The sequence below is a fragment of the Lygodium microphyllum genome, chromosome 5 (genome assembly GCF_053477565.2).
Source record: "Lygodium microphyllum isolate KBCC chromosome 5, Lygodium_microphyllum_v1.1.10, whole genome shotgun sequence".
Lineage (NCBI taxonomy): Eukaryota > Viridiplantae > Streptophyta > Polypodiopsida > Schizaeales > Lygodiaceae > Lygodium > Lygodium microphyllum.
Genome location: NC_141139.1, coordinates 37,024,227 through 37,096,315, shown reverse-complemented (window position 1 = coordinate 37,096,315; position 72,089 = coordinate 37,024,227). Strand labels below are relative to the sequence as shown.

Genomic DNA, 72,089 nt, shown 5'->3' with positions numbered 1-72,089 from the left:
TTGTTTTCACAGTGTTTGAAAAAGTACAAATTTTCATTATTTTCACATATGTGAGCTAAAGGCAATCAATGAATCCTATGTGATAGGATTAATTAAGGAAGTTGTTTTTCTATGTCTCACAAGGTGATAGGGTGTAATTAAATAATGAGGAATATTGGGTGAGCACATGAAAAGTGAGTGGATGGTCATTGTCATGATGACATTGTCTGATAAATTAGGTGGACTGAATTAGTTAGGTGCTTTTTGAAAGAAGGAAATAGGAATAAGGCCAAATGATGACTTCTTAGGTCAGTGACGTTGCAGAGCTTGACTAGTACCATTTTAGAGGATTGAAGCTAAGATTTATTCCTTATGGGTAGATGGGTCTAGCTCAAATCCCTCTCGTCTCTCACTTTCTTTCCTCTCATCTCTCACTTTCTTCGAATCAAGTGTGGCAATAGCTTGCTCTTAGCCTTGATTGATTGCAGAGCGATCCTTCTTGGTTGGGCACTAGATTGCTATTAGATACTATTAGATCATAGGTCTCTTAGGTCAATCCTAGTGGATTGTGGTTGAATCTTTAGCTATGAGGTAGACTCGAAAGCTGCATGACCAATTAAGTTCATAAATCCTAAGGGATACTGACAATTAAGTTTGCAAATCCTAAGGGGATACGAACCCTAGTTATTCTTGAGTTTGAGGACATCTCAATTTCTCTAAGGGGAAGAGAATATGATACACTCATACTCTATTAGACAATCGGTGCAAAATGATTGATGTAATTTAAAGTTTGTAATAAGCAATGTACACATGGTTAGTCCTAAATAGTTAATGAATTAATAACATCATGATTAAATAAGAAGCCAATAGCTAGTTGGACTAAATATGGTAAGAGTTAGCAATAAAAACTTAGTTAAGTCAATTAGATAAGCAAGATAAATTAGTAAGTTAGTTAAATATCTAAGCTAGTTAATAAGATTTAAGTTATAAATGTTAGTATTTAATACCATTAGTTTGTTAGTTGGAATATTTAGTAGTAATGTTAAAATCATATCAAATAAAGGAGAAGTTGTAAAGAAATAAGAGATGAGAAAGAGAAGATTGTGGGACATTGCTAGTTGCCTCCCCTCTCCCTACATTTTATGGCCCCCTCTCAGAGCTGCATGTCACTTCCTTATCCTCATCAAGATAGAACAAGTTGCGGGTTGAATCTAGAGAAAGGGATGTTAGTTTGGAGAGAGAGAGAGAGAGAGAGAGAGAGAGAGAGAGAGAGAGAGAGAGAGAGAGAGAGAGAGAGAGAGAGAGAGAGAGGAGGCATACTATGATTGGTAAGTTTGATGTTAGTATGGATTAGGTGGATAATTATGGAATGTAATGTAGTTAGTGAGGTGGAGATTGGTATAGTGTGATTAGTGAAAAAGAAAGGATGTTGTGTCAGTAGTAGGGATGGAAGAGAGAATGTATAAGGTTAGGTGTCCTCTCTCTACTAACAATAATATTTTGGATATGTCAAACTTATGGCCCTTTCCAAAGTATAAGTTTCAAATATTTGAGCAAGATGGAAGGTTTACACAAATAATCCCCTCACTCTCTTTACTAATAAGAAGAGCACCTGACTAACAATATTCTAATATTCAAATATGTCAAACTTATGGCTCTTTGATATATTTTGGAAAGGCTCCCCTCTTTACGACCCCTCAAAGGTCAAAAAATTTTCAACTAATTCTAAAATATGGCTTTGATCTGAAGCAAGAGGTGGGATACATCAAATGTTTTTGTTCTTCCTCTGGGGTTATGGGGGGTGGCGTGCCAAACATTAATAAATGTGGTGAAGGGAAGGGCTTAGAGAAAAAGAAAAAAGAAAACAAGAACGAGGGACGATCCGTAAACGTGACGAAGGCGACGAATAAGAGGAGATGTGAGGGATGGGTGGCGAGCGGGAAAGGCCCCGAATTTCAAAATTGAAAGAAGGTCTCTCGAGCTGCCTCTTGCTCGCTGGCTATATTAAAACGAGGGAGGTCATCTACCTCTACATTCGCACTCTCTCTGCTACTCTCTGATATCTCATACGAACATACTCTCTCTCTCTCTCTCTGTCTCTGCTAATGGCTCGCACCAAGCAGACTGCCCGCAAGTCCACAGGAGGCAAAGCTCCCCGCAAGCAGCTCGCCACCAAGGCTGCCCGCAAGTCTGCCCCCGCCACTGGCGGTGTGAAGAAGCCCCACCGCTTCAGGCCTGGCACTGTCGCCCTCAGGGAGATCCGTAAATATCAGAAGAGCACCGAGCTCCTGATCCGGAAGCTGCCCTTCCAGAGGCTGGTGCGGGAGATCGCGCAGGACTTCAAGACTGACCTCCGCTTCCAGAGCTCTGCCGTGCTCGCCCTGCAGGAGGCCTCCGAGGCCTACTTGGTGGGGCTCTTCGAGGACACCAACCTGTGCGCCATCCACGCCAAGCGCGTTACCATCATGCCCAAGGACATCCAGCTTGCCCGGCGCATCCGTGGTGAGCGTGCTTAAGCCGCGCTATCTATCTGCTTTTCGCCGCTTCTCACTGGCCTCCCTCTCTTCTCGTTTAACGGTGTATGTTTACACCACCATCTCACTGGGGGAAGTCCCTTCTCTGTCACCTTCCGCGCGTTTCTTTAACGCGAAGAAAGTGATCACATTAGTCCTACATATCATACTACTATATTTGTTGCATTTAGGTCCATGGGATGCTTGTCGTAAGCAAGCGATATGGTAGTAATTGTTACCTAAATGTAATGCCATCAAGACAAGTAACTAAGGAATTTTCGAGAATCTATTGGACCATAGCAATGAGCCATAAAAAGAACCTATTAGACCTTAAAAAATTCCCTAGGTGGATGGGTTATGCTCATTTTGAGGGTTTGTTGAATTGGGGACCCATTGCTTTTCAATCATCTACTTAGTTGACAACTTGTCCATTACCAATCATCAATAAGTTAGCTTGACAATTGATAGCTTTTCTACTCATAGCCTAAAATTTATCATGGCTTAAATTTGAACTTGCCTACCATTAAGAATTTAATCTCTTAATCATTAGCTTGCAAATTGCCAATTTGTGAGATTGCCTTGGCAATTGTCCTAGCTCCTCAATTGTTTATTCATTGATCATCAAATATCAAATCATCAAATTTCTTGTTACTAATCAATTTTGGGTGTTTGCAAGTTGACCCATTCATTTTTAGAACAAAAAGATGAATCATATTTCCTTTATAAAAGTTAAAGATGGTGTACAAAGGTGTACAAGAAAATTGACCCATTCAAGAGTGACTTAGTATTCACCACACAAATTTTGGTGCAAATTGTGGGCTAATTTATTGCTTTTTTTAAAAAAAAATCATCACAAATGCTATTGTTTAAGCTACAAACTTCATTGTGATAAGATTTTTGATTAATATGTAAGCCTATTTTTATATCTTTTAAGCATTCTCTTCTTGAAAATAGAAATGGGTAGAAAGTGTATTCATTAAACTTACTACTTCAATAACTCATCAATATTGAGTATCTTAAAGAAGGTATCAAAATTGAGAAGATTGAAGGCCTTTTTAACTATCATTTTATTTGGAGAAAAGATTTGGGATAAGCTTGATTTCAACCATTTCCTTCATAATGAAGTATTCAAGCATATTAAGTAGCATTGGAAGGCTACATGGGAGTTTTCATTGGAGTCCCATGGTTAAAGGATCCAAGGATTGAAGGTGTTTTTACATTTTTAAGCTTCTACCTATTCCATTGAAGATGAATTTTTTTCAAATCTATTAAAATCCTTTTGTTGATTCTTAAATCCACTTGTTCAAAATAGATTATTTAGCCTCTATCTTGAATGTTTACATAGATGAGCTTATTATAGAGTAAGAGTTCAAAAAGTGGTTACAAATCTTTGTTCTACTTCTTAATAAGGAAAATAAAAATCAATCAACAAGTTCAAAGGAATTAGCACTTAGATCTCTTTTGGAAGAGTATATGGATTTAAGTTAAACACTTATAACTCTTTCACTTAAAAAAGTTATTCATCATGAAAAAAAAAAAAACCCAAATAAGTTTTAACATAGTGTCCCAATCAAAATAAAATTTTCTTATATTAAACAAGCTAATCTTTTTACTACCAATATAAAAGTTGAAGCTCTTTGTATAAACACTTTTCATCAAGACAAATTGCTCTTGTAGATTTAGGAGCCTTTAATAATTACTTGTCCAAATTTCTTTAGTTAAACTCAAAGGGAATCCATTGGCTATTTTCTTCATCTAATGTTGGTAATAAAAGCACATGTATGATGATGAACATGCAATTAAGTAATGAAAAGTAACATTAGAGATCACCACTTTGTATATAAAGATATTATCTTTTTACACCCCACTTACCTCATTCCATCCTTCAAAATTGGAATTAAGAAAGTCCTTGGTTATGTCCTTACAAATGAACATAGATGGACATTGATGCACTTTATTACTTTTGAAGATATATGCAAAAACATGAATTGGTACAAACCATGAAGGAACCATTGATCTTGAAGCTCTCTTGAATCTCAAAAGCGAGCTATGAATGCCATGTATGATCTTCATTTTTAATGTTTGAAGTGTCAACTCATTTAGAATGGGCCATTTTAAAGAATTAAGAGATGGACAAGAAATTCAAGAGAACCATATGAATCAATTGATGTAGACACTATCTACATGAACTTATAGAAGAAAATCTTGTGATGTAAAAGATAGTGTGATGACTTTTCAATCATCATTGTCTCACCCACATCCACATGTAGAGCTTTGTATGTCTTAGACCAAAGGTTGATCCTCAACAAGATTTGAAGGGAAAATGTTTGACAAGAGAGAAGTAAAAACCTCAAGAATATATGAGAAGTTAAGGACATACAAGTAGTGACTTACAATTTGAGGGGAAAAATTATTGAGAAGTCTTAGGAGGTAGCTTCGAGTCCTTCACACCATACACATGTTGAGTTGATGAAAGAGGACCATCTCGAGCTTGTCAAGACCTAGGCACTCTACCCTTCCAATGATTTTATAATATATCATGATGATGAACTCAATGAGGCCCTATTGTTGAAGGTTGCATGTGGATCCATAAATCTTTCTTGAGTAATTATCCTTTCCATTTGCTATGTTTGTCCTTTTTATTGTGTACATAGACTTTGGAAATTGAATCATGGGGTTGCCTTTGCTAATATGTAGATGCCATTGAAATGGTAATGGAAGTAAGGAGAACTACGTGTCTATGGTTGTATGAGCACAAAAAGATGATAAATTTTGTGGAATGGAGAAAGGGAATTACCATGGAAGGAAGAGAGAAGTTGGGTGGTGATGGGTGGCTATCACTGGGGGGGAGAATATGAGGGTTGTGTGGCTATGGCTATGCTGAAAAAAGAGAGAGACATTGGGTGTTGTGTGGCTATGGTTGGTGGGAGAAGCTAAGGGTTGTGTGGCTATTGCTATGTGAGGATAGAAAGATGAGAAGATTTGTGGAATGGAGGTAAAAGAATGACCATGGAAAAAAGAGAGAAGTTGGGTGCTATGTGGCTATCGTTGAGTGAAGTTGGGGGTTGTGTGGCTATGGTTGAGAGAAGCTAAGAGCATAAAAAATTGAGAAAATTTGTTAAATGGAGGTAAGAGAATGATCGAATTGGAAGCATGTCTTGCATAAAGACACCAAAAGCATTTTTTTACTATACATGTCATAAGAAGAGGTTTAGGGGGAGGGGGAAGCCATTTATAAAAGGGGGGATTTTCAAATATTGGGTCACCTTTTTGGACACCCAATGGAACCCACTTGACATGGGGTGGTAAAAGGAGGGGGAGGTGTTAAAAGGAGACATAAGGAGACAAGTCTATAAGTGGTAGGGACAAGGGGGAAAAGGGAGTGGATAAAATGTGCACATCACCCCCTATCTCATTGGTCCACCTTGTCCTTTTTGAGTCCATATTTCCCCTAATGCTTAGATCCCAATCAATCTCAAAATATTTGATTACATTGTTCAAAGGGAGTCATATGATAATATAAAAAGAAGCTCTAATCTTGTTTAATCTAGGAATATTTGATCAAATGGAGAGATCTACAATTTGAAGAAGCTTCTTGGATACTAACAAATATTTTGGAGGATTTTTCTTACCTTCAAGATGCTATTTTGGATTGAAGAATAGTTAAATTTGGTCCATGTTCTACTATAGACTATATGTAGACAACTCGTTTGTTTAGAACTATTTGCATTCTAGATTAGTAGTAGAAAAGTAACACTTATATAGGCTAAACATACATGCTACAACCTTTCTTTTGATATAGCACTCTTGATTTGGATCAACCCATAAAAGTTATTACAACTTTATTGTAGTATGGTCTATAATAGACAACATGTTGTCTACTTTTTGCACAATAGTTCATTCATGAAGATATTGTGGCAAAGTTTCAAGTTTTATGCTTCCAAATGGATGTGTGCGTGCACACACACACACACACACACACACACTCTCTCTCTCTCTCTCTCTCTCTCTCTCTCTCTCTATCCATACATACATACATACATACATACATACATACATACATACATACATATATATATATATATATATATATATCGGCCCTTGGCTTTAAATTCTTCAAGGTCCTTAGATTCTTATAACGGTAGAATAGAGTACTATGTCATCTCCACTATTTGAAGCCATACGTAGAAGCCTCTTCTTTTGTTTTTGAGGGCAAAGACATTGGGTGAGGATGGACGATAAAGAAGTGAAAAGACAACCTTATTTTGGAAAATAAGTGAGATATACCACCACAATGGTATATGTATAAAAAATGTAAAGAGGCTTACTTTTTGCATAATTTAGTAACAAGTCTCTTTCATATTCAACTTTCATTGACCATAGGTTTCATGGCTTCCTTCTAGAATTCTCTCTTTTTTTTCTCTCCTCTTCTAGTATTCTCTATCCTCTCTCTCTCTATTTAGTATCCACCTACATGTTGATTGATGTGTATTCAATATTTCACACATATAGATAGAAGATTTAAAGAGAAGATAATAGAGAGACCCACATAATTTTCCATTTTTTAAATGGCTTATGTTAAGTTAGTTATGTTTTGAGTGGTTCAGAATGGTTGGTGTGATTGCATATCCATAGTGTCTATTTTAGGTTATAAGAATGTGGCTTAGTTTCGAGTACTTACTTTGGGAAGGAAGTAGAGGAGTGTCTACAAAAAATGCGACTTTCTATAAAAGTGTGGGCTTAGTTTGGGGTTGTCACTTTGGGAAGTATGGGAGTGTCTATAAATATGTGATTTTTTAATAACAATAAGAACATTTGAGAATTTCAAATGATGTATTGTGTTTATAATGAAAAACTTTCTATGAAAAGGGTGGAGGAGAGGAATGGCATTGTTAGAAATGATGACATATCAAAAGTGATTTTTCTATCATTAGTTTCTTAAACATGAACTTTCTATAGCCATTTATGACATTGTTGGCAATGATGACTTGTCAAGTTAGTGTGACGAGCTTAGAGGACATGGAATGTGAAAGATTGCATCATTAGGTTCTTAAACCTACATATTCTACTATACTTATACATATGTAATGTTAAAAGTGACTCATTTAGAAGGGCCTTAGCACTCAATAGTGTGAGGCAAAAATACATAGTTTATAACGGATTGGTGTTATTTTTGAGGAAGATGAGAAAGAAAAGATAGGATGAATGAGGTAGAGTGATTAAAAGAGTGTGGTTCAGGGTAAGTAGTACAAACTTGTGACATTCTATGAATCCATTGTCTTTCATGAGAGAGTCAAATAAGGTATTCTCCATGCACCCTTCTTATGTATCCATCAATCATGTTACTCCAATTTTCACATCAAACAAACAGAGCTCACAATATAGAGCCTATTAACTTGTTAGAGATTAGGGAAACTCTAGTGCCAGTGATTTTTTGAGTCCTTGAGTTTAATTTTCACAAAATTGTCACTAAGTTGGTGTAGGTTGTCTTGTTATAAGGGGGAAATCAATTGTTCCATTACCCTGGTTGGACAATAAAAGTGAAGTGAAAGTAAAAAAATATTCTTTCTATATCTATCATTGTAGGAAAAGGAAAGAAAAAATTGAGCAAAACAAAGGAAGAGTGCTTGTGCATATGTATACTTGCATGCATGCATGCATGTATGTATAAACACCAATCTTTATGTACATACGTAAGTATATGTATGTATCTGTGTGTGTGTGTACAAATGAAATAAATAGGTACATAAGTAAATAAATAAATGTAGAGAGTTAATGAGTGATTTCAATATTAAAGATTCATATATGTGAGGCAAAGTAGAGAGAGAGAGAGAGAGAGAGAGAGAGAGAGAGAGAGAGAGAGAGAGAGAGAGAGAGAGAGAGAGAGAGAGAGAGAGAGAGAGAGAGAGAGAGAGAGAGAGAGAGAGAGAGAGAGAGAGAGAGAGAGAGAGAGAGAGAGAGAGAGAGAGAGAGAGAGAGAGAGAGTGTGTGTGTGTGTGTGTGTGTGTGTGTGATCTAAGGTGTAAAGACTCCGCATTATGTTTGTTGTCTTATTTTATTCAAAAGGTGAAACTAAATGAATGTAAGTTCTACTTAATTTAAGCTTATGCTAGATTAATTTTCTCAAATAAGAGCACAAAATATCAATGTGCTTTATCTCTTATTAGAGTTAATTATTCCATATTATCTTTTGATTTGGCTCAAGGGCCCTCTTGGATTTATGGAAGCCATAGGGATATTGTGGGAAATTGTAAAGTATACATGATTGCACCATTTCAACTTCATTCTAGCTCCAAAACAACCAAACGATTCTTGTAGGGGCCAAGAGTCCTTTAGATCCTCATGTTTTGAAGGGTTACCATTAATTGTTAAAATTTTCTAGATTATTTCTTTAGTCTAATGTCTGCCACCTCTTGTCTCATAATTTCATGTTTATTGTAGAGATATTCACAAGTATATATCTTTTTGCAAATGATGAGGTACTTTTTGTAATCTTATAAATCAACATTGGATATGTTGTGGTATCTAATACAACACATTGCCATGTCAAACATAAGGGTACACACATTCATCTACTATGGATCCACTCCTAATTTACTTTTGAGTACCTTGCTTTGATTGACTAACACATGATGGTATAATTATTTCTGGTGGGGTGGCATGGTTCCACTTTGATTGATTAACACATGATGGTATATTTATTTTTGGTGGGAGACAGGGTTCCACTTGCTGGGCCCTACTTTAAGGAATTATGTGAGATCTCTCATGTTTAGTGTTGGTCCTAGCAATTTGGAGCAGTAATCTAGTTCCCTTGTGAAAAGCTTGACAATCTAATTTTGGGGAAGATCTTAGTGCATGTATCAAAAAGTTAATCTATTTTGGATAATTTATTTCTTATAATCCACAAAAAATGCAATTAATTCTTTCAATCAACAAAAGCACAATAAGATACACTTGTGCATGGATATTCATCTTAGCCTTGAGTATTACAGGAGATTTGAGGCTTCAAAAAAGAGAGAAAATGTTTTAATAATAAAATTAGTTTGTATTCAAGAAAATTATATTAGAGAGGGTCTCCATTACCTTGATGAATAGAGAACTTTCATTAGGTCATTATAGTAATTCAATGCTATTTAGTGCTCAATCTGAATAGAATATCTGGTGGTTAAGAGCTTTTGAAATAGAGACTTAGGATTTTGACATACTATATTCTGTTTTTCATTAGACTTCAATATCTAATGTGAATAAGAGCCAACAAGCAAGAAAAGAGCTATTTGTTGAGGGATTTGAGAACTACAAGGTCAAATGGCACATTAGTTGGTGACTTGAAAACACTCAAGTGCATGCATAATGTGTCCAAAGATGCTAACTTTGCCTATATTACATGTCTTCAATTGCATTGTTGAGCTCAAGCAAGTGGAATAGAGCCCCTTCTAGGCATATCAAAGATCACACTTCAAGACAATTTTAGATATTTCTTGATTCAATGCTCATATATGTACACTTCATGCACTTTTTGCAGAATAATTGAAAAGCTTGTTCATCTTTACATAGGGTTTTCTTGGAAGCTAAAACCCTTATCAATGAGATAAGATGCCGCAACAAAGATTGAGAAAGTTTTATTTATGATTGGTTTGTATTGAGGTAAGCTCGTTGAACCAGATCATCCTCAAAAGTTCAAGGATGGAAATTATGTCCCCAAAAAGCCATCTAGTGGTGTGGTGAAGGCTAGAAGGTCCCTAGGCTTGCATGGAAAACTTGGCAAGGATAAACTCTAGAAATGGGGACTCAACCATTGAATATAATCGATGGAAATCCCTAGATAATATAATTAAGGATCATATTAATAATGAATAGGTTGGGAATAGAAAAGCCAAAGTTTGGGAAACAATAAAAAATATTTTTTAAATTGTGATAATATTAATTGTAAAGTTGATGATCTCAAAGACTTTAAAGACCAGTTGAACCTTCTCAAAAAGGCAATGGAAAGAAGCTTGGCCCTTCACTTACTATACAATAAGACATTTTGTTGAGGTATATGAGGCATCGTCAATTGATGTTGAATCCCTTTGCTCTCGCAAAAGTCTTCAAACTCCTTTGAGTTGAACTCACCACCACTATGTATTCTAAGCTTCTTCACTCTTTACCTTAATTCATTCTCAACAAGTTTTAGCCATTCTTTGAACTTACCAAAAGCTTGAGCCTCATCACTAAGGAAGTATACCCACATCTTCTTACTATAGTAATCAACGATCAACACAAAATAGGAAGATCCTCCCAAGGCTTGTGTAGACATTTTACTGCACAAGTCAACATGCACCAACTCTAGAGGAGAACCTTTGCTCTATTCTTGTGTTCTTGCGAAAATGCCTTTCTTTGTTGCTTGTCCATCATACAAGCTTCACATGGTTCCTTCATTTCAATTACTACATGGTTCTTTCACATGGGTAGAGAGAATATTGCAATGGGTAGTAGGCTATATAAGGAAAGAAGTGAAAGTGATCAAGGTTGTGAGCGTTGTCGTGATGTTATGAGGACACATTGTGAAAAAGTATGGAATGCATTATCATCCGACTTCTTTATTGATCTAGAGAGTTAATGTGATTTGAGCCATTAGTACTAGTGTGAGTTGCATGGATTATCCGAAAATACTAGATTTTTGGATAATTTTAGTCTATTTTTGATATTATTTATTGTAAAAATCTAAAAAAGTTAGAAAAAGCTTCTAGATTAGGATGACATGCAAAAAGCTAGTTGCTTTTTCAGCCAATTAGGAGATTTTTCATAAAAAAGACAGATTGATGAAATCGCGAACATCGCGATCGCTATAAACAGGCTGAAAATTGCAAATTGAATGGAAAGAAGAAGAAGGAGTGATCTGAGAGATCCATGACCAGGTGTCCTAGGTTTTACCCCCCTTTCAGAGCCAACGAAGCCATTAGATTTGGGTTCCGGGACAACAAAGAAAGAGCTGATTTTTCTGATCCATGTTTTTGGTCTACGAAGGAGCTCCAGGAGAACTAATGCTTGGAGATTGCTTCTGAGTAGAGCAAAGATTCTAGGTTCTTTCATTACATATTGTTTCAATTCATTGTGATTTGTTTTTGTTGTGTTTACCACTTGGGTATTCTCTATCTTCTCTTCCATCTCCTATCTCTACTTTCTTCTACTTCTGATCCCCGGTGGATTCGACCTTTCGACAAAAACCCCTTCGACATTGGTGAACCCGATGTGAAAGGTCATCACAGAAGAAGGAAAGATAATATGGGAGAACCTTCGAATATAATCTCTAGTGATGTTTTGCAACAGTTGGTGCAAAATATGAATATGCTTATGCAGGTACAACAACAACAATAGGTGATCCAAGCTTCAGCTCAAACAGAAAGTGTTGTGATGAATGCTTTGCAAGTAGTTGAGCGTGAGGTAAAGTTATTCAATGGCAAGAATGTATCTGCATATGTACATACCTATGCTCAAAAGATGGAATTCTTTGGAGTGGCTCAGCTCAATCTGCATGGAGTCGATATTTTGTACGTGTTACTGTTCATGAACTGAAAGTACAGATTACTGAATTATACTTGCAGGATGCTGATTGGGTAGCCTTCAAGAAGACACTCAGGGAATGATTTTACATTGAGGACACTAGTTTGATTACGCGCAAGAATTTTTAGGAGTGGGTTATACAACCCAAGAAGGGTCTTGTGGCTATAGAATTGTTAAGAGAATTTGAAAGTAGATTTGAGCAGTTGGATCTTGCAGAACAACAAGCTCTTGCAAGTCAGAAAATTGAATTGTTTCTACAAGTAGCTGATCCTGAGCTTGAAGAGAAGCTTGATGATTTGCTGGAAGATTAGACTACAGAGACAGGTTTGAATACAGAGTGGAGACATGTCAAGGAAGCTGTTACTGCGCTTGTGAAGAAGCATAGAAGAAGAGAAAGATTACATGTCTCTAGCTTGCCCACTGGTACGGGTAAGACAGTTGATGTATCCAGTAAGCCACCTACTTCTGTGGCTAACTCTATGGCTGTACCTGCTATTGTTCCCTCCGTTAGGGAAGATGTCTTAGATGAATTGGTCAAAAGGATGCGGAATCTTCAATTGAAGGTTGCAAAATTGGATGAAAAAATACAAGAGGAAAGGGGACGGGAAGCAGCCCCTAAGCTTGGAAAAAGATGTATGTGGTGTGACAGTTTGCAGCACGAGAGAAAGGATTGTGCTGCCTATCAGGAGGCCTTAGCACGACAGCTTATCTTTTGGAAAGATGGCAAGATCCATGCACAAGAAACATGATTTCCTCTTGCTTTGAATTTTGGAAAGGGAGTATGCAGAAGTTGTTGGAAGACTTGGCTGTCCGAAATGCTTATGCGATGGTACATGCTTCTACTTTTGGTCTACAGTTGGATAGAATGCATGGCCAAGTGATGGTTGGTCCAAAGGCTGAAATATGGACACATGCTTTACATGCAGCTAAAAAGAGAAAGGTCACTGATAGTGAAATGTCTCATGCAGGGCAAGACATTCGTGGCATAATTGGTTGGGAATCACCGGTAGATGCATATTGAGTATATGCATATTTAGCAAAGGTACAAAACACAGATATACTTGTGGAAGAAAAACGAAAAAGAGATGAAGATATTGCAAGGACATCTAAAAGAATGACAAAAAGAAGTATGGATCAGCCTAAAGCTACAAATTAGCCACCTCCCGAGCATGTTATGGAAGAGGTCAGTCAGAAGCAAAAACAGGATAACAAACAAGAGGGCAAAAAGAAGGGCAAGCGGCCAGGATATAAGTTGCAATCTGACATTGAGACAGCCACAGATCTTAAGAAGGTCCTTGAAGAACGGATCTTAAACAGTTGGGTGGAATTTGCCTTGGGAGAAGTGCTTGGCATTGCCAAGCATGAATTTCATGATGAGATCATTGACATAATTAAAAGGAAGCGTCAGTTTATTGGTGATACCACTAGTGTATTGCTACAATTTGAAGAGGAAACTCATTTGTTGGGTATTTGGGCTGAATATGAGCATGAAGTAAGTACTAGATTATCTATGCAGGATTCTACTAATCACTAGACAACATGTGGAAAAGAGAAGAAAGTGGCTGAAAATGCATTCTTGTAGCAATATGCATGGTGGAGTAAGGCAAATGCAACAATATGGAGAAGAGACTCTAGGATTTATTCCTCGAAGTCACTACACAAGAAATCATTGGGCCAGAGCTACCACTGAAACGGTAGTGAAAATAGGGGAGCGTGAAACTCCTTGTGTTGCTTTACTTGACCATGGGTCTAAGATAAATGCCATTGAGTGGGGGTTGTATGAAAATGGTGCATGGCCTGTGGACACTGATCATGGTTGGCATATGAGGACTGCAAATAATTCTTCAGGGGAGCTCTATGCTGCATGTCTTAATGTAAAAGTGACGATTGGTGATGTACAGGAAGAGCAGCACTTCTTTGTGCAAGATAATTCCTCATATGCAGTGATTTTGGGACAACCTTACATTACAGGTGTGCATATGGAAACAAAGGTGCTTGATGATGGTTTTGCTTATGCAAGAGTCAAAAGCAAGGATGGGAGAAAAGCAGTCCAATTTCTTACTGCTTGTGTTAATCATCCTAGGAATCGTGATATGCTTCGAGAGTCTCCTTTGGTTCCAAATGCAAGGGAATTCAAAGACTTGGATTTTCATAAAGCACTGCTGTAATTGCGGGGCTACAGTAGTGCTGTTTAGAGGGTATACTCGCCTCTTGATGAAATGAAGCATGTATTTACTATTGTTAATTCTCAGTTTACAGTAAATAGTTCCTGTTGGTTTAAGCCTATGGAAGCTATGTGTAGGGCTGAACGCATATCTATGAAACGAGCTATTAAGAAAGTGGGATCATTGGGGCTGTTAGCTGAAAATGATGGTATTTCACGCATCTTTTATGGACTGAATATTATTGACACTATGGCTGAAATTTTAGCAACTATACATGCATAAAATGAGGCTAGAAACAGAGTGTTGTCATTATGTTCTTTGGATATGTATGATGTTACAGCATTGTTTGCTCAACAAGAAGGATTACAATGGGCTGAAGCACTTGTGGAGACAAAGTATAAGACAGTTGACAAAAAGGTGAAACCAATTGCTTTGCCACTTCCACCAGAGAGTGAGGGTATGTATGAAAAAGTGTCAAGGCAACCAAGCTTACGGGATCCTAAAGATATAGGTCATCAATTTACATATGAAACATTATAAGAATTGAAAGTTGGTGGAGAAAGGTTTCTTTTGCCTACTGAGAGAACTATTTTATGCAGATGTTGGCTAGATATGGAAAGGCATTTGCATTTCAACCAAGTGAAATAGGTTGTGTGGATCCAAATGTTGTCGGTCATATTTACTGTGCCACATGTACCATGGAACTTGAGGCCTATTCCAGTGCCTAAAGCTTACTTGCCAAAGCTGATGGATTTGCTAAATGAAAAGATTCGCATGAAGATCTTGGAGCCTTCTTCAGCCCCATACTCAAATCGTTGGTTTACTATGCCCAAAAAGAATGGGGCTTTGAGATTTATTCAAGACATGCAACCGGTCAATAAAGTGACCATAAGAAATGTGGGTGCAGGTCCTGTGGTTGATGAATTTGTAGAGGCTTTTGCAGGCAGAGCGATCTATTCTTTGGGTGATCTTTACTCGGGGTATGATCAGTTTCAGCTTGCAATTGAAAGCAGGTATATCACAACCATGAAGACTCCTTTGGGGTTAGTACGGATGTGTACTCTCCTACAGGGTGCAACAAACTCAGTGGCACACATGACAAATGCTATGAATAGGGTACTCAGGGATTTTATACCACAATTGACTATGCCCTTCTTGGATGATGTTCCAATCAAAGGGTGTGCAGTGGATGAAAACAATGAAGAGATGGATGCTCATGGATGCAGACAGTTTGTTGCAAACCATATTTTGGATTGTGAGACAGTTTGTTGCAAACCATATTTTGGATTGTGAGAGAATTTTGACACGTCTAAAAGAGGTGCATTTAACTCTTTCTGGACAAAAGTCTGTCTTTGGAGTTGAAAAGGTTTTGATTGTTGGGCATATGTGTGGGCCTTATGGGCGAAGGCCATCGCCAGCAAAAATAAATGGGATTGATAGAATGCGAGATGTATGCACGAATGCATCAGAGGTGCATAGATTCTTGGGTGCATGTGTGTTCTATTTGATATGGATTCCTCACTTTGCACATGTAGCTGATGTTCTTTATCAGCTTCTATGGAAAGGTCAAAAATTTAATTGGGAAAGGAAGCATTAGAAAGCAATGAAGAAATTGAAGAAACTCTTAAAATCTGCTCCTACGTTGAGAAAGGCTGACTATTCACATGGAAAGCCTATCATTATTACTGTTGATACAAACCCAATCGGGATTGGATGGGCAATTGGGCAAGATGATGAGGAAGGGGAAATGTATGCAATACACTTTGGTGCAAAAGTATTGACTGAACGACAGAGAAGATATCCACAGGTAGAAATAGAATTATGGGAAATTGTGACAGCCCTTAAATGTGATAAGGAGTATTTTATGGGTGTTCATGTAGTCATTGAGACTAATTGTTTGCCAGTATTTGGTATGATTACTAGTTGTGCTACCCCAGACATTGCTATGCTCTAGTGGATTGCATACATTAAATCTTTGAACCCTGAATTTCAGCATATTGTAGGAAGAGATAACCCAATGGCAGACATGTTATCTCGAGTATGTTATGAAAATGAAGATGGGATGATGGATGAGGAGGAAGAAGATGACTTTCTTATGGCTGAAAATGATGTTGCAAGAGTGAATTTAGCAATGCAAGGTGTTGCTATAGCATTAACAGAAGCTTGGACAACAAAGAGAAGACACTTTAGATGTTTTGCATCTTGTGTAGAAGTGTTTCTGGAAGACAAATATGCAGGAGAGTGGCTCAGAATTAGTCAATATCTCAGTATATTAACAAAGAGAGATGAATGGTCAGATGAGGAGTTTAAGAAGATCAAGAGGAAAGCCTATGGATTTTTCTTAAAACATGGATACTTATGGAAACATGCTAAAAAGAAACAGGGTATGCCATTGCGAGTTTTGGGTGACAGAGCTTCACAAGCAAAAGTAATGCAAGAATTTCATGAAAGCTTGTGGGCTGGTCATAGAGGTGTTTGGGGTACTTTTACAAAGATCAAAGAAAGATACTGGTGGCAAGGTATGTATAAGGATGTTGCTCACTTTGTGAAAACATGTACGACATGTCAAATGTATTCAGCTGTGAGACATCGGGATGGATTGCAACCCACATATCCATTGTCTCTTCATTTTAAGTGGGTGGATGATTTGGTCACAATGCCTATAGGTCTTTGGCAAATGAGGTATCTTGTGCTTGCTAGTGAAGACTTGACTAATCAAGTGGAAGGGAGAGCTCTACGTACTAAGACGACAAATGCCGTATGTACTTTTCTCTTAGAAGAGATCTTTTGTCGATATGGCTGTGTGGGAAAAATTACAACAGATAGGGGTGAGTTGGATGCAGATGAAGCTCACGATTTCTTTGCACGGTTGGGGATAAAGCTTGCTTTAACTTCAGCCTATAACCCTGAAGGAAATGGCAAAAGTGAAAGAGGTCATCCACCTATTGTGAAGGCATTGGCAAAAGAATGTGGAGAGAAGGTAAAAGAGTGGCCACAATTGCTCCCTTATGCTTTGTGGGCTGACAGAACAACTCATAGTGTTGTTACAGGATATATGCCTGCAAAATTGATGTATGGTCAAAAACCTATAATGCCGATAGAAGAGATAACAATTACATGGAGTGTGTTACCTTGGGAGGAGGAGTTGAATCGAGAGGAGTTGTTGGCCAGTTGGAAAGAAAATCAGAAGACATAGAGGTAGCAATTGCAAAGTTAAGGGCAGTAAGGATACAGAACAAGAAACGGTTTGACAAAAGACATAGACTGAGACCAAGAACCATACAAGATGGGGATTGGGTATTGGTTTATGATAGCAGTTTAGATAACCAGCATAGTGCCATGCGTAAAGTTTCCAAAAGATGGTTTGACCCTATGTGGTAAGACAGGTGTTTGATAATGCTACTTATGCATTAAATGAGCTAGATGGGACAACCATCAAACTTTCGATAGGGAAAAGAATCAAATTATTCAAAAGGCGGGAATCTATTGCTTATGAATTGCCAGAATTGAAAGAAAATAGTGGCCATGATATAGGGGCTAGCCAGGAAGATATGAAAGATGAAGAAGCAAAGGATATGGTTGCAGAGGATGAGGACTCAGAATTCGATGACAACTAGGATTTTGGCACATATCGGGGGATGTGTAGGTTCAAAGGGGGTGGATGTCGTGATGTTATGAGGACACAGTGTGAAAAAGTATGGAATGCATCATCATCTGACTTCTTTATTGATCTAGAGAGTCAATGTGATCTGAGCCATTAGTACTAGTGTGAGTTGCATGGATTATTCGAAAATACTAGATTTTTGGATAATTTTAGTCTATTTTTTATATTATTTATTGTAAAAATTGAAAAAAGTTAGAAAAAGCTTCTAGATTAGGATGGCATGCAAAAAGCTAGTTGCTTTTTCAGCCAATTAGGAGATTTTTCATAAAAAGGACAGATTGACGAAATCGCGCATGTCGCGATCGTTGTAAACAGGTTGAAAATGGCAGATTGAACAAAAAGAAGAAGAAGGAGTGACCCGAGAGATCCGTGAGTAGGTGTCCTAGGTTTTACCCCCCTTTCGGAGCCAACGGAGCCATTAGATTTGGGTTTCGAGACATCAGAGAAAGAGCTGATTTTTCTGATCCATGTTTTTGGTCTACGAAGGAGCTCCAGAGAACTAATGCGTGGAGATTGCTTCTGAGTAGAGCAAAGATTCCAGGTTTTTTCATTACATATTGTTTCAATTCATTGTGATTTGTTTTTGTCGTGTTTACCATTTGGGTATTCTCTATCTTCTCTTCCATCTCCTATCTCTACTTCCTTCTACTTCTGATCACGTTTCGACAAAAACCCCTCTGACAACGCATTGCACATGCACATGCATGTGCGTGCGCATGCGTGCGCGTGCGTGCACACACACACACACACACACACACACACACACACACACACACACACACACACACACACACACACACACACACACACACACACACACACACACACACACACACACACACACACACACACACACACACACACACACACACACACACACACACACACACACACACACACACACACCCCTAGCACATGAGTGCCGGTAGCTAGGCTCCAAAAGGGGAAAAGTGATTTTGATCCCTACCTAGCATGCGACTGTTTTAGAGCTTGTGCCTTTCAAAGTTATGGTGAATATCTACTTTTGTTCCACCTTCCCCCACCAACCATTTCCAAAATTATTTCGAGACCTTAAAGCATTGAATGGTGGATAGATGGCCACTCTAGAGCTTCCACTAGGTACATTATTGGTGCCATAAGTAATGTCAAACTAGGCCCTGCTTCAAAATAATCCTTGGTTGTCCATAAGTGGGATAAAATGTAGGCTCTCTTCAGATGGGCAAACCCTTTCAAATGCAATGTGGAAAATTAAATTTTTTGATTGTCTTTCCTAGGGAATATATTAAAGTGTGATTCCAAATTTGCAATCCACTCCTTTAGCTTGGAAGGTAAAGATGTACCCATTATAATTTGCCAACACAATCTTGCCTCAACTCCCATTCATGGAAAGGTTGCTATCCTAGGCTCATCATGATTAGTACCTATTTGGCCTTCCAAAATAGATGATACCCTTCCATAGGGTGACATACAACTTTATTGGTATCTACCCGTAAGGAAAGGACCTCTTGGAAATTGGGAATGTAACCCATGCACTTGAGAATTACCCCCATTGAGATTACCCATATAGTCCTTATTTCTTCACTTCAAATTGGCTATCGGGCATACCTCTCTATCCAATAAGACCTTAGCCTTGGGAATTTAAATTAATGGGTTGAAGTGGGACTCTTACATTATTGCTTGGCCAAGCTTTGTCTTTATTCTCGTTATCTCCTATTTACATTTGCATCCATTAAGTGAATTGTGACATAATTTCGGTGCTAAATTCCACAATCTTATTAATTGAAGCCTTTATTTGAGCATTGGACTTACATATCACCACCTATTCCACTTTTGAAAGCAAGTTTTCATGCTTGTGATCATGTCTCATTCTATTTTCATCCATGTTAATAATACTAGTCTTGTCAGGGAGCCACAAAAGTGGCTTAAAGCCACATAAGTGGCTAAAATAGGATTTGGCAAGATTTCACTAAGCAAATAACTTTCACATGCATTATTAAAAATTTATAAGCTTGATAAATCTGAGCAATAACTATGATAGAAAATTTGGATGATCTTATTTCATGCTTTTGATTGATTTTAAAATGGCATTACAATGAAGGCAAAAAAGCAACATTATTTTTTCTTTGCACCCCTAACTTCAAGTACTTTAAAAAGTTGATAATTTTTATTTAATTGATATAATACATATATGGATAAGTTTCATATATTTCAATTTTAATAAAATTTTAGATTGTTTAAAAATTTATTGAGAAAGTTATTAGGAAAATTGTCAAATTGAACTATCTTTTCATAGGACACCTTCAATGATGCCCCTCAAAAAATTTACTTTCTTAACCAAAAAACACATTTTTATTTCTTTTCAACTCCTATCTTGCGTTCACTTAGAATCCATGAAATTAATTTAATTGAGAATATATATTCGATGAGAAATGACAATTCTAAGAAGGTATACAAATAGCCACAATTGTAGCTTTTTTGCTACAAGGCTAGTGTTAAGAGTACTAATCTCTCCTTATATTCTCCACCATGCTTTTTTGCTACAAGGCTTCCTTTGTGTGTATTATCCACCATGGAACCCCTAATTTATCGTGCATAATCCTCTTGGACGTTAGTTTTAAAGTCTTCGTGGCATGTCATATTGGTGTAGTCCTACAGTACACCCATTGTCAGTAAAATGGCTAGAACTTGAGCTAGACAACTCTGATTGCCAATATTTTTGGTTCAAAACAAAGCCCTCGATCCCCTTTTCAAGCTGAGAACTTCAATGTTATAACAAATTTAGAATAGAAAATTCCATGTGCCAATATCCAAATTTAAAGTCTCTAGTCTTGTACCTTGTTCAACTAATTTCATGTTTTCAAATTGTATGAATGTTGTTGCAAGTGCCCTTCTAAGCCACCAAACCCTATGGGGATTTTAATAGGACCTATGGGCAATTTGATGCACATGTATTTCACCTTGAATAGTGAATGGGCAGCTTGGAATGACCAATGGAAATCCTACAATGCCCTATAAATGCCCTCTTATCTTGAATATTCAATTCTCTATGTACGGTACGTATATGAAGGATAAAATAGTAGAAAAAGACTCCTTACACAAACTTTGAATCATTGGGAGGTGAGGCAAAGTTTCCCCCCAAGTTCGGTTATCATGCCCTTTCGGGTTCTTTGATAGTGAAGGAGAATCACCTCTCTTTTATCCCATTATCACCCTTGGCATCCACTTTTTTTCCCAGTGGTGGGTATTCTCAACATTGAAAAGTATGCTATCCTAATCATTTAAGATTTGAAAATTTGATTGAAACAGAAAAGACCAATCAAATGTGGCAAGGATTGGGGATAGAGAGTACCTCTTGGATCAATGACTCATTTTCCATTATAATACTTACTTTCTTTCATCAAATTTTCATCAAGAATAAACCAATCACATTTAAGGAATAGCAAAGAAAAAACTGCAAACATGGATTCACTCTTAATGAAGCTTGTTTAGGTGAAATTTAAGCCAAATGGCAATGCAACAATTAGATTAATAAGAGGTTTTGAATTCTTTGATTTGAAAAAAAGGCCCATTCTAACAATGATTTGGATTTAAATTGATGAATCTTTTCAATTCTTAAATCTCTTAAAGCAAATGGTTTAAGCTCACCAAGAGGATGAATGAGATAGATTAATAATTGATGAAGAGGATCTCTTTCAATGTGTTGGAGAAGGCTTGAATACTCCCAAAGCTCTGGAGATACTCCCCTATGACCAATGTGGCATGAACGACCTTTAGTCCTAACTCCTTGAAGGCTTTGGGCTAATGTTCAAGCATCGAAGACAAGAGATTGATGCCTGAAACTCATTTATCTCAAAGCTTGGATCCATGCTCTCTTGGTTTATCTTAACCAATCTTTCTCAGTGTCTCCAAAATTTTCCAAGAAACTTGACGAAGATGAATCCCTAGGCTAAAGTAATGAAGGATCTTCAAGAAATTATTGAGAACTTAAAGCTTTCGTCCAAGCTTTCATAGGTGCCCTTTTAATGTCCTTTCTAGGGTTTTAGGAAGAGAAATATGCAAAAAGGAATGAAGATAATGCTCAGTGATGAAGATTATTGTTGCCACTTAAAGCCTTGATACCAAAGATTGATGGAAAAGTTGAAGAGCAGTAGGAGAAGATCAACAAGAATCCCTAAGAATGCATTGCATTTTTCGGGCTGATCTTGGGGTGCAAGAAATGACTAAAGCTTCTATTATTGGTCATGTCTTAGCTGGTAATTATAAGAAGAGGTTGATTCAAGTGTTGGATGACGTCCACAAGATATGGAATGAGTTATTGACTAATTCCTCCATGGAAACCATGAGAAAGTTTGAAGAAAGAGAAAAACAACCCCTAACTTTCAAAAATAGTCACAACTTATTGCTTTTCTAAACCCATTAGCCATATTTATCCAAAATGCCTATCAAAATGACTAGGCATGGGTCCATGATCTAGTATTTTAGAGATGGTGATACTAAACTTATCAAAGATTCACATCAAAGCTTCCAAGATAGTCACAACTTCATGTAGATGACTTGTAAGTATCTGCCATGTGTCTCTTGTATTTTCTACCTTAGATTTTTATGGAATAAAATAGGAAAAATGCATATGGAAAATGAAGATTTCAAATGGACTAATAGCCTAAGCTCTAATACCACTTGTAAAGAAGAAGATTGAGAGGAGAGAAAGTCAAAATAGGAGAGAGAGTTTATTTGAGGAGAGAAATAATAGAAATGGAGAGAGAAAGATAGAAAGATGCTAGAAAAAGGAGAGGAAGCTATGAAAACTAAAGCAAGAAGGCTAAAGATGAAGAGGACTTATACTAATCAATGAACATTTTTAAAAAATAAACCTCTTACATTTTATGCTCATGCCAATGTGGCTAGAGTATTACTCTCATTAGAAATTAAATGTCTATTTCCCACTTCACTACAAAAAGAAATGTCATAGTAGTATACCATTCAGACAATAAGTGTTTAATTTTTTAGTAAATTATGAATTTTTTGTGTGATGTATTTGCTATCAATTGCTTTTGAATGTAATACCAGTCTAGGGTACTCAATATATTTTCAGTTATTTAAATGCATTATCAACTAGGTATCAACTACATATGTGTAGTTTTAAGTATGTGATGCGCTATTTTTCTCGGACAATATTGGTATAGGTGTGATCAGAATGATAATTAGATCTCATGATGACACCTATAGCACACATTAGGTGGTAAGGTTCTCACCTTCATCTTTTATATAGATGTAGGCCCTTCTCCTATTCAGACTTGGAAAGACTACTCCTAGCATTAGGTCCAAAAACGTTTCCAAAAAGGCAATGGCAAGATTGTCACTATATAAGTTGAATTTTTTTACCAGGCCCCTCATATTGTAACCTTTTGGCTTGCGAGTGCTTCTTTGCAATTACTATGCCATGGCACGAGCAAACCCTTTGTAATACCCATTCCAAGTCTTTCTTATGCCATATTAGACTATGAGTTTGTCTTCCTTCTTTGCAATTACTATGCCATGGCACGAGCAAACCCTTTGTAATACCCATTCCAAGTCTTTCTTATGCCATATTAGACTATGAGTTTGTCTTTTCCTTCCTCAAATACGATGCAATGGATGCTCTTCCCCTCCCTTGTAGCTTGGATCCTTGTGCTATGTCAAATAAACATCTTCTTTGTGACTCGGCTCCTTACTGCAACCATTAGTTTCACCCATGGTCCCACCGATACAATGTGATACAAGTTCTTCCCCTTCCTTGTAACTTGTCTCCTCACATTATATCAAAGGTTTTTATTAATCATTGCAACTTAGATCCTCACTACCTGCAATGGCACGATTATACTTTTGCATATGAGTCACTCAAGTCCTCTTGGTGCCATATCAAAGGTTTGTTTTCATTGCAACTTGGCTTCTTGCTACAATGGTGCAATTGTACTTCTAAGAGTGAGTCATTCGAGCCCTCCTCATGTTATATCGGATTTTCTCAGTCGATACAACATGATCTAGCCTTTCCATTGAACTATTTATTTCTCCCCTCACATTGTATCGGTTTCTTGGTTTTTGTTGTGAAATTCTCCCTCCCATCAAAGCAAATATATTAAATGACTAAGACCAAGTAGATTGCAAGGAAGGTGTATGTGCAATAGCCATCCCCAATGACTAGTGATGTAGATGTTGATGAAAATGTTGCCCTTATTATCCCAAAGGGCTCCCTAGTGTTTCATGAGAATCATAAAGACCAAGGTACTTCTCAGCCTTCAACGAAGGCCAAATCATCAAATCATAGTGAAATTCCAACTTTTCCAGATCCTCAGTTTTCAACTCTACCTAATATTCTTAACCACGAGGAACCTTCAACTCTTCGAGATGCTCTTGATCATGGTGAGCCTTCGGTTGTGCTATTTGAGGAGCATTCTAAAGCAACTCCAATGAAGAGAAAGAGAAATTCAAGGTGGTTCTACATGTAGAGGTGCTTTAGAGAGATCACGATAGGTAGCCAACCATCTCATCCCAAAGATAACATTTATTAGAATGGTCAAAGATATTTCAAATAGATTGTCCATGGTTGCTACTATTGATGGATTTCATAAAAAATGGCAACTTTTAGGTATATTTTGTTTGCATGAGGCTATAGAGGAATTTATCATTGACTTCATGAATGATGCTTACATTGTCGTTGCCTATACCCCTATTGTTCATAAAGCCTTTGAGATCTTGAATGTTCCCTCAAAATTTTCCAGTAAGGAGAATGAGCCTATTAAGTATTTGGCTAGATGGTTCTAAATGTTTCTTGTGATTCAAAGAAAAAGGATTACATTAGCATATCTCCAAAAGACAAGAGCATATTAAAGAAGAAAGATATTTAGCTGTCAAATTTCATGGTTTATTGTTATTTGAGGTGAGGTCTCTTTTTGTTTTTATTGAGTTTTTCAAAGTTCATTGCACCTTCATTTTCTTATTTTGGGCTTTGTTTTTATATAGGGTATACATTGCTTCTCTTAGAAATGACATTGCTAAGAATATATTTAATATTGACCCAGTTCTCTCTATGGAATTGTTTTCAAAGTTTGATTCAAATATTCATGTCTTTTAAAATTTATTTATAGTGCTACACACTTTCATGTCTTTTTTTTGTATGTTAAAAGGTATATCCCTTATATGTACTTTTTGGTAATTTATTTTTCTATTTATTTTTTACTAATGTTCACATTATAGAGGATATCAGAGTCTAATCTATGTTGACATTCTTACTCATCAAGAGGCGATCCTTATGAATTCTCTTCTAGGATTTCATGACATCGCAAAGATTATTGTCAATGGTTTTCTTCTTTTTTTTTTCCCTGTTTTTTTAATTTTTTTGTAGGTAAGTTCTTTAGAATGGCTACCAAGATTTCATTTACAGTATTGGTAGACTTGTTATTATCCAATTGGACACTATAACTGATGTTCGAGCATTATCACCACAAAATGGAGGATGAACATACTCAAAACCAACACAGGTGGACAATGACATCATTCTCAACAGTCAACATCTGAGATGCATGGTGTGTCATAATCACAACAAAGAGATCAAATACCAAGTGTACTCAAAGACCCAATCAAAATATATTATTGAAGTAAGAACATTGCATCTATCAAAGATAAAAAATGGTAATGACATAGGACTTTGGGAACAACTAGTGCAGAATCATGAATACAAAACAACTACAAGATACAAGACCATGGTAGTACTACTGCCAAAGATGGAAGCTGTGAACAATACAAGAGTGCCTCTGCTGATAGAGAGCACTCAGGATGCCAATCAAGAGAGATTAGGTGGAGGGACTAGAAAGAAAGAGAGCCCCTAAACCTTGAACTCTAGGACTATGCATACGTGGTCGGAGGGGTTTTTGTCGAAAGGTCGAATCCACCGAGGATGTAGAAGGACGTAGAGATAGGAGATGGAAGAGAAGATAGAGAATACCCAAGTGGTAAACATGACAAAAACAAATCACAATGAATTGAAACAATATGTAATGAAAGAACATGGAATCTTTGCTCTACTCAGAAGCAATCTCCAGGCATTAGTTCTCCTGGAGCTCCTTCGTAGACCAAAAACATGGATTAGAAAAATCAGCTCTTTCTCTACTGTCCTGGAACCCAAATCTGATGGCTCCGTTGGCTTTGAAAGGGGGGTAAAACACTAGGACACCTGGTCACAGATCTCTCAGATCACTCCTTCTTCTTCTTTCTGTTCAATCTGCAGTTTTCAGCCTGTTTACAACGATCGCGACGTGCGCGATTTCGTCAATCTGTCTTTTTTATGAAAAAACTCCTAATTGGCTAAAAAAGCAACTAGCTTTTTGCATGCCATCCTAATCTAGAAGCTTTTTCTAACGTTTTTGTATTTTTACAATAAATAATATAAAAAATAGACTAAAATTATCCAAAAATCTAGTATTTTTGGATAATCCATGCAACTCACACTAATACTAATGGCTCAGATCACATTGACTCTCTAGATCAATAAAGAAGTCGGATGATGATGCATTCCATACTTTTTCACACTGTGTCCTCATAACATCACGACTGTGTGTGTGTGTGCGTGTGCACGCGCGTGTGTGTTGAGTGATGTCAACTAGTGTGGTTAGATAGGTGTGATGGTGTAATGGGAAGATATACGTCATTGCATAGGGAGTTATGGAAATACCACTGACTTGGTTGGACTCTATGTTCATGTCAAACACTTGCTCTCTCTCTCTCTCTCTCTCTCTCTCTCTCTCTCTCTCTCTCTCTCTCTCCATGTTGTTCATGTCAAACCCTCGGCACATGGGGCCTCCCAAGGTGGTTTGGATTAGGGATTCCCTGACGTGGTCGTGGGCCTTAAGTTAGCCACTACTTGACTCTACGTATTGGCCCTCTCATTGCGCCTCATGGGCAACAATTGCACATATAGGTAGGCAAGCTCAATTACATCTACAACATCTAATCAAAATAGGACATGTTGGCAAGAACCCATTTGGAGACGTTAGCTATCCATTTGTGAGTTTGTTAGCATGCTATTGTTGTCCCTTTCACTTGTGAAACTTGTTTGTTGCTATTGCAAGTTATAAAGCATAGGGGATCAAAATTGAGTTTACCGTTCTGTGTATTGTGCAAAGTCATCCTCCTACATTGGAACTGTTGTATCTTGCCACAATGAGTGCATCAAAATGACAACTTGTACTCTAGGTCCCAATAAAATAATTTCTTTTTAGTTGGTAATATACAACATAATTTTGTCTTGTTTTGTTGCATTCAATGGGACATATTGGGATCTACTGCCTGTAATTTTTTTCTTTTTAATTGCCAATTCTACAATAGAATTTATTTATTTGTTTATTGCATTCAATGATAGATGGACTACTAAAATGGTAGTGATAATCCCACAACATTAATCCCATTCCATGCCTACATAAATGAACAATTCCATGCCTACATCATATACAATCATTGTTTGCATCATGTAGTCAATGTTTTCATATTTTTGCTACATTCTGTGGTAGCATCGTTCCATGCCTGCATCATATACAATCATTGTTTGCATCATGTAGTCAATGTTTTCATATTTTTGTTGCATTCTGTGGTAGCATCGTTCCATGCCTGCATCATGCGCAATTCCATGCCTACATCATATACAATCATTATTTGCATCATGTAGTCAATGTTTTCATATTTTTGCTGCATTCTGTGGTAGCATCGTTCCATGCCTGCATCATGCGCAATTTCTGTATGCGTCATGTAGTCAATGTTTTCTTATTTCTATAACATTCTAAGACAATATCATTCAATGCCTTCATCGTGCAAAATTAGTTTGCATCATGCAATCAACATTTTTATATTTCTATTGCATCCTAAGATAACGTCATTCCATGCCTACATCATGCAGAATTTTTGTCTACATCATGCAATCAATGTTCTCTTATTTTTGCTACATCCCAAAATAGCATAGGAAGCATGATGCTTTCACATTAAAATGATAATTCTATGAGATCTCCACCTATGAAATCTTTGCTTTAGTTATAACAAGCATGTACAAAACTCATATGTCTATAGCTACTTGATGTACTTTATTATTATCAAATTTATTATTATTAGAAGGCCACACTCGTGCATTAAAATAATTTCACCTTCCATTCTACTCTTTTTCTATTTTGTGATTTCAAAGCATACCATAATATATTCTTTGTATACCCATAATACACTTGTATTACTTCAATCCTTGCACTACACTTCTCTAGATTGGGTTTCCCTTCATGATTTTATTATGCTAACAAGCACAATTTTTTAAATAAAAAATGTTGTTTTTCCCTTCATTAGGTTTTGGGTTTCTTTGATTATTTGTTGAACTCGAGTCTCGATCAATAAATTTTTATAACATATTCATTGCTTATTTTGATGCTTGTCATTATGTTCATCTATGTGAATATTAATATGGATAATTACATGTTAATCGATAACTATTGGTACATTTGGTTTGTTGGGTATTGCCAATTAATATGCTTCAATCCTTGCACTATGCTTGTCTACATTGGGCTTCCCTCCATAACTTTGTTATGCTAACAAGTAAATTTTATTTATTTTGTAATGTAGGTCTTCCCTTACATAGGTTTTTGGTTTTACTATGCTAACAAGCAAATTTTATTTATTTTGTAATGGTGGCGATCTATGATAGGGATAATAAGTACATAAAATCAAGTTGTGTGCAATCGATATGTGTGTTTATATACATGGTTTTGAATTACTTCATTTGTTATGATGTTTAAGTTGCTCATTTCACATGGAGCTCCAATCAATTCATTGTATATAATGTTTTTCTTTTTATGCAATAATTAGTCCAAGTCAATTGCTTCTATGTGTACAAGTATAGGTGAATGCTTAAATGAATTGCTTCTATCTGTACACATATAGATTTGCTACTTTAAATGTGCATGAAGTATATTTATTTCAACATATAGGTGAATGCTTAAAGGAATGGTGCATAATGTGAGAATTGATTATTTAGGTTATATCAAGTCAACTATATGCTAATACTAGAATAACTCTTAGAGTATTTTAATACCTTTTTTGAAGACTCATTTATTATTTTACTTATCACTTTAATATTATCATAGTCATGTGTTTAGGCATATAAGAAAGTGTACAATTGTTGCTTTCATGAAATTGTTATTAGTTAGTCTATTCTAGGCCTATTGAATGTATATTGTAATTTCTACATTAATTTATTGTCTTTTAAATCTCAATCCTTTTGACTCTTAAATAAAACTAAAAAACTTAACTCAATCATAAAAAAATCAATGGATCATATTTCCCATCTGATTCCTAGGAGAGGGGGGTGTTTGCCCTTGAACAGTTCCATTGCATGTTGACAATGATAGGGGGGTTGCTAAAATGGGGAGGAATAGTGTGGGAAAACTTTGAGTATGATGATCATGTACCATCCTTCTCGTTGAATATAGATAAGCATTTGTGATGAAGACAGTTAGAGGGGGAGAAGAGAAGAGAGAGAAGACTACATAGAGGAGAGAGAAAGAAAGAACATGAGAGAAAAAGAGAGAAAGACACAAAGAGAGAAAGATTGGAGAAAGACACGAAGAGAGATAAGACGACAAAGAGGAGAAAGAAAGAGAGAACATGAGAGAAAAAGACTAGAGAAAGAGAGAGAAAGACATGAAGAGAGAGAAAGAGAGCAAGGAATCCACAAAAGTTGAAGAGACTTGATTATGCAAATAAGTGATCCCTTAACTAAGCCCCTTACACATTTTATATCCCTGCAAGTGTGGTTGGGTATTTTCCTATATTTGCCCCACCTTCACAGAAACCTAGAGCTTTTCTTTACAAGGGTTTCTTGATGGACGAGGCAGCCATCTCTTGGAGACTCCCAAAAAAGGCTTTTATTGTAGAAACAATGTCCTGCTCCATCCTTTCTTAGTGTCTTCACCATCAAATTTTCTCTTCTGGTTTTGCCTACAAGGGAGAATGTCAATTTCCTACTGTTAGTAGTTGGCCATGGGATCGTTTGAAGTGAGCCACATCTTGTAACTTTTTTTGGAAGAGCTTGGTTGTCCTTTTGTTCATGTCATACCGCTTTTCTTCCTCAATGACTAGATAGCCAACATAGAGGCTGGATGTGTTAGGGGTAGCCTCCTCTGGATGCGTATGATTCAAGCAAGATCAACATCTAGTCAGTGCAACCCACTACTTCAAGTCCTTCTAGTGATGCTTCATAGATTAGGGATTAGTGAAAATTTTGTCAAAGCAGCTCAACTTGTACTGTTCGTGCTAAAGTAGATGCGATCAATTCTCAAGGCATTCCAATGCCTCAAAAAATAGGGAGAAGCTATGCACAAAAAATTTTGAAAATGTCATGTTGTCCTACATGATAAAAAATAGGGGTGAAGCCCTACTCAATGGTGGTTACTCTCCTCCTTGAGATGCCTAAAAAGGCCCCTATGGTCCATTCTTGTTGTAGGATGAAGGCCAAGGAGAAATGTAGAGATCTTTAGTTACAAACACCATGAAAGCCTTCAAAAAGGGAAGAAGGAGAACTCTTTTGAAAAAGTAACCACAATTAAAAATCCTGCTAAGTCATGTAACCTAGCTCTAATACCAATTGTGATGAAGAGGGATAGAGGGGGAGAAGAGAAAAGTGAGAAGACTGTAGAGAGGAGAGAGAAAAAGAGAGAGAAAGACTAGATAAAGAGAGAAAAAGAGAGCAAGGAAGCCATGAAAACTTGAGAGAAAGGTCAAGAGACTTGATTACACAAATAAATGATACCCTAATTGAGCCCCTTATACATTTTATACCCCTGCCCATGTAGCTAGGTATTTTCTTGTAATTTCCCCTATTTTTTCCATGATATTCCATTCTTTACGTTATTCTTCTTTCATTGAAATGATGGGAGGGAGATTAGATGACTTGCAAGAAAATGTAGCTCAACACGAGTAAATTGTACTAGAACAAATAAACTCAAGTAGAAAAAGGGGTCCTATAGAGACCCCTAATGGTTCTATTATTTCCCAAGTAAAAAAAATGTGAAAGAGTTGAGTGGGGAGATCATAGTACACATGCATTGATCAAATGTTATGAGGATATGTACATTCACATCAAGAAAGGAGGGCTTAGGTCCAAAGATTGGGAAAACCTTACATTTGCACTCAATATAGAGATCCAAGGAAGTTATAATGTTGATCAAGTACGAAAAAAATAGACACACTGTTAAGAAACAATACAAAAAAGAGAAGAAATTGGTAGGGAAATGAGATCTTTGTCATGGCAATTTTGTGCCTCTATGGATGCTATCTTGGGTTCCACACCCAAGATGGTTGGAGTTCTAGGGGTTGTGGATACCGATGTGGGCAGATACCCCCTTGTAGCATGAGGAATTGTGTGATGAGAATGTGGTCCTAGAGAGCACATCACAATCGAAAGGAAATGAAAAAATCAATGAAGACATGGGGTTGGAGAGACAAAAGTTGAAGGACATGAATAAGCAAAACAAAGAGAACCCCAAGTTTGCATTCTCACATGTGATAACTAAGGGATTTTGGTCTATGTCCAATACAATGGAGTCGATGGAACATAAACCAGTTGGATTTGATAGGGAGACGTTCAAGATGAAACAAGAACAAGAGGCAAAAAGATTACAAATTTTTACTAATCAACAACTTCGCATAGTGATGTTGTTACAAGAGACTCCATCAAACTAGTAGGAAGGTAATATTTCCTATTATTTTAATACAAATGCTTTTGGAATTGGTATTTTAACATGTTTGCTAAACAATGATGATTATTAACAAAGATGAAGAGAGGGAGAGAGGAGAGAGGGAGGATGCTAGTTGATTGAGCGGTTTTATGAATGTTATAAATTGCAATTTGATAGGGCGAGAACAATCAAGAAAATTGGTTGTATTTAAATATGTGCTTATTACTATGTCAAATTAAGATGATGAAAGAACCATGTATAGGACGAATGAAAAATATTTCAGAATGTGTGCTATGTTCAAAATGAACATTGACATAGATATTGTGGACTCTCTTGAGTATGGCCCTTGCAACTACTACATTTAGGCTTATGGCATGAATCCATGTTAGAAAACCAACATAGATACCAAACCTTCTATTGTATGTCATACAAAAATTTTCATCTATTAAAATGCCAAATAGAGCCATTTTTATCATTAGCAAAGACATCCTATTTTAAACGAAATTGTATCCCTAGAAATCAGGCACTCGCTTGCATCTTGTGGAGCTTAGCTCATGGACATTCAGCAAGAGCGATTGCAAAAATATTTGCATTAGGATGTAGCACAATCAGGAAATACAATAAGACCATTGTGGACATACTTTATTTCAAACAAATGTTAGCAAAGCATGGCATTACAACCCCATCAGGAGACCACTTGCATAGGATCAATACAAAATTCAAATGATTGATATCATTACTGAATATATGTGAGGTGATAAATGGGTCCCATATTTGGCTCCATCGGTTTCTTGATGAACATGAAACCCCTTCACATATTACATTTGTAGACATGGTTTTCCAAGTGCCTTACTATGTTAAGGCATAGTTGATGCAGAAATACATTTTGGAGTGTAGTATGCAATGCTCTTGGAGGCATGCATGACTTTGCACATTTTACGGAATCTGCCTTGTATAGTAAGTTGGTTAGAAATGAGGTTTTGAAAGAGCCAGTGATCCAAGTTTAGGGTGAGTATACCTGACATTATATTGTTGCAAACTCAGCCTATAAGGCAAAATCCTTTGAATTGAAAGCATAAATTAGAGCAAAATGAGGATTATATCTAGATAAGAAATCAAATTTTGACCAACATGTAAGCAAGTAAAGGGTTGTCGTAGAAAATGCACTCAATATTGAAAAGTAGGTGGCATATACTAAGAGAAGTCACAACTCACTCCACCTTGGTACCTCGCATGGCTAATACATGTTGTGTGTTGCATAATTTTGTAACAAAGCATGGAGAAGTGGAACTAGCTGATTGTTTGGAGCCACATCCAAATGATAGGGAGCCAATGCATACATGTAGAGATTGAAGGGACCCTGGAAATCAATTACAAGAAGCACTATTTAGGGACTTTACCATTAGATCCTCTAATGTTGTAGTGGGCAATGAGATTGTGGAGGAAAGTGAAGAAGAAGAGGAAGAGGAAGACAATACTAATAGACAAGGAGGAGGAATGTACGAAGAATGAAATATACTATGTTATTTGAGCCTTGTTCTTTGTAATGAAGATACATGGAACCTTGGCATGTGCAACTTTCTTTGAGGGGGGTGTGTGTATTAAAGAGTTGATTGCATGTGTTACATTTACATAGTATGTGATGTGTTTTTTGCTTTTTTTGCTTGCTTGGTCATGTGTGTGATCCCATGTCATGCGTGTGGCCTACCTGGGTTATATGGTTGCATGTGTGCATAAGCATTTGCTTGTCTTGTGTATTAGTTAGCATATTTGTAGCCTAGGTAAGGCAAGGCCTGAGTGGAAGACTTATGCTGGGGTGAGGGTGCAAAGCTCCAAAGGTCAGAGAATATGTGTTTGGTTTGCCTAATAGTTTTGAGGTGAGCCTGTGCTCGTAATTGCGACAGCGTGTGGCCACATTCTCATAATCATATGTCTTTATTTCCATTTTGATTCCAATGGGTGTATCTCTCAAGCACGTTGCCTAACGAAACCTTATTGGAACACGTGCCCGTAAATTCGGCAGGTTCCCGGCAGACATCTGCCGCTAATTCCGCCAGGGTCCGATAGGTATAGTAGCTGCTGATTGTCGGATGGAGACCCACATGCGGTGGAGGTGGAGGTGGAGGTGGAGGTGGAGGTGTATGTGTGTGTGTCTCTGTCTCTGTCTGCCTGTCTGTCTCTCTTTGTGCATGTCGAGCAATGGTAGCTAGCATGGTTAGATGGGTGTGATGGTGCAATGGGAAGATATAGGCTGCTGTGTTATGGTGACAACACCGACTTGGCTGGACTCTGTGTTCATGTTGAACCACACTCTCTCTCTCTCTCTCTCTCTCTCTCTCTCTCTCTCTCTCTCGCGGAGCGATGGCGGCTAGCGTGGTCAAACGGTTGTGATGGTGCGACGAGAAGATATAGGCTGTTGCGTGTACAGATCCGAGTCTCTTCCAAGAACACGACGGTTGTTAAACAATGCACAAAGACGCATTCTCTGACATCCCGCACTGCCTGCATTACATCCCTATACATTTCTCACCGTCTACAAAGGAGGAAGACATCGAGCCCGCTTCTTATACATTTCCACCTCTTAGGGTGCCGCCATGAAGTAGGGTAGGCGGCTGCAGTACTAGCAACCACCAAGCAGTGATCGTAGAAGTAATAGCTACCTCTCCAACAAGTAATAACTGCCCTCATTGAGCCAGGTGGTGTTGTCAATAATAGCATTGTCAACAGCAGCAATAGCAGGCGCCACCACTCATCGGGATCTCCTGTGAGTGCCCCAACCCTCTCTCCATAGCTTCTGCCATACCCGCTAATAAACTCTGACAAATCCCCCCCTCTCTCTTAGCGTGCCCTATATAGGAGGGGAGAGGTGCAGCACTGTTGAGAGGGTGTAGAATTGCAGCTGTTCAGAAGGTGCTCAGAGGAAGGAAGGATGCTGTTCAAGGTGCAATGTGGAAGGAGCTTGCACAGCCTCTCAATTTTGTTTGCTGAGTTAGTTGCACTGGCGGCGATACCAACCTGCAAAGTGTTATACGAAACGAATGCTTTTTTGAGCAAATGGTGGCTTGGCTAATAAAAAGAAATTATGAGTGCCCATCGACATTCAATCAACCCATATACTGATCTATAATACTTCAATTAGATTAGAATATTCTATTAATATACACCAGATAATATGACTTGATATATATACACGATATCTTAAATTTTATCAGATTCAACAGTAATAATTAATATAGTGTTATTATTTCTACTGATTTAGACTTTATAGGTAACTAAAAAATCAATACTTGTTTATTGATGTTCAATATATTGTGTGTTAACATTAAATCAATATATTAATAATATACTTATGTTTAACACTTTGGCATAATTAATGATAATATCCGCCCACTGGCTCGATATCACACATGCCCACTTGCCCAAAAGGGGGTCTCACAAACCTGCTTGCGATCACACCTACACGCCATCAAGCTCCACAACAAACAATTGATCTTAGAGTACATTTCTCTGAACTGTGAATCTCTCACTTCATGTGTCGGCACTATGATTGGTGGAATACTCTTTTCTCTTTCCTTCATTGTATTTCTAGCCAAAGATACTTCCATGCTTTTGTAAATTCTACCAATCTATGTTTCAATAGCTTCACAATGACCAACATTTCGCATCCTTGCAGAACCATCAATCCACGGTTGCTCAACAAAAACTCAAGGATCCTCAACTTCATTGAAACACTATTTTGTATTATGGCAACATTTCATATCTTTATAAAGAACCCCCCTACCATAAGCTCGCCCTCTTTTCTTCTCTGATTCTATTCCATCCTTTATGTAAAGCTAATGTGGCTATTTAATGAAACCATTTTAATTGTTTGCCATGTGATAATTGGACTTACATAATGAGTACTTAAATAAATGTATATATATTCTACTAATCAAATGTAAGTTGAGAGAGAGAGAGAGAGAGAGAGAGAGAGAGAGAGAGAGAGAGAGAGAGAGATGTTACACAAGCAGAAGAATCAACTGCACATTCACTTTGCAGTTGAAGCCAAGGCATTGGCCAAAGAGAGCATTGCTAAATTTTTGTTAGCAAAGCAAGGTATGCAAGTCATAGAAATCATGTCACTCATGCTTAACAAGATATGGTGCAACCATATCATACTTGCACCATAATTAGCTAATATGGACATTTAGGATACAATGCAACATGGTTTAAGATTGTGGCCCAACACCCAAAGAGTTCAAGTTAAGAAACATGCAAGATCTTGGAATCTTGCAAGTTCCAAGAAAACTTAAGGATTCAGAAATGCATAAAGCTGGCAGATGTTGTACATGTGCCTACAAACCAAAATGGCTATGTTTTTTGGCCTACAAGCAAGCCTCTAATGTGAATTGAAATGTGGGTTTAATGTTTTAAGAGTGAGTTACTCAGTTGCATTGCATGATTGGTTCAATTGTTTGTTCTTTGTATCAATTGGCTCAACAACCTAGCACAACACTAGGACTCATCTCTTATTACTCAATATGGCTTCCTTTGGAAGGTTCAAGTGATGTCCAATCATTCATCTTAACCTTTAGTTGCAACATATAGTCCTAGTCTCTGACTAACCATCCATGACCTCAATGTATGCATGAATAGGTATGAATGAGCCCTTATGGCTCATAGACATATGGTAAACATGACTTGAAAAGCCATCGTACATGGTTGTGCGTACAAGAAAATGATGAATGAGGTTGTCTTGCTCTCTACATACTTCATTGTTTGTAATTTTTTGTTTCTTATTAGTCACGATGGACATGCAATGTGTTCAATGAACTAAGCTGGAGATTTTGAAGATCACATCTAATTTATCATTATCCTACAACCAAGTACATGCTCTCTCTCTCTCTCTCACACACACACACATTTTGTTGTGCTCTCTCATGAGATAAAGTGCCATATTACTAACTATCATGATCGTAGATCTATAGTAGTATGGTACACTTTTAATAGTATCAACATTTTAGGTCTAACTTATATGACTTTTTCTTTCTTTTGTTTAAGTGATATGTATTGGAATCATGGCATTGTATCTATTGGGTCACATGGGCCACTCTAATGTCCTTGGATATGTTCATCTCTATCTCTCTTTTTGTGATAAGCAATTACATCATAACAAATGTCTAAGAAAGTCCAAAAATCACATGACTAAGAGGGCACAAAAGTCACAACAAAGAAGCAACAAAAATTGGCATAAGATCCAACTAGGAGACCCTTTAGCTTAGCAACATGTCTCTTAACGCCAAAGTGGAGTCAAACACAAGCACTTCAAGAAACCCCATTACATCAACTACCCCAAATTTTAAGAAAAGGAAAATACAATCTTCATTTATAGTTGTGTTAGAATGGGATATTTGGACCTAGCAAAGACCCAATCAAAAGGGCATAGTAGCATGCCAACCACAACCCTTCAAATATCAAACAAAAGGATCCAAATTTTCCAAGCTAAAGGGCATAAGAATTGGTGTGTCAAGAGGATTCCACATTAATGAAATAGTAGAAATTTCTTCTCTCTCTCTCTCTCTCTCTACTTTGATTGCACCTTTCTCTTTTTCTTTTGCAAGTCCTACTGTTTCCACTTTGATATAAACATTTAACACAAGCTTTGCTTAGTTAAGACCATACTCAACCTACTAATCACAATTAGGCTCTTTCTCATACATTTAGAAAGGAATCTCAAATCTTGCACGTTATAAGCTATATTAAAATCAAAAACATTAAGGCATACAAGTGCATTGATTGTCTTACACTTTATAGTATTCAACCCAAGCAAAAGAAAAATAAGCATTTTAATTTGAAACTTGGTTTAAGGTAGCCAATAGCACAAAGAACCTAGTCTCATAAAACGCCCCCCTTTCTCATCTATCTCAATTGTGTTGTTGACAATTATGTAGAAAGCCTTTGTGAGCCTCAAGTTCCTGAATATTGAAAGTTGGGCATTTCAAACATCTAACAAAGGTCTTACAAAATACAGCTATAATGGCAAGCCATCTTTCCCCATATATTATGAGAGACTAACATAATATTTTCACTTATTTAAGCCCCACCCAAGACGTCCTTGAAGGGTCTTCCCTTTTTAATGCAAATCCCATCTTGCCTAGTCTCACTTTATTTGACAGCAATAAGCTCGAGTTTAAAAAAACTTCTTATGAATCTGGACCATCTACTTCTTTGTTGAAGGTGTCAGCTAAGATTTGCAGGTTTTAATATATATTTAAGTGTGTTCTAAAACGTTGCTACCTTTTTTATTTGCTTTAAAGTTAATTGCCCTCTCCAGGCACCTTCTGAGAGTGCATCAGTGAGTGATTGAATTTCTAATTATCCTTTAGTCAGGCAAGGCAGTGTGCACAAAATATAGATCGTCTCTTCTTGCTTGACTTGAACAAACCAGTAAAAGCAATTGAGATTCATGAAATGCAGTCAGCTGCAACAACCCTTGTTGCCAGTGACTTTGGCACATGGGCCCCTTCTATTATGTAGAACAAGTTGGCAATAGTTTTGACACAAATATTGAGGTTAATGAGTTTGCTCTCAGGAGTTACATTTATAGTGAATTCTTTGATTCAGCTAGACAAATTCTGTGCTGCCTAGGCATCTATGTTACATGTGATCAAGTCAAGTTCCTAACAATTTATTCAAGGCCGTACCATGTATGTAGATAGGGACAAAAGGTTTCAATGGCTGCATGCAAGCATTAGGATTGAAACCATGTCAATGCTTAACTTTCTTCAATACTGCTCGGAGGTGTGGTTGCAAGGATTGTGTTTGAGTTGCCATGGACACAGTATATTCCATTTCATCACCTACCACTTTGAATAATCTGCTAATGCCTTTTACCTTCAGCAGTCAAACACAATATCAGCTGTAGAAAATATGAAGAAACGAAACTGGTCGATGTACTTTGCAATTTAACAAAGTACCAGAAATAACATAGGCTTCCATATTTCATTAAAGAAGAAAGACATATCTAACCTTGGATGCATTGGCCACAATCTCACTATCAAGAACTATAGTTTGTTCTTCAGCATTGAAACTACCCTTCTGACATGCAAAAAGATCAGCTACTGGTCATCCACAGAAATAGAGAACTAGATAAGAGAAAAGGAAAAATCTCAACTGCAAAGACCAAAGCATGAAAACCCTTCATCTAACTATGAAAAGATGTGGGAATAGCCCAGCTGTCAATCATTCAAAACCGATTTCTATCAAATGCCAGCAACTCCAGGATGATATTAGAAGGACCTGAACTTCGGCCAGCCCAGTACTTTGAGCAATGATAACTTCGATTGATCCATCAAGCTTGGGTCTCCAATAGCCACTCTCTGCATGCATCGGCTCTCCAGATGCCAACTTCCATGTTTTTTGAGAATATGCCATCGCTGGCTATGACAAGAATGGTCCATGGTTAGCTTTGTGCCAGGAAAAGAAGCCTAGGTGAAGGACTGGGGCAAGAGGGGTTACTTCCGTAAACAGACTCACTATCTCCTTAAAAGTTAAACAGGTGATGCCTCTACATACAAACAAATCAGGTGCCCAAACAAGTTGATTGTAAAAACACAAGAATTTTGCAACTTGTGTGGCCTAATTTCACATTATAAAATAACATTAGAATACATGACATTAAGGTAAGAATAGGAAACAGGAAAGCTATGTTACAGCAAACATAGAGGTGAACTGCATATAAAATACAAAATTCTAATATTACTCAACTTCAAAAAGCACATAGGTTTATTGGCATCCACATTGTAAACACACACAACTGTCGAGAAAAGTGATGGGATGGTATGCACTCATATCCTATTGAAGAGAGTCGGATTTGCAGTGAGAAACACTAAGTGCACGGTAAACACTGAAAGAAGAAAATTCAGAAACTCAAAAGAAGAAGATGATGAATGACAAAACACTAAATCATGCTGAAAAAATCAAGCTGATACAATGGAGCAAAAGCTTGAAGATGACTGCACTGTCCTAGCTGATCAAGTGGCAGCATCTATAGGGAACCTACATAGTGAAATGAGCGAAACACAGCCCACCAGGCAATAGGGTATCGAAGGTAAATGCTGAATGGTGAAGGGACAGCTGTAGAGGGAGTGAGACACAGTCCTCACATGACTAGAACTCACGCATATCAGGGTTAGACTCGCACACAGAAAGGATTGATGCCTTGAAGTGTGGGCTAGATCCACCAGAACAGACAGTTACAATCAACAAGATGGCATGATCATGAAATGCTTGTATAATGTGCATGTGTGGGCTGAAAGCTTGAAAAGCACATTTCTTTGCATAGGAAAGTCACATGAAGATTCTGATACCGTTTTTGCGATGTACACGGAAAAAGCTTTCATATGACACCCATATTGGGGGGGGTCCCTAAATTCTAGGAAATCCCTAAATTTTAGGAGGACCCTAAATTTTAGGAGCCTCGAATTAGCCTAAAAATGCTAGTCCTAAAAAATAGGGATGTCATTCTAAAAATAATAAGTTCTGTACTCTGACTGTGCTTACTAAATTTGGTTGTTTCTATGCTTAACAGTATTCAGCCCAAAAAGGAAGGCCATAGAGAAGAGACAAGTGTCAAGACACTTGTCTGTGTCAGAGTACAGAACTTATTATTTTTAGAATGACATCCCTATTTTTTAGGACTAGCATTTTTAGGCTAATTCGAGGCTCCTAAAATTTAGGGTCCTCCTAAAATTTAGGGATTTCCTAGAATTTAGGGATCCCCCCCCCAATATGGGTGTCATATGAAAGCTTTTTCCGTGTACATCGCAAAAACGGTATCAGAATCTTCATGTGACTTTCCTATGCAAAGAAATGTGCTTTTCAAGCTTTTAGCCCACACATGCACACTATACAAGCATTTCATGATCATGCCATCTTGTTGATTGTAACTGTCTGTTCTAGTGGATCTAGTCCACACTTCAAGGCATCAATCCTTTCTGTGTGCGAGTCTAACCCTGATATGCATGAGTTCTAGTCACAGGCGCCCAATCGGGCCATATAGGTGGAAGTGTGAACTATCTTTTCTCTAACCCACTGCGTGGGTCCACCATAACCTGTGACCACTTATCAGTGGCCAGCTCCAATGCACTTTTCTTTATATCTAATTAGGACAAAGGTAATAAATCATTATATAGACAAATTAATGAAAAAGGATACAAATTCTGTTTCTATAGAGTTGTGACATGATGTGAGTGGTATAAGGTGCCAAGCAGCAGACTACACAGGATCGTCCACCAACTGAGATGTCTTTCAAGTAGGGGTGTAGACTCTAGAGAATAGTGAAGGCGCTAAGGAATAGAGTGGAGATTGATAGAATGATCTAATAGAAAGAGTGAATGGATGAATGAATGGCGATGTGTATAATGGGAAGAGTTAGTGCCCTATTTATAGGCACATGCAGTCTCAAGTGGTGCTCCATAGTGCAAGCACCCAGCCCTTTTTGGGGCTACAAATGTGAGATTGGAATGAATTAATGAAACAAGTAGCAGTTAATGAATGGGTATCTCAACAACAACATGATGCTTGACAAAATTTTCTACTTATACTTCTCTTTCCTTGCTGTATGATATGCAAGCACAATACACAATACCTTTGTTGGCCCAAGCGTGGAGCAATTGCGTAATTAATTTAATGGAAAATGAATGAGAATGAAAGAATTAATCAATGCACAATGATATTCAATTCAAATGAGAAATAATATATTAATGAGAGAGAGTACAACGCTTAGGCGATCACACTGAATAATGCCACACTTGTGTGCTAATGAGGTAGGAAGTGTCTTTTTATAATAAGATAAAACCCTACGGCTTAACCGTCACAAGAAACCATAAAATAAACCCTAACCCTAGTGTCACTTAGTCCCTAGGACACTAGAAGCAAAGCATCAATGTGTAGCCCATGAAATGCCCAATAAACCCCCCTCCATGAAATGGGCATACTGATCTAGGAACAATAACAAAATCCTAGAAAAACAATACATGTAGTCATGGTTGCACATGTTCATCCTAATGGATAAAGTGACCTATGACAATACAATGAAAAATAGATTATGTTTTAAAAGGTATCATGAGTGGAAATAGCTGAATAGCTCGAAACTCTAATGAAGGAATAGCCTTCATAAAAAGATTTGTCAAAATGTCTTTTGAATAACTAGCCCAATCACAATCCACAAATCCATGTGTAAGTGAAGAAATACCCTTGAAGAAAAGGCTTAAATCCTTGATGTCCTTGAGGTAAGTGTGAAGACACTCTTCACAGTTTACCAATGATTCACAAAAAGGGTGACAGTTATGATGCTTGATTGGGCAGCTGAATGGGAATATGCCCCTCTCAATGGTGACAAATTGGGAAGCCATAGGTGGATGAAGAAGAACAACATAAATGACAGCAAGTGGTTGCTGGAAATAATGCTGCAATGCTGCAATTTGGACAGCATTGATCCCAATAATAAGCAAATCATCAATATATGGAATAAAAATCAGTAAATCTGAAATATGTGGCACTAAAGGAACGTGTATCATAAAAACATCACTCGCTGAAGGACCATGATCAAGAGAAATTTCAGCATGTTATTGATCATAAGTATCAAGACAATAAAGTCTTGATGTGAGAGTGCTGGTCAATACAATAGAAGAAGTTACCCAATCATCATAAACTGAACTAAGAGCCATCAAAGAGGACACCTAAGCTCGAAGTAATAATGGTTGAGATGGAAAGGAGGTTCTTCTTAATACCTAGCACATAGAAAACATTCTGTAACATCATGGAAGTGCCAAAAATAGTATTAGCTTGCACAGTACCAATGCCTTCAATTGCATAAGAGGCATTGTTGGCACACATGACTATGCCCCCCTTAGATATGTGAGAAATGGATGAGAATAATTCTCGACAAGAAGTGATATGTTTAGAAGCACCACTATTGAAATACCAAGTAGAAGCCGCATCAATGATAAGAGAACAAACATCATTGTATAGAAGGATTATATTGACATTCTATGAAGGAGGTACATTCCTTGTGCTTGGTGAGGTTGGCGGTCTCATCAGTGATAACAAGACCGGACTCCTTGTTCTTCTCCGATGCAATGTGCTTATGACGTTCAGTGATGTCATGCCCCATCTTTCAATGATAATCGCACCTCTTGGTTTGTTGGATGTACCATTGGACGGATGGAAAGATACTAGAACGGCATGGGAAGGTATCTTGGAGGAATTAGTTGATGAAGAATTTGAATGACCGGCATGGATATTTGCTGGTTTTTGACCAGCATGCTAGTACTTGATTTTGACCTTTATCACAATGGTGGGTAGAAAAGGCTTGTTCAACAGCATGGTAGCATTGCGGTTGAGTGGCCTTTTTTCTTCCTACAACAAAAGAGTCACAAGCTGATCAAAACTATAGGTAACTTGATTACCCATAGTTACTAACCGCAAGGTGGTAGCAAAGCCTTGATATGACTCTGGTAGACCATTAAAAGCAATGGAAAAAAGCTGATTATCTAGGACCTCTTCATCAATATATGATAATTGTTCAATAAGATCTTTGATGCCGGTGAGATAGACATCCATGTTACCTCCTTCCATGCAAATGTCTTCCAGTTGCTTACGTAGGTAAGCAATGCGCACTTCATTGTACACTTGATATAATGATGCAATTTTTGTCCATGAATCCTAGGCTACCTTGCATGATCTGATGTGTAAAGATACCTCTTTTTACCGATAAAGCAATTAGGGCATGTGCTTGGGCATCACGACCATCCCATTGAATCTGGTCTTGAATGGGAGGTATTGTCGAAGAAGAAGATCATTCGGCATCATGAGAGCCACCTCATGATGTGGAGGCTCAAGGTGGTGCCAACATTGGAGAGGCTAGCCTTTACTCAGTGCCATTGACAATATGCCTTAGATTCTTCACGACAAAAACATATCGCATCATGTATGCCCACATTGGGTAATTGTTGTTGTCGAGCTTGTCGTCGACGCCAAGCATGCCCAACAAATCATTATTATTATTGGCCATGAGTGAAAATCAGCAATAAAATAATATTTTCCAAGGAAAAAAAGAGAAAATAGATGCTTGAATAATAATAATAATAATAATAATATGCTGAAATCAAAAACTAGTGGATGAGACACTCTAATAATGCGGACAGCAATAGAATTTGAATAGATTCACTCGATAAATGCGCCAAATAATATAATTTGTCTTCAATCTTGAGGAAGATGGGCACCAATTGTCCTATAGAGGATACCTCCAATGCGCAACAATCAAAGGAGATGATTTAAAGCAAGAGTCCCAACTTTTGGCAGCCCAATGATGAAGAAGCGTGAAGACAATGTCAAGAGGGGTAGCTCGTATACCGAAGAAGATAAATTGGGAAAAATGCCCAATTTTTTTCCAAAAATTGAAGATAAATTAAAGAAATTGGATAAAATTATTACCCCATTACTATCGAATGCCATGCCTCAAGCTGATTCCTCAAGCTGATTTGGGCCTCAATTTTGATGAATTTCAAAAAGCTCCAAATTTTTGGAAGAAATTGGGGTGAAATTTAGCTCAAAGTATAAAAAAGCCTGAATATTATTAGAAATTAAAGAGAAATTCAGAAATTGAAGGAAAATTTGAACAATTTTTGTGAAATTTATATTTGAATGTCACATCTATTGATGAATTGAACCTCAAGGTCGATGAATGCCATATTCTTGAAAAGTTCCAAAAAAAATTTGTGAAATTTGGACCAAATTTGGCCAATTAGGTGAAAAGCCCCAAATTTGTTGATGGCACTACCAAATTTTTTTGATTTGATAACAAATTTGGAATTCTCGATTAAAAGCACGAAAATTTTCTTCCAATTGAAGATAGATTGGGTGCTTTTAGTGAAAATCCCCAAATTTGCCCCAAACTATGCTTGGGCATTGAGAGTGAACAGGGGCTTTGTTGGAATGGAGCAATGATTTTTTTAAATTTACTTTTTTAATGTCATGCTGGAACTGATAGTATATCAATGTGTGAGCCAAGCAAGCAGCATCTACCAAATGACCGGCCTTCGCTGGCTACGTTTGTTGGTATTCAACACACGGAGGCTGTCACCAAGTGGTGATACTTTGTTACAATTGCTATTCTTATTTACTTATATAAATATTTTATTTTTCTTTTCTTTTGTTGTTGTTGCGTTTTACCCCCAAAGTTCTCTTGGAATAAGCTGGGACAAATTGGACTAATGGTTTGTCTGAGCCTTGGGAGCAGTTCCATATTGAATGGGCGCTGAAGAATAGAATGCTAGTGGTTTGGGACAGTGTGCTTAGCCAGTGGAGATGGTGCAAGACAATGAGTCCGGCCAAGACAAAAGATGTACATGTGAGAATGCTCACGGAATAAAAGTCACTGTTTTTATTACCAAATAAATACGCTAGCTATGCTCAATATGTTGTGCAACGTATTTTTTGCCTTATTTGAAAAATACAAGAATTCTTGTATCGCTCATGGATTCCATCTACCGGAAACTAAAGGATTCATTGCAAGAGAGTAAAGTATGGCTGAAAATAGAAGAAATTAACGAGAAGCGTTAGCTTTAGGTAGATTTGCTTCTTGATTTTCGCACATCCCTGGAACCTGTTAGGAAATGTTGTTGAGCGCGCTTGGCTTCATAGCTTCTTTTCAGTTGAATTGAGCCATATTACACTTTTTTTATGTGGTTGCAATTATAAAAGTTGCTCAAAACAACTCGAGGAATGCAAGGGTCACCTTAGGGAGTTACTATTTTTGGACCCCAAAATCTGTTCGTGTCATTATCTTCGTTTTTGCACGAGGATTCTCTGGTCTATGCCGAGGTCAAATTTTGCACCGATCATGGAGAATTTTAGATTGGAAGGTTTAAACGGGAAAATTTGTTACTTGTATGCCATGTAGCACAAATTCCCAAAAGAGAGAGAGAGAGAGAGCATTTTAAAAAAACGTAATAGGCATAAGGGGCAGATCTGAGAATGAAGTTTTGAGGAGCTGAGGGAAATTGCTGCAGTTTCATCAGCTATGAAGAGCACTTCTTCGTCTCTAGCTCATGTACGAAGGTAGAGCTTGCTCCCTCTGATCAACTCTCTCTCTATTCTCAAAGGAAATGCTTTGCATGATGGGCTAATTTCATCGAAGGTACAGTTCTGTGTTTTCTTTGCACTTCTGCTAAAGCAAGAGCCTCACTGTCCAGGTTCAGGAGCAACTGTTGGCTTCTCCAATGCAGGAACTAAAAGAAGTAATGACCATGCCACACAGGAACAAGGTTTTTCAGCTCTAAAGCAAGAGCCTCACTGTCCAGGTTCAAGAGCAACTGTTGGCTTCTCCAATGCAGGAACTAAAAGAAGTAATGACCATGCCACACAGGAACAAGGTTTTTCAGCTCTAATTTAGTCTTGTTCTGGATGTGCTGGATAGTAAGAATATTGCATTCACAGATCTGCAGACTACAATTCTACACATGAATCATTGAGTTTTGGTTACAAAAAATGCTTTCCTAAAAGGGATGTTGTTCTAGACATGCTGGACAATAACAACAATGAATTCAGAGATCTGCAAACTGTAATTCTGCACATGAATCATTGAGTTATGGTTACAGAAAATGCTTTCCTAAAAGGGATGTTGATCTGGTCATGATGTACTGTCCTTATGTAACTGGGATTTACTCAGAAAATATGAAAATCAACTGTTTATAAGTTATGTATTTTGAAACATTTCATTTTTGTAACTTTCCATCTTTTAATTGATAAAGACATACCGAGAGGGACGCCGGTTAATTGAAGGAGCTACCGCTTTATGTGAGTCATAGACCGGTTTCAGAGGCTACCTTGCCGCATTTCGAGATTCCTTTGGGGTACAATGCACTCTCTAACTCAGAAGCTTCCCTTGATCCTAGAGATACAAGAGTTCGAGGTTCAATATTCACAGCATAGTGTGTTTGCTATAAGAGCATTGTATATTTAGTATTCATTCTCTTCATTATTCATTGAGTTCATTGTCTCTAAGTTACCCTAACGCTAACTATGTTCTATGTTTATCAATCTGTGTTTGATCGTATGATTGGTTTTGTGTTTTCTGCGCTTAGAGCATTTCTTCATATGGTATCAGAGCTAGGTACTCTCTAAGAAACCTTGGCCTTTGATCAGAAAGGTCATCTGCAAAAGCAGGAACAACAGTAGGATCGGATGACTTCGAACACATTGACACCACCGCTCCAGTCTCAACAACCAAACATGGACAGAAACAATTAGGAGTCGGCCTCCCCACTTGCTTCTGCCCGATCTGACATGGGCGAAGAACTATTGGACTACCACGAAGTCCACAGACCATATCAGATATCTTCCATTGAGTATAATCACATCCTTATGCATCGGATTTCTACCACTCGGTATAATCACATCCTTATGCATAGGGCTCAACAAGAGGTTGAAGGTAAGCCTGAGTTTTCTCCTTTAGATTCAGTGCACAGAACTAATACTCTTGCAAGACCTTTGGAATCTCCACTATGGACTGGCCATCCACAAGCGGAACCTGGCTTGGATTACAGATCACTTCCACAACCTCTTTTGTCCAATGGCAAGTATAAATCCTATTATTTCAGATTCTATGCTAACTAATTTTGTATTGCCTGTTGGAGTAGAGGATGCTCATTAAGAAGAGACTCTTCAAAACAACCTTTGGTTTCTAAGTAATGAAGAAGACAAATATTTCTTTATGAACTCAAAACTAGATAAGAAGCCAAAAGAAAAACTTGTAAGTATTATTTCCCTTCCTTTTCCTTCAAATGATTTTATTTCTCATGGTTAATTTTGAGTAGGTGCATCTTCATCTAATGCATTTAATGGACAAAAGGAATCTATCATGTTTCCCACAAGAACATCCATCACAAATCCATTTGGACTGCCACCCATCCCTCCCTTTTCTTCTACTACACCTTCCTTTCCACTTCCATTAAGTGCACCATATTGTCCACCACATACCACACTGAGGAGTTTTGCACATTTAGGCACAACCTTTAGGATCTCAACATGCCCGTTTCCAGGCAGTGTACTTGTGATGGAGTCTTGACCTCCCGCACATACACTTTCCAATTGTCCCTTTGGGAGAGCATCCTAGACATACTCGAGCTTGGATCATTTGGTACCCTGATTTGCCTCTATGGCATTACTTAGTGGACCATCCGGTCATTATGTTGTGCCCCAGCCAACATTTGGACAAGGCTATGGTGTCCTAGTGCCTCCACCCCCACCTATGGTATCGTATGAACCTATGTTCATTTCGGTATCTCTGGAGCAATCAACACTCATTGGACATCAACAAACTATTTCTACCTATCTATCTTTACCCCTTCCTCCTTATCTGCCACCACCACACAATCTTATCCTCTGTCTTACCCCACTTATCCCTCTTTACAGACACCTCATGGTTCTAGCTCTGCATCCGCCAAGCATGCATTTTAACAACAAGACTCGTTTCAACGCGCCAAACTACACCTCTTGGTTAAATTTGATAAGGCATATATAGACTCTCAAAACCTATAAGATTTAGTGTAAGGGTTGGAGCCCCAACCTGATCTCGCACTTGTTGCATACAAGGTTGTCCGCTCATGAAAGGCTCGTAATGCCTCTACTATAGTCAAACTTATGTAGGGCTTATTACCTGAGTTTCACTCTCAACTCCAACATTTTAAATTAGCATCAATTTGGATCATGAGCTCCAAAACCTTAAAATCACCAACAAGGATGGCTTGAAAGTCAAGTTGGATGAGTAATGTCATCTCCTCGCTAAGTTCTCAACCACTGGGACTCCTAAGACATCTAAAGATTAGGTTATCTTGTTCCTTAACAACCTGCCAAGAAAATATTTCCATTTTGTGCAACAGGTGATTTCACATCCTCATATATCCACATTTTATGAGTTTGAATGTCAACTGTTGCGTTACACACGATTGTTCTATCAATTTCATAACAAATCCTCAATAGAGGGGGCTCTTGTTGCATCTTCTTAGAGTAGGCAACAAGGCAAGCACAAACAAAACTTGACTCAAAATCAAAATCAAAACAAGGCTAGTGAATCCTAAGGAACCACTCAATCTACTCTTAAACCTAGATGGCACAATGTACCTAAGAAGAATAGGTATTGTTAACATTGTCAAAAGGCTTGTCATTATGACAACAAGTGTCGATCTAAGGCAAGAGGCACACAACCAAAATCCAAGAATCAAACTCTTGCACCCCAATTGGGTAACCCCTAGCAGGGGGAGCAAGGTGGTGGCAAGCCGCAGCAAGGGTAGTGGCGAGGCCAGAACTGCACTACCACTAGTTCGCCATCACAATCGACAAACTACTCAACTCTAGAGAGTTTGTTTGACCCATCTGCAAAGGCTTATATCATCTATACCTGTAGAGGCTCACTTGTCATAGCTGAGCACCTTACCACCTATTTGGCTTGTGGACAGTGCAGCTACCCATCACATGACTCCTATAGCAAACATTTTCATTTCCTAAGCCCTTGCAACCGAGAGTATTTGTATAAGAAACAACTCCTCTATCAAGATTTAGGCCCAGGGTGCTATCAGTTTTCCCACTTACCAAAGTCTAGATCTCGCTTTGCTAGATGATGTCTATCATGTTCCCCAGCTTGGGGTAAACTTATTGTCTGTTCAACAACTTTGCTAGTTGGGACAAGTAGTTTTCTTCACCATGATCACAGTCAAGATCCTAGAGTCTCAAACTAGTTTAGTGATTGCTAGAGGCAAGGCAAAGCCTAATGGCCTTTACCACATGACGCATTTTCTTACCGAGCCGACTACCGATGATTCAGAGTTCCATCACTTCCAAGCTTTGGTCACCACCCAAGAGCTCATGGACTCTAAGCATCTTAGGTATTTTTACCTAAGACATCTTGGCTACGACTCTCTTTATGAGCTATCGTGTTAGGGGATGGTTGAGGGTCTTCTACGCCTAAAACTATCTCGAGAGATCTATAAAGCATGTCAGTTAGGTAAGCAATATTATACACTCTTTTCTCAGTAGTCAATCACTCGTGCTGCTGAACCCCTTAGGCTCATTCATGTAGATCTTTTTGATCCTATATCCACTACTACCTTGAATGGAGCGTTGAACTTCTTTTTGATAGTGGATGATTTCTCCAGATACATGTGGGTGTACTTCTTAAAGCGCAAGTCAAATGCCTTCACTTATTTTAATGCTTGGGTGTTGCTAATCCATAACCAGACTAGTCATCGTGTGGATACTACGAGGAGTGATTCTAATGGAGAGTTTACCTCCCACGAGTTTTCTAAGTTTCTACAGGAGCCAACTCCCCCACACAAAATGGAGTCATAGAACATAGGAACCAAACAGTCATAACTATGGCACACTCTATGTTGTTCGCAACAGAGCTCCTCGGTGCCTTTGGATTAAGGGTATTAACACTTCTGTGTATATCCTTAACTTAATGTCTGACTGCAACGGTCCCTAAAAAGACTCCATACGAGGCATTATTTGGCTCTCGGCCTATTATTTCTCACTTCAGAGTTTTCGGTAGTCGTACTTATACACACACTCCTCATGACAAGGTAGAAAAACTCACACCACGAGCAAATCTCTTGATCTTTGTGGGCTATTCTTCCAAAGCAAAAGCCTATCATTTGTTCGATCCTCGAACGAACAGATACTATGAGGAGTGATTCTAGCGGAGAATTTACCTCCCATGAGTTTTCTAAGTTTCTACAGGAGCCAACTCCCCCACACAGAATGGGGTCATAGAGCATAGGAACCAAACAGTCATAACTATTACACACTCTATATTGTTTGCAACAGAGCTCCTTGAGCGCCTTTGGATTAAGGGTGTTAACACTTCTATGTATATCCTTAACTAATGTCCGACTGCAACGGTCCCTAAAAAGAATCCATACGAGAAATTATTTGGCTCTCGGCCTATTATTTCTCACTTCACAGTTTTCGGTAGTTGTACTTATACACACACTCCTCATGACAAGATAGAAAAGCTCACACCATAAGCAGATCTCTTGATTTTTGTGGGCTATTCTTCCAAAGCGAACGCCTATCATTTGTTCGATCCTCGAATGAACAAGGTGTTTGTTCAAAGGAATATTGTCTTTGATGAGAGAGACATAGTGCAATCCTCTAAGATGGACTCTTCCTCCTCACCTCCGCTCACATCATTTGAGATCATGCCTACTGAGCCAAGTCTCTTGACCACTCCTAACCTTCCTGTAGATACTTCAGCTTCCATGCCTTCTTTGCAAAACCCATTACATCACTAGTATCAGCAAACCATGCGGGATTCGAGGATCCTTCCACTAGATTACACTCCGGAGGGTCCTAGAAGGTCTACTTAGCTTGCCCCTCAAGCTTCAAATGCATTGTTATTTACAGATAATCACATTGCACATTCTGAACCGAACAATTGGCAGGAGGCTCTCCACAACCCTTTGTGGCATGAACCATGGAGAAGAAACTTGATAGTATTGATCGAAATAAGACTAGGACATTGGTGGATTGTCCTCATCACAAGCCAAGCATCGAAACGAAGTGGATTTTTAGGACCAAGCTAAAGGCCGATGGTACTTTAGATAAATACAAGGAGTGCCTTGTAGTGCAAGTTTTAGGCAAATGCACAAGCATTGACTGTGCAAAAACCTTCGCACCTACCACTCGATTGACATTATTTCGTTCGTTAGCTATGCTCGCCACTCACCATGGTTGGCCAATCTATCAAATGGACGTCAAAAGTGCATTTCTAAACTGTTATTTCGATGAAGACGTCTATGTGGGGCAGCCTCTCGACTTTTCTTCCACTGACTAGACAACCAAGGTATTTCGCTTATGGAAAGCACTATATGGGCTAAAGCAAGTGCCAAGCTCTTGGTACCATAGAATGGACGAGTTCTTATAGACACAAAGATATCATTTTATCCCCATGATCCGAATCTATATGTGTACACCACTAGCGCGGGGGTCAGCCATATCCTGTTGTACGTTGATAATATATTACTCACTAGCCAAATTCTATAGCTATCGCATAAATTAAGGCAAAGCTTTGCTCTACATTCGAGATGACAGTTTGTTGTCTTATTCCTTGGGGATGGAGATTATTAGATCCAAGGGAAGTATCTTATTGTCACAGCAAAAGTGCGCCCTTCAGCTGGTGGAACAGTATTGCACTAATCAAACACTGCCAGTGACCACACCTCTAGATCCCACTATCCATCTGCACAAGGATAACTCAAATCAATCTTTGGTGCTCATACCTATCATTTTATTGTAGGAAAATTACTCTGATTAATTCATACTAGGCCAAATCTTGCATACTCGGTTAGTTTGCTTAGTCAATATTTTAATGCACCTAGAATGTCTCATTGGATTACTTGTCTTCATATGTTAAGATATTTAAGGTGTATCTATAATTATGGACTAACTTATGGTAATGGTTTATGCTTGTAGGGCTACACTGATTTTGACTGGGCGGCAGATCCTGACACCCAATGTTCCCATGGCGGCTATCTCTTCACCTTGGGCATGACACACCACTCTTGGGCTAGCTATAAGCAAGAGAGAGTGGCGGCTTCCATGGCCAAGCCAAAGTATCGAGCTCTCTTCAATGGTACTATGAAGGTCATCTATCTGAGAAACTTGTTGAGCGAGTCATCTATAGTTGTCTACTGCCACAACCACCATGCCATCGCCCTTGTGAACAATCCTTTTATCACCCCTGGAACACGGCCCTTGGTGGTTCATTTTCATTTCACCAAAGAGCAAGTTGAGCTAGACAACATTTGCCTAGAGTTTGTACCATCCAATGACAATTTTGCAAATATTTTGACCAAGGCAATCAACAAGTTAGTTCTACAATACCTTCTACCACAGATTGGCTTGGGTACACCCTCTACTTCTTTCGATTGATGGGGAGAGGGTGCTTCCCTTTTACTTCTTCTTCCAGTTTGAGAGGGGACAGTTTTCTTCTCTTGATAGTGACAATGATAATGCTTATAGTTTTTCACTCTTAGACATTTATTCACTTTGCATAGTACATTATGGACATTTGTAACTTCATTTGCATCGTCAAGATTATATGATTGTAAAAGGGCACTTCAACAAGTGAATAATTCCTGAATGAGGGCACCATCTAAGTGGCACTCTTGCATCGCATTCTGCATAAGCATGAAAACTTACATCTTCTTTTGCATTGCTCCATATCCATCATGGAGCTTTACCCTTGAGCCTCCATAGCCTGCTAGCCACATACAAGCTCCATACCTAACAGTGAACAAAGTTGAAAGATACTTGCAATCACTGCTACTCCAATGCTCGTCTTGCAGCTCTACCACATTCACTTGCCATTGGTGATGAAAGAAGCTAAACAAGAAGTTGAAGTATAAAAAAAGAAGGAGACCCCTCACGTGTTTATGCAAAAAGCTTTGCCTATTAGATTGCCTTGTCGATACTTCTTTGCTCGTTGAACTGAATACCACACCAATTGCCTCTTTTGCCCACAATCTAAGTTGTCTAAATTGTCCAATGCCCAGGGATCGCCCCATCTACTCGTTGAACTGAACGATCTATTGCATCCCTACTCTAACACCTATCTCTTGCAAATGTCTGGAACAAGCAAGTGGATCAATCAACACTTTCGTACTTATCTGGCCACATATGCCTATCATGGAACTACCAACACTAGGGCTCATCATACCTGTCACAGTGAGTTGTCTCATCACACATCTGCCCCAAAAATAAGGTTTTAAATAAAACCTTAGTTCATTAAAGGCTTAAATTTTATTCAAGGGATTGTTCACATGAAGTTGAAATTTTCAACTTTTAAGTCGAAAATTCACAATTTCGCTCAGTAAAATTTGGGCTTTTAATAGCAACCATCAAATATCACTTCAAATCACTTGGATTTATCCAAATCTTGTCCCCATTTTTTCCCCTCAAAATTTCTTGAAAATTTTATCACAAAATTTTTGGCTCTTTCAATATGAGCCTTCTTCATGGCATCAACCATCAAGATGTCAAGATATGGCATCACCATCAAAAAATTATTGGTATCGGCTTCTCCATTTTGGAAGACCAAGATTCAACTCACACTTATGACAGAAGGTATATGGAGGGTTATATCCACTAATGAGATAGAGCACATTCCAAGCGACCCACAACTTCACCAAGAATGGCTCTCTTGGCTATGATGTAGACATACCCCAAGGTTTGCAAAAGAAAGCACACAGTGTATGAACACAACTATAGTGAACAATGACACTAACACAAAAAGTAAAACTACAAAATAAAGATAAAACCAAATGAATGTCACAATGCTGAAAGGCAAAGCAGTCCAAGAGTTGATGGCCCTCGTGGGAGTGGGCTCAAGGAGGTGTGGGAGAGTATCACCCATCAAGTATAGATCCTGAGTGCAACAACCACTAGTCAGAGAGATGAGGATGTCAATTATGAGAACTAAAATACAAGCAGGCTCAGCCAAAATGCAAGGGCCGAAATGCTCACAGCAGCTCCAATATAGGCTAGGAGGCTAATCACATCCAAACGCAGTAGTAGTAAGAAAGGGGACCAAATCACCGAAGGGCAACAGTGCAGGCAGTCTCAATTAGATCTGGCCGACAGCAACAGATGGCCACAGCAGCTCCTTCACTACTATAATACCTATATTTTGAAGGTTGAAGGTCATCTAACAGCAAGCAACTCCAACCTTTTTTTTGCACTCAAACCCTTGTGTTTTCCTGGCCAAATGGATCATGATCATACTCCTACTGTCATCATCTTAATCTTTTTCCATGCAGTGTTTTACAGCTGCTAACCTACACACATTAGGTGTTGACATTAGCAATTGGCAACTGCATTCAAGAACTACCAACTGCTATGTTTTATACCATTCTTACCTTGCACAGTAGGCAACTTCACTCAACCATCAATTGGCATCATCTAGAGCTCCCCATCATTAGGATACTTTGTGTTTGAATCATCCTGCACAAGCTTCATCATTGTCATTCACCTACCTATTGGGTATCTTCTTTAGCATCCTGTCCCCTAGAGTTGGCATCTATCACCTGCAATAACCCACATCTTCAAACTGCAAGTGTCTTCATTGGAAGCAACTTCATCTTTGACATCAACACTCATTTTCCCAAAGGACTACGTTTCACTCCATTCACAATGCAGATCCCCTCATAGATGCTACTGCCTGGTCAGCTAAGAAGCACAATCATCTTCAACACCATCAACTTGGCTTTGCTCAAATCAATACCGGTCTGTGAGACGTGGAACCCTGAGCCTCTACATCATATCATCATTGTACATGATTCATCATTTCTTTCTTTCTTTGAGTTTTCGATTTTAGTCATTGAATCTATATTTACGACACATACACTATGTTCCTCCTTGAAAACCCTACCATCCCTCCACACCAGGTGCGAACCACTATCAAAGGATCTCAAAACCAACAAGAAAAGCGACCTAACATTTGTAGAAGGCATTTTACTTTTTAGAAGTGTAACATCTTTCATGTAAGTTTGTACCAAACCTTCCATGGGATAGAACCAAAGGAACCAAATGCTAAAGATTAATCATAGGTGAAAGTTAAGCTAAAACAAATTTTGCTTCACGAGGATCAACCCATTCCCAAGGAGATTCACTTCATCAAACTCTATCATAGAGGAGTTGAAATTCTAACATAGCCCCACACGGATCCTATAGATGGTAGAAGAGCCATCTTGTAGACATTGATGACATCATCTCCTATGTTTTCTATTTATTTTTCTTTGTTTTAAGCTGCAATACATACCATGGATCACTTGTACTCACCATTTTGGACGTGTGAGTCATTTTGGCCTGTAGTAGAGATCTCTCCAGCTGACCCTCTCTCTCTCTCTCTCTTTCCTCTCTCTCTCTCTCTCTCTCTCATATCATATCATGGTCTTGCAGCTACAGACATTTGCTAATCTCGCAATTTGCAATGATTGACACAGCACACACAGGTACAAGGAGTTTAACGTCCATGCCCTGTGACATGGCATTCCAAAAGGTAAACGACTCGACATTCAAAGTAGTAATGTGGCGGTATTCTAGAGTATGTTCACGTGTATTCCGAAGAAGCCATTCCCACATCACATGACGCCCCCCTCTTTCCGGGAAATGGGACCCCATTCCAGAGTCCATCCTGTAGCAACAGTCGAATGCATTAAACAACTCCGGCCCCAACCAGGATTTTTGAACTCATTGTGGCTATGTTGTGGTTTAGCATTTCCAGCTTGTGAATTGCTTCCTAACAGATGGTCAATGTTACTGTATAAGACTACCTGCCCCAGGCATCAACACACGACACACTCGTACACACACAAAAGACTGCAAAAAAGGGTTCGCAATTCTGGAGTTCTCACACTGAAGGAGAATAAATGCATACCTTCCCAGAATGCCAGAACTGGACTTCTTCGCCGTACTCGAAGCTTTGAATGGTCGGGAAGCCGCCTTCACCCTGGCCTCGCCATGTCCCAAGCATGAAGGAGAGCGGGGCAAGCGCAGGGTGTAGCGGAGGCGGAGCTGCCATGATACCACACACTCACTCTCGAACTCAATGGCTTTAAGGATGCCCTCGGTATTTCCGTTTTTGTCATAAAACGAGGTTAGCTACTGTCTATATCTATCTATTGGTATGTGGCCAAATGGATCATGGTTATACTCTCTATCATACTCTCTATATATCTATCTATATCTAACCGTTTTTTTTAATTGTTTCTTTACAAGACTTTAAGAACAAAAATACAGAAATTTTCATTATTCAATAGTAGAAAAAACAATTACAATACTTTTTTTGGAGACCGCTCTATTTGGTCCTTTTTGGAGAGTCAAATATTTTGGTTGAAATGTTCTATAAAGGCTCAATTGTGTTTTAGGGTTTATCCTCAACTTTTGCAACCAATTTGACAGGTTTGGCTTGCTTTCTTTGTAGTCTATCTTTTGTATGAAAAAAATAGTGCTTTTCGTGCAACTTTAGTAATCCATTGTGTGTTTGTAGGAAAACACTAGAGTTTGTGTGAAGTCGTGCACAATCAATTCTACTTTAGTATGGTCAACTTTGATTCAAGGTTTGTGCCATCAATACATGTCTTTACATAAGCCTCTCTCTCTCTCTCTCTCTCTCTCTCTCTCTCTCTCTCTCAACATAGCCTACTAAGGGCCATTGCATTTTATAAATATTGAAATGAAGACGGTAGCCTTAAGCCCATAGGGCCTCCCTGCAATAAGATAGATTTACCAAAACACAACATGGCAACCTCAAGCCCATAGGCCCTCCCTACAATAAGATAGATGAGGATGAAAGAAACCAAAGAAGAGGGATGGATTGAATGAAGAGAGGGAAAGAGAGGCCTTTTGATAGGAGGGTAGTGATGGCGTGGAGCTTTGCTACACACATTAGAAGCATGCCCACTCCTCGTACTTGCTAGAAGATCCCTTATTGCTATTGCCAATGTCGATCCCCAATCAATCAAAGCCAAAAAGCTAAATCTTCATGCTATCCTAATGTGTTGCAAAGAGATTATGCTTCTTATATTCAAATCACACTATTTTAGCTGTGTCCCCCAACTCCCCCACTAGTCATCATCTCCATGTCCCCACTCCCCCATTAATAAATCTATATACTATAGATATAAATCTATATATTTGTTTATTTATTTATTTATATTTAATGATAATTACATGTATTTATTTATGTATTTATCAATAAAATTCAAACCCAAGCCATCCCATTGAGGAAGCCAAGCATCTATACTTCTACATAAAGATATCAATGGTAAAAATAAATAGCATGAAACAAACCTATTGAAGTTAAATAAGGGACATGGTAATGTAGGATTGCAAATAAAGAAAAAATTGACATTATCTGTGTCAAGTTGTATGTTTCTCTCCCTTTTAATTTCATAACATATGCTTTTATGTGTGATGCATTTAATTTCTTTTTGGTGTAAAGTTGTCATTAGATGTGTAAATTTGTATATTTCTCTCCCTTTTATTTTTGTAGCATGTGTTTTTATGTGTGATGCATTTAATCTCTCTTGGTAGAAATCCCAAGGTACATCTCCTTTGTTTATGGTGGTTAGAGAGGCAAGTGTAGTACTTTAATTTTGGCCTAAGAGGCTCTTGTGCCTTCCTTTGTTTGGGTAGATTATCAGTCTAATACACTCATGAATCAATTGTTGTTTGGTGGTCAAGAGGTGGAGAGTTTGCATTATATTTATTAAGCTAATTTGTCTTTAGCATGTGCTAATTTTTGCTTAATTTAATGAGAAAATCAATGAAAAGATACCCTAAAATTATGTGATTGGAATACCACATTTGGGATACACATGGGCTAGAAATTTTGATTCATGAAGGGAGGATAAATTGGATTTTCTTATCCTTGAGCATCAATGCAATTTAGTCTTGAATAAGTATCATCAATCCATGCCTTCAAATATTGCATATTAGAAAAAGGACCAAGCTTTAAAGGGGTATTCACCTCCTGAGAATCTACTCTAGATACAAATTAAGAAGGATACATTGATGTTCCTAAGATTAATGTTTATGTTTTCACCTAATTGTAGGTGAAGAAATGGATACTTAAACTATTGCCATTACTTTAATGGTGTTGTTTTTCATTTTTTGTGGTTATTGTAATGTTATGGCATGTAGAATGTTATGTTAGCCTTGGTTTTCTTAATGTTGGACTCTTTCAATGTAATTGTGTTGTTTTTAAATTTTTTGGTTATTGCACTGTTATGGTATGTGGACAGTTCTCTCTCTCTCTCTCTCTCTCTCTCTCTCTCTCTCTCTCTCTCTCTCTCTCTCTCTCTCTCTCTCTCTCTCTCTCTCTCTCTCTCTCTCATGTTAACTTTGTATATGTCATATTAAAAATAAGTCTAACTTTGTTTTGATTTTTTTGTATATGTAGTAGTTTGTGCTTCTCTCCCTTTTATTTCATAGTGATTGCTTTAATGCTTTGATGTGTAATAGGTGCCGCAAACACACATGTGAACACACATACACACACACACACACACACACTCTCTCTCTCTCTCTCTCATGTTAACTTTGTATATGTCATATTAAAAATAATTCTAACTTTGTTTTGATTTTTTTGTATATGTAGTAGTTTGTGCTTCTCTCCCTTTTATTTCATAGTGATTGCTTTAATGCTTTGATGTGTAATAGGTGCCGCAAACACACATGTGAACACACACACACACACACACACACACACACACACACACACACACACACACACACACACACTCTCTCTCTCTCTCTCTCTCTCTCTCTCTCTCTCTCTCTCTCTCTCTCTCTCTCTCTCTCTCTCTCTCTCTCTCTCTCTCTCTCTCTCTCTCTCTCTCTCTCTTTGTGCATGTATATATGGATGTGTACAATTGTATATTCCCTTCCCCCTTTTTTTAATAGCATATGCTCTTATGTGTGATGCATTTAATCTCTCTTTGTGTATGTGTATGCATGTGTGTGTGCACGTGTGTATCATATTTATTTTGGGGTTTCCTTATGTTCACATACTTATTGCTTTTTGTGTGTGCATAAGAAGGAATGGAAACTATTGGGCATTCTGGTGCTAAGGATGTTAATGGGATTCCAAAGGAGGTTGCATACTTTGAGCAAGCATGTAGAAACACACATAGGATATTGAAATTTTGTAATGACCGGGCTATCAAAAGTGGAATTGTTGAGTTGGATGTGCTTTGCATATATTTAATACATGGTCTATTGAAGTGAGGTGGGAGGTAAAGGGTTTGTGGATCACTACTAAGAAAACCAATCGGTTTGCACGTAGTGGAAGGTCCTTTGGGGGGAGGACTCTCCTCAAGGGCCCACTATATGCAGGACTGGTGGATGCATTCTCCCTTTCAACCAATCGAGAGAGGATGTGAGGAGGCTACATCCCTAAAAATTTGTATGTAGAGATTCAAGGGACTACAATCATTGATGAGCCATAGATTATCTTGAATGTGCATTCCCTGCTACTCATAGTTTGTAGCATGATGAGTTGTTGGATTTTCTTCAATGAATACATATCCTTTTTTTCCTACTATTTATGAATATAATTTCTAGAGATTTGTCATATTCTTTTAACTATGGAACGATACAATTTGTTTGTATTGGCTTTTTTTGCCTATTCTTGGTTGATACTATGCTTTTCATTCCTTTCTATTTGTGATGATATTTTCATTACCTTTGTCATTTTATTTTTAGGATTGTGATTATTTCATTGTTTGCATCTATGTGGTCTTTCTAAAAAATTGTTGACCGTTTAGTTTTTCCAAAAAGTTTATTGGGATGGATTGCAATGACATTGTAGTAATGGAGTATGGATATGTCTTTCTGAACTTTGTTTTGAGCACACTAGGGTGGAAAGCATGGATGTGCAAAGTTGCTACAACTTAGTTGCACGTGAGATGATCAAACATGCACTATGTGCACAAATTGATGCTTCTTCTAAGGAAAAAAGAGAAATAGTTAAAAGCCTCACTTAACATGTGTAGTATCAAGCAAAGTGGGGTTGCTTTGCAAAAGAGCTATGTTTGGTTGAAAATATTTTTAGACACTCTTATGGGCCCTTGGAAGACCGTCCACTGGGCAGAAGTCAATGGACATTGCCCATGGTGCAATGATCAAATTATGTGCCTTCTAACAATGCAGAAAATGTGCTTCAAGTCAAGGCAATTGAGAGATTGCCTCTTTGATGCACCATTGACTACTATGGGCCATTTTGTCAATTGTTGCAGCATGTGCCAATGTTGCAAAGGGAGGTTGGGAAGTTTAAGTTGTTCTTGGGGCAATTGATAGATTTGCTAGCAAGAATGAATAGAAAGTTGTGCACGAAGACCGGTTAACATCAAGAGCTCCTTACTGAATGGATGATGATTTTTTACTATGACTTCTATGCTATGATACGACATTTGAATGAATTATGGATATCATCTTACAATTGCCATTTGCTCACATACACTTGCACACACACACACACACACACACACACTCTCTCTCTCTCTCTCTCTCTCTCTCTCTCTCTCTCTCTCTCTCTCTCTCTCTCTCTCTCTCTCTCTCTCTCTCTCTCTCTCTCTCTCTCTCTCTCTCTCTCTCTCTCTCTCTCAAAGTAACGTAAGATTTAACCTAATGTTAGATTATAATAAACATCTATTGGCATTGCACGACTAATATTAAATTGTCCAATTGACCTATTGGCATGAAAATTAAAATGTTTATGTGTATACATACATTTATATTTTATAGATTCCTCTCTCTCTCTCTCTCTCTCTCTCTCTCTCTCTCTCTCTCTCTCTCTCTCTCTCTCTCTCTCTCTCTCTCTCTCTCTCTCTCTCTCTCTCTCTCTCTCCACACACACACACACATCTATGTATTTCTCACGGTCTCTCTCTATGTGTATTTATCTATATGTGCATTAGTACATGTGTAGGATTTCACGATTGATAATAGTGGAGAATATCTCTTATGAGTTTAGAATTTTTTGTAAACCACATGGACAAAAAGAAAACTCACTACACCGGAGCAATCTTGCTCGAAATTGTATTGTAGAGTATATGAATATGATGATAAATGAAGGATGTAGAGTATGCTATCTAACGTTGGTCTTACAAAAGGATTTTAGACTAAGGCTAAGGAGACTATTGTATATTAGATAAATAAGTCACCTAACACTACTTTGGATGGTGGCATTCCTGAAGAGGCATGGTCAAATAAGAAGCCCTTGATCAGTTAAGAACATTCAACTATGAAGGGCTATGGACAGAGTGGTGAGATGGCTTATCCTTTGGGATCTAGAAGGTAGAAATATTATCTATAGTAATAATGTGATCTTCAATAAATGCATAAGCAACCTCTTAAGAATGTGTAAATAAAAAACATAACCTTGTAGAATATAGTGCGACTCATTATTTTATCACATAGGGAAAGTTGCTATTGCACAAAGTGTATAGAAAGAGGACATAAACAATGCTTCTCTTAATGAGCAAGAAGCAGGATACCTATTGGGCAAAAGTTGAGAGCCCTATGGTACCTTTGGAAGAAAGAGTGGAGGTTGAAATTGCCACCCCAAGTTAGTCCATTGTGCTACGTAGATCTACTCATATCTCTTGTCTCCTCAAGAGATTTTAGCCTATGGCTAACTATGTGATGTTGAAAAATTGTAGGGAGTCATTGTGCTACAAAGAGGCCATGACTTGTGATGATAGGCTTGAGTGGAAATTAGCTATGCAATCAGAAATGGATTCTGTCATGAAGAATGAGACCTTAGAGTTAGATCCTTTGCCAAAAGGTAAGAATGATCTACTATGCAAGTGGGTTTATGAATTGAAGATTGCAGCTAATACTAAGATAAAGTTCCTCTGCCAAAGGCAAGATTGATCTATTATGCAAGTGGGTTTATGAATTGAAGGTTGCACCTAATACTAATATAAAGTACAATGCATGTTTAGTAGCTAAAGGCTTTAAGAAAGAGAAGCTATGGACTTTGATGAGATCTGTGTGGTGAAAATGACTACTCTTCATACTATGCTTTCCTTAGTGGCTAAATAAGATATGGACCTTATGTAGTTGGATGTAAAGACAATATTCTTACATGGTGAAATTCATGATGAGATTTATATGCAATAACTAGAGGTCTCTATGGAAAGTGATAAAGAAATACTTGTCTACAAGCTAAAGAAGCATCTTTATGGATTGAAGTAGGTCCCATAGGAATGGTATAATAAGTTTGATGCCTTTAGGCAGTCTCATGGATACAAAAGAAGTGAGACCAATCATTGCTGATATGCTAGAAAAGCTAAGGATGGTAGGTTGATAGTATCAACCTTATATGTGGATGATATATTGATTTTTGGGATCAACCAGTATGAGATTGATGCCCTAAAGAAAAGGTTAATGAAAATCTTTGAGATGAAGGATTTAATCACATTCTTGGGTTATATGCATAATTGTGGATGGAACAAAGGGATTACTCCATCTATCCCAAATAAGTAAAGTATTGCAATGTTTCAATATGGAAGGGGAGAAGGTAATACATAATCCATTGCCTCCATTTGTGAAACTCAGAGTTGAGAATTGTCCCAAATTTGAAAAATGGCCAATGTGTCTTCTACATTGTGCACAAGGAGTCTCGTGGAATCCATGGTTGCTACTCACTTGGACATTGCATTTGTAGTGGGAGATGTGAGTAGATACATGTCAAATCCTAGCAAGAAACATTGAAAGTAATGAAAGCCATCTTAAGGCACAAGAGATGCAAACTATGTATGGAATATTGATAACAGAAAGCCAACCACATGATATGTCTTTACCTTGTATAATGGTGCAATATCATGGATGTCTTGTTTAAAAAATTTGTGGTATTATCTACCAATTGAGGTAGAATATATAACACCCACATATGCATGCAAAGAAGTTATATGGCTTAATCATCTAGTGGGAGATTTGGGCCTTAGAGAAGATGTGCCATTGTTACATAGTGATAACTAGAGCGCCATTATGCTAGCAAAAAATAATGTGTTTTAGATGAAGACAAGCATGTAAAAGTGAAGTATCACTTAATTTGTTAGGTGCTTGAGAATAAGTGCATTGGGCTTGTCAAAGTTCATACGATTAATAACCCTCGAGACCTTCTCACCAAGAGTCCGCCCTCTGGAAAGTTTGCACATTGTAGGGAGTTGATGGGCATTGGTTGAGGGTACTTCACAAGTATTTACCTCACAAATTCTTTCATTCTTTTGTCTCCCTTAAAGGTGATCACAAGGACACAACAATCATAGTGGCAACTTTGACAGTGCCCATGATGATGCACCATAGATGTATTTTTTGTACTAGAAAATCATAATATCGATAAACATTGCATAGTTTTATTTTATATATCCATTATAGACATTGTATTTTCATATTTTATATATTCATGATAAATGTAATTATTACTACATCTTATAGTAAACTTATTTTGTATATAGTATTTATCGTATTTATCATATATTTGTCTCCAAAAATATGTGAAGTGATTTTCATTGTAGTGGGAGCTCATGCCCAACCGCCAAGACCCACGGACCGCTTATTTTTTTAAGCGTTTCAATCGAGCACAAATGACTTTCTCTCATCTAGCCAGCATACCTTTGATCCTACGAGTGTAGTGAGCTTACCTTGATGCTCGATGGAGTGGCCTCCTCCCTCAAGCCCTTCGATAGCTCCACAATTCGAGATGCAAGCTCAAGCATCCTCAATCCTCTACCTTGCTCCATCCTCCATAGCCGCGTGCACGAGATGAGAGAAAAGAAGAAGAGAAGAAGAGAGGAGAAGATGGAGAGCTTCTCCACCATGGTCCCTCACCCTCACTCGCTCCCTTTCTCACCCTCTGACACTCCCTCTCTCAAGAACAAGCACAAGCAAGCAAGAAGAAGAGAAGACAAGAGGAGAAGAAGAGACCACTTTAGCCACACACCAAAGAATGAGCTCCTCGTTCACTTTCAACTCTATATACAAAACCCTAAATCCTTTTGGGCGGCCATCCCCTTATCCCCTTTTTTACATGGCCCTAGGCCCTCTTTCCCATTGTCCTTCTATCTTCCTAGCATCCTTCCTACCACCCATCTACCTTTTCAATTTGCATAGGAGGGAGCATGGTGCTCTTTTACAAAAAGTTTTAGGGGCGCCTTGCATTTAAATATGCGCTTTTGCCTTTGACTTAGCTTTTGAGGCCGCCCTTGCACTTTCGGCCATTTCCCTTCTTGCTTCTTCCATTGTGTCTGATTTCCTTCTGGGCCACCTCTTTTAGGTCTCAACTTGTGGTTTTCCACTTTTTCCACTTTCTTCTTATGCTAAGGTTAAAAGTACTCCCCTCCTAGCCTAGTGCCAGTCCCATGGCACTGATGGGTAATAGTTGGAAGGTGGGATGGGTGTAGCTAGATGCCTTTTTTGAGTTTGTATACTAGCCCTTGCAGGGGATGGTGTCGAATGGATCGGCCCTTGAAATTGAAGATGGTGTGAGGGCGTGTTCCCTTGCCGACGGTGATGGTGGGTGGATCTGTCCTTGAAATTGACGATGGTGTTAGATGGATCTCCCCTTAGAGAATGGCAGGTGGATGGATTTGTCTTTGAAATTGATGATGGTGTTAGGCAGATCCATCCTCTTGCCCTCTCCAGTTGTTACGATGCAATCTTAACATGGCTTTTCCCTATTCCCTTCAAGTTGCCTTATCCCTTCACATCGATGTCTATTTGGCACACTGATAAAATAAATTACATTGCGCCTCGAGCTTTTCTTGTTGCAAGAGACCTCAAAGGCTCTCCTTTGTCCTTGAAAGAACCTTGCTAGAATATTCGGTGCTTATCTCCATCCTTTCTGAGCACCTTACTAGAATCTTTGGTGCTTTCCATTAGCATCCTTCATCCTTGACAATGCCTCGCTCATCCTTGAGAGGACCTCACCAAAGTAGTTGGAGCTCCCCCATGTTTTTTTGAGGTTGCCATCTCCTACACTGATCCTACCTCAGAAGAATGAGTTGCTTCATTCACTTTTTGATGGGGGCTTCCTTGGTTTTCCTTTGTGCCGTGTGGGCTGCATGGTGATATATCGTGTAACATTACCCCCCTCCTAGACGGTTACAAATTCCATGACATTAGCAGTTTTGAGTTGATGAAGAATCGGTGATTGAAAAGGGTGGTCGTGTGAGCTGATGATGATGGGGTCTCATGGGGATTGGTTTTGGGGAGAGGTTGATTAACCGGTTGAGATGGTGGGGGTCAAGAATGTATTGCATGGATGATGGGGCCTTCAAAGTTTGTGGGTTGCACCCTTTGTTTGTACCTGCCACATGCAAGCTGGGGGGTGTTGTCCCACACTTGAGGACCCAGTTTACGCGTTGTTAGAGGTGCGGTGTGCGGCTTAGAGAGACATGTCAGGAAGTTCTGGCCTTGAGGTGCCCTAAGCATGATGTGGGAAATAAAAAATGGGCTAGGGGGTTAGGGATGGAGCCAGTTGATCGAGGCCACCGAACTCACATAACTTGAGAACCCGTAGGTGCAGTGATGGTGACCTTCGTGCATTTTTTTTTTGTGCAACACATTGATTCAGCCATAGAATAAATATTTTACTTGGCATTGGAAGTCAAAAAGAGTGGTGGGAGCATCCTTGTGGTGAAAACCTCCCTTTAAGGAGCCTCTGCCCCCTTTCAAAAGTTGGCCCTGCATCTTTAGTCGGCCTTTGCCTCTCTTCTCCCCAATGCTCTGATGGCTTTGCTTCTGTGGAAACTACAATTTGCGTGTGGTTGTGTAGCCCATGCCTTAGAGCCTTGTGGGTGATCTCCAGCTTTTTCTTTAAGGATTTAATGGCCTCCTCTTCCTCCAATTGTGTAGTGTCCAAGTGAGTGAGGAGGAAGGCATGTTGTTGGGGCTTCCAAGGTCACCTATGTGGCCTCTGTCGTGCTCTCTACTAGCACCTTGTCACCTTCTACAAGGGCTAGTCGGTGTGCTAAGGCACTCACTTTTTCTTTGCTCTTGTTCACCTAGTCATCTACTTTTTTCTTCATTTCTTCCAGGCTTTTGTTGTGCCTGTAGGCTAATGCCCTTAGCCTCTTTTCCTGTTCTTTGATTTCTCTTTCCAAGTGGCGTTGTTGTTATTCAAGCTCCGAGGCTAACCTTTGTTCTAGATTTGCTATATCCTTTAGGTGTCGTCGGCTTCTCTCTTCTTCTTCTACTACTAGCTGCTCTGCAACATCTCGAATTTTTTCATTTTCTTTTTGGAGCTCTTTGTACAATGCCACCAGCTCATCAAAATTGTGTTGTAGGCTCATAAGGTTGTGTGTTTCCGCCACAAGTTTTCCTTGCCATCTCTCATCTTCTCCTCCCTGGTTTCGAGCTTCTCTTTTAGCTCCTTGATCTCTCTTTGATAGGTGGCCACTTGACATGTCCTTTCTAATTGAGAGGCTACCATGGTCTCCCTTTCATCCTCGAGCTTAGTGATGGCTATCTTTTTGTCCTCCTTTGCCTGTTCCAACTGTGAGAGGAGTTCTTGCACATATGCGTCGTAGGTTGTGGACAATGATAGTGTAGAGGGACCAATGGTTATAGATGCCTCTATCTTCGACCGTTTGAGGTCCCGTTTAGATTATACATCTATAGATGCTTGTCTTCTTGCTCCCACCATAGGGGTTCCTGCACTCACACCTTGAGTTGCCTCCTTGTTGACTAGGAACTGCACCCATGCCACAAGATTGCTAGCATCTACCATGGTAGAGGAGTCTTGGGTGGGTATAGTGACCGGGGTGGTAGGTAGTAGGATGGTTGGGATAGGGTGAATCAAACCCTTGGCCTTTCCCTCAGTCTCACTGGAGGCGGCAAGTTTTTGGGGGTCTTGGAGCTGGTGCTTGGATTTTCATGTTGGGGTGGGCTCATGGCTGCCAACTCTTCTTGTCTTGAAGGTTGCTCCACTGAGAGGTGGTTCACGAGAGCTATGTGTTCTTCCTCCTTCTTCTTGAGCTCCGCCTCTTCCTCCTCAGCTCTTCTCTTTCTCTCTGCCTCAACTCTTCTGGATTCCTCCTTTATTCTGTTTGCCTTGTTCCTTTCTTCTTTCTTTCTTCGTTCTTATGTGCCTTTAGGCTCCCCTTAGGCTTCGCATAGGTCTGCTTCCTCTCTTCTTTGGCCTTCTTTTTCTACAGAGTCTCTCTCTTTGACTTTGTGGCCCCTCCTTGGCCAGATTATGCTTGTTGCCCTCATTGGTCCTCACTCATGGTCCTTTCACTGGACTGCTCCTATCCTTGGTGCAGAAGGGATCTTTACCAACTGCCTCATCTTCTTATGCTTTTCCTAGTGCTTCTCTTATGATGGCTGTCAAGATTCCTCCGAAGCCAATGGTGGAGGCCTTTGAGAACAATGATTTCCTAGCTTTGGAGGCCGGGGATTCTCCCCCTATGGGTCTTCCATCAGTGGCTAAGGCTTTTGCCGACGTCTTTATCGTCTTTCTCATGAAGCCATTGAGGTTTACCTTGTCGAAGGACTGGGCAGCAATGCCCTCCAACATTGGTATGTTAATTTTGTTCGTTAATGCATTATACCGCTAATTGGAGAACAGAGCATGCACCATTTTGGCATGGATTTGCACCTCGGGGTCGAGGATGTCGTGTTAGAATATGGGCATAGAAACCCACTGTAAGCAAGGGAGTATAAGGGCAGATGAGTATGAATAGCCCTAGGGGCAGGGGAAACCCTAACCCTAGTTGGCAAAGGGCTATATAAACAGCCTATGGGTCACTATCATGTGTGAGAGAGTGTACCCAAGTTGTACTCTAAGCAACTTAGTAAGAAAGATTTCATTCTTGTACTTTGAGCTCTCTTCTCCCTCTTGTGCACACATTCTATTGCTGCAAACTCTGATTCTCAACATGGTATCAGAGCCATCTCTGATCTCCTCAGCTTCCCTCAGCATCAGTTATCACTAAGTGCACATGAGCTGTCATTTTCTTCATCCTATCCTTCTTTCCTCCATAGCTGCCTGCAACCTACCTCCATTGGAGGACTTGGGGAGGACAAATGAGGCCATATCTCCCTCTGCTTTCTTATGAGAAACTCTTCCTCATCTCAGGGCACAATTGCCTATTACCCTGGACCGTGAAATAAGGCGTGCAGAAGGACGGCATTACGTGAATTGCAGAAACGATGTAGTTCTGGGCAGGCAACTACCTCGTGCTGAAACGCGGGCAGCAGGCAGCGCAATCTCAGCCACCATCATAGGGCTTTGATAGCCCCCCAAGTGGGTTATCCTCAGCTAAGAGGGCTCTGAGAAATTCATCCTCTGCTGGCTGCTACAAGCCAAACCCTAATTGTGTTTTTTTAGGCAGCCATAGCCAACAAGCTCCAAGCTTGACATTTTGTCATTTTTACACTCAGAGCTTCATTAAGAGTGATTCTAATCACTGAAGCAGAGTCTCTGAACCCTATTCTAGAGTCTAGAGCTCTTGGGCATGCTCAATGGACATCCCCAAGCATCGGGAAGGCGACTTCCAACCGGGTTCCATTCAAGCACTTCACTAAGCTTGACAATAGTGTTCTTTTAACACTAATCATAAGTCATCAGGTTAATTGCTTGCTGGCCATTCATTAAAACCCAATGAGTTTTTTTTATTCCTCTTCATATATTGTTGTAAGGTTATGTGTAAAATTAACACATAGACCATCATGCACAAGAAGTGTATTGCATACCGTGAGTGACTTTGTCTCAAGTACGTTGGTCAGTAAAATCAATAGCATGAGTGTCATCATACTCTCCTTGGAATCATCAGCAAAACAAGCATTGAGATCATAGACAAATTGTGTCCAACACAAGCTTCATCCACTAAGCCGTATCACAAGGAGGAGCTTGAAGTCCAGTCTAGGTTTACTTCATTAAAACCTAAAATGACTATTAAACCACGGAAGAAGCTTGCTCATAAGAAAGGACCACCAAAGTCATACTTTGAAATATTACACTTATATGATTTTCAGCCTTTCTCTTCATTGCAACTTTGACTTCACATTGTCTAATTTGCTTCCGCATTCAGTGAAAAGTTTGTAAGGGACTAGACACTGCCCTTGTCCTAACAAGTGGTAAGACCTTCCCAATGACCACAACATATGCTGATGTTCTTCCTCAAATTCGAAAGTTTGATGGTAAGGATTTCCATCCATGGCAGGTACTTATAAAATACAAAATGATGGAGAGAGGGTATTGGCCTCTTATTCAAGGCAGTAGAGCTGTAAACTCTACAAATATGATTGATATAGAGGATGACCAACATGCTCAAGCAATCATAATGCTACACTTAGATGAATCCCTGATTCATCATGTTGATCAACTAAACACTGCTAAAGAAAAATGGGACGAGCTTGAAAAGCTCTATGGAGCCACTGGCAAAAATACTAAAATCTTCCTTAAAATTGAATTCTTTAGCTTGGAATATCATTCAGGAGAAGATTTGGGAAAATTCATTTCTCATATGAAGGGACTTATGGCACAACTTGCTTCTGTACAAGCTCCAATACTTGAAGAAGATGCTATTGCTATTCTCCTAAAAGTTGTAAAACAGGTGTTTCCTACTCTTTTAACCACTCTCACCAACATTCCAGATCCTAGTTTGGCAAGTACCATTCAATCCTGTTTGGATGAAGAAAAGAGGAACCACAAAAAAAGTAGCAAGAGTCAGGCAACTTCAAATTCCCGTGAACAAGTATTGGTTCATACAGTTCTCACTAAATGTTCTTTCTGTAAGAAAAAAGGACATCTTGTAAACAACTGCCGGAAGAAGTATCCCGAGAAGATGAAATGTAACAAATGCAAGAAGACAGGGCATAATGTACCAACACTCCTGAACTACCCAAAGAATTGGTGGCCAACTATGTCTTCAATTCATTTGAAGATCGACTGTTTTGACTATTTAAATCATCTACCTAAAACAACCTTGTAAGCCTGATTTATAAAGGCATCCCAAAAAGGGGGGGGAATCTCTTACATGCCTTGTAATCCAATGCCACCCTGGCATTGAGGGGGGGTGTTAGAAGATGGGCATAGAAACCCACTGTAAGCAAGGGAGTATAAGGGCAGATGAGTGTGAATAGCCCTAGGGGTAGGGAAAACCCTAACCCTAGCTGGCAAAGGGCTATATAAACAGCCTATGGGTCACTATCATGTGTTAGAGAGTGTACCCAAGTTGTACTCTAAGCAACTTAGTAAGCAAGATTTCATTCTTGTACTTTGAGCTCTCTTCTCCCTCTTGTGCACACATTCTACTACTGCAAATTCTGATTCTCAACATGTCGGCTAGGCTAGTGCCATTGTTTGTGTGGACTATCACTTTGTCCATCCCCATCATGTCGTACATATCTTGCTTTGGCTATTTTTCCACTTTGTTTGGTAAGCCTAGTGCTTTTTGTACCAAGTGAGGGCTCAACTCGATTTCTACTTGGCAGGCTTCATTCTCTAAGTGCACCATGATAGTGCCCCAATTTCTGTTGAAGGTCCGAAGGAACTCGGCACACTTCTCATAGTCGATGGTGTGGCCCACCTTTTCCATGTACTTCTGCAACCTGTACCACTTCACCAGTTGCTGGATAGCTGGTTCCTCCCTGACTATGTCTTTTAGATTCAGGATATACCTAAATTTGAGTTGATTATAAGCCCTTGTCTCCAACGAGAGGCCATATTTTGCTTGCTCCTCCTCTGAGAATGGAAGTTTGCTGCTTTTGTCTTGACCTACCATAGCGGGTACTGTCATAATGCCATAGTTCACCATTCGTGTCGTCAAGGTAATTTATTGTAGAAAGCTAAGTAGGAATTAACTGCGCTTTTATGGAAAGACTAAAATGCTTAAGTTCAAAAAGAGAAATTTCTTTCAAGCACTCCATTCATTCCAAACATTTTATGACTTTTCATTAGTCTCATGAGTTGATTTTTATCCACTCTCTTTTGCTCTTGGTCACTGATGGAGGTTTCATTCGTGCGTTTCATTCACCTTACCTGTTCACATGTTTGATTTCACCTTGCCCCATAATCCTTCCTAGCATTAAGGTTTGAGGGATCAAGGGCATTCAGCACTGGCTTACGGTGGTTTACTTCTGCATGAGCCAATCATAGAAGGTTGGATTATATTCGAGATTAGCATAGCGGTCGATGTCAAAAGGACGGATGCTTACTTGAGTGATGTAGGTGAGAACATCCGTGAGAAATTCAACAGAGTTGATCTTGCTAGCAATGTGTAACTCTTCCTCAATCAGAATTCTCGGTGACTCATGACATGATCTTTCAGTGATCGATTACAAGAGTGATGGCCAATACCCTAAAAGAGGTAGGAGCTATGTAAGTGGGATCATACTCGGAGATCTTAATGACGCATTGCTGCTTAACATTAGTCATGATTTTGCAGCGTTCTTGTTCCCATTGGAGTCTAAGAGCATACCACTTCCTCAAAAAAGATGAGACATTATCAGCTAACTTGCAGAGCTTCGGCTCATGGTAGTGACTCTGCTCTTGCTGTAGGAAGCGATTAGTCTCATTGGTTGAGGGCTTGATCTTGAGATATCTTGGTATTGTTGATTAATTCCTCTATGATAGTGGGAGTTTTTACTGCCACAAATTCATATTCCTCCCAGGTGTATGGCATGGCGCGAACTTCCAATGCTAAGGATGGATCAAGTAGACCTAGGTCTAAGTGTTCATAGCTCTTAGTAAGTAGAGTGAAAGTGGCCCCTAAGCACTTGATGTAGGTAATCACATTGTCTCCTGTGTTCTCAACTAGGTCTTTAGCCAATGTGAGGATCAATTGTCATTCATAGGATGGCTTAAGACATGTTGTTGGTGGGTAAGGCTTGACCGGATTAGATCATTTGGTAGCTAATGGCTACG

The 72,089-nt window shown here is 38.7% G+C and overlaps 2 protein-coding genes across 3 annotated transcripts; one reads left to right on the top strand and one right to left on the bottom strand.

Moving 5' to 3' along the window:
* The first annotated feature begins 2,031 nt into the window (after nt 1-2,031).
* LOC148035697 (histone H3.2-like) lies at nt 2,032-3,228 on the top strand. The gene has a single exon (XM_087678994.1). It carries the CDS (start codon nt 2,085-2,087, stop codon nt 2,493-2,495), a length of 411 nt encoding a protein of 136 aa, XP_087535120.1. The 5' UTR covers nt 2,032-2,084; the 3' UTR covers nt 2,496-3,228.
* A 34,820-nt stretch (nt 3,229-38,048) lies between these two features.
* Nucleotides 38,049-56,339, bottom strand: LOC148035696 (nitrobindin heme-binding domain protein). Of its 2 annotated transcripts, none has more exons than XM_087678992.1 (4): nt 56,085-56,339; nt 38,885-39,025; nt 38,615-38,680; nt 38,049-38,479 (listed from the first exon to the last, which is right to left on the bottom strand). In XM_087678992.1, the coding sequence occupies exons 1-4, from the start codon at nt 56,226-56,228 to the stop codon at nt 38,354-38,356; spliced, it is 477 nt and encodes a 158-aa protein (XP_087535118.1). In that variant the 5' UTR covers nt 56,229-56,339; the 3' UTR covers nt 38,049-38,353. The 2 variants fall into 2 exon arrangements, with proteins under 2 accessions (XP_087535118.1, XP_087535117.1); XM_087678991.1 differs by having other exon boundaries at nt 38,615-38,683; nt 56,085-56,337.
* Nucleotides 56,340-72,089: the final 15,750 nt, after the last annotated feature.

Excerpts from the sequence above, each read along its gene's own strand:
- LOC148035697 (XM_087678994.1), top strand. The coding sequence starts at position 2,085 with ATGGCTCGCACCAAGCAGACTGCCCGCAAGTCCACAGGAGGCAAAGCT.
- LOC148035696 (XM_087678991.1), bottom strand. The coding sequence starts at position 56,228 with ATGGCAGCTCCGCCTCCGCTACACCCTGCGCTTGCCCCGCTCTCCTTC. Across the intron at positions 39,026-56,084 it reads AGTTCTGGCATTCTGGGAAG|CCAGCGATGGCATATTCTCA; the intron begins GTATGCATTTAT and ends TTCTTGTCATAG. Across the intron at positions 38,684-38,884 it reads CTGGGCTGGCCGAAGTTCAG|AAGGGTAGTTTCAATGCTGA; the intron begins GTCCTTCTAATA and ends TTTGCATGTCAG.